The sequence below is a fragment of the Elephas maximus genome, chromosome X, assembly GCF_024166365.1.
Source record: "Elephas maximus indicus isolate mEleMax1 chromosome X, mEleMax1 primary haplotype, whole genome shotgun sequence".
NCBI classification, from domain to species: Eukaryota; Metazoa; Chordata; class Mammalia; order Proboscidea; family Elephantidae; genus Elephas; species Elephas maximus.
In genome coordinates, this window is record NC_064846.1 from 98,514,145 (window position 1) to 98,574,354 (window position 60,210).

Genomic DNA, 60,210 nt, shown 5'->3' on the forward strand with positions numbered 1-60,210 from the left:
TGCATTTTCTGTGTCACTCAGCGTTTGCTGTCTCTGATGGTCAGGGCAAAGCCCATGTATAAGCTAACTAGGGCAGAGCCTTGGACAGAGAAATGTTTCCAAACTGTTTTGTGATAAAGACGAAGAAGAGGATCTGGAAGCAGAAGCTGGAAAGTAGGATTTGAGTTTCCACTTACTCTTCACCTCAGCAGGGGCAGAAAGTTCCCTCTTTCCTGTTCTTTGGCAACATTCCTCTCAGAGACCAGAGGGGCAAGCCTGGACGATGCAAATGAGCCCTAGATGGTACTCAGCCAAGGGGCCTTCAGAGGGAAATCAGGGGGGCTGGCAAGGAAGGAATAGAAAAGGAAGGTGCCCATGTTTTTCTTAGTACCTTCTTTGTTTTCCCAAGCAGCAAACTCCTCTCTTCTGCAGACACAATACTAAAGTGAAAAAGTTCCCTCAGAATGTATGCCTGAGTCAGAGCATTTTGCAGACTGTGTGGTCCCTGAGTCTCTAGCCTTTGGTATGATACTGATACGCAGGGGAATTTATCGGGCACCCACCGTGTACAAAGTCCTACGTGGTATCAAAACTAGGTAGAAATGGAAACGTTGAATCACCGGCATTCGCTGTGGGATGAGAGTCATATCAGAGAAGTGGTGATGACTGTGTGAGTGTAAAGGAGCGGCCCAAAGGGAACAAATTTAGCCAGTTCCTTGCCAACTTCCCGCTATAGGTCTTCTACCGACTTCACCTGACCCTATAAAGCAAATCATGCTGGGAGGATGTGCATGGGCATGGCATGGCTAGGGTCCCTAATCCAGGTGAGAGACCATTCATTAATCTTTTCAAGCAGAGTGGGTAGGAGTTGAGACAGCTTAATGCAGTCTCAGCCCCTACTTCTCTGCCCCTCACCCCGCCTTCCCCCCCATTACCCTCTGACGGTGTTTCCTCCTTAGGGCTGCAGGCCCCAACAAAGTTGTCATATGTGCCTGATGCAGCTGCCCAAGAGACCTACATAAATGTTTGTAAACTTCCAACCCTAACTATGCCTCCCTCGGCTCCTCTCTCGGTGAGGCTGGCTGTTGGCGTAGGGCAGCTTGACCTTTGTAAGAAACTCAGAGCTACCTAAGGTCTGGGGTTGAACTGGCAACAGAGAGCCAGAAGCCCCGCGGTTGTTTCTCCCTTACCCACCCCCATCATATGAAAGGGAACGCTCCAAGAATGGTGACGAGTTAAGCTCCTTAAAAGGAAATGAACCTCCTCTTTCCTGGGCGGAAATTGTTTTTTTTTTTTTGCTTCTATATGCTTAAGGTACTTTAACACTAAAAAGTATACCCGACAGGATTCACAAAAACCACTCCCCGAAAGAGGGAGGGGGCGACTATGAGTGGACGGAGAAACGAAGGGTGGGTATAAAGAAGGCAAGGAAGCAAGGAAGCAAAGAATTTGCAGGGTGAGTCATCAAAAAGAAACTGGGAGCTAGGAAAGAGAACGGAATTTGTAATCTGAGCTGAGAAAAAGACGATCATTCATTAGACAAAGCTTGTGTCAATCACGTCTGCTCTGCAAATGACCTGAGAGCCTCTGGGGCCTCTCAGACCGGAAAAAGGGTCTTGGTGGGCGGTCTAAAGGCTTTGAAATCGGAAAAGACGCAGCGCGAGTAAGTTCGCAGAGGGGTCGGATGCAGCGCAGGCGGTAGTCGTAGAAAGATGGCGTTTGCCATCAAGGTCACATGGCCACTTTAGGGGACTAAAGCTAAATGCTAGCTGAGAACAATAGGAACGGCAACCGTTCTATCTGGGTTTTCAGAAACAGTCTCGACTCCAAATATTTTTTTTCCCGTTAGACTCATAAGCACACTTGTATTTGTCAGAACACATGCCCTAATTCTTCGTTCAGAGAACGTCGTCAAAACAGTATGTGAAGGAGCGGAATTTCATTGGGGTTTTTCTCCCTCAGGGGGTGTGAAACCAGGGGTGGGGACCGCAGGGGCCAGTGTGGCTGCAGAGCTATAAGGCAACACGTGCCAGGCCAGGAGTCGCCGCTTTAGGGTCTCTGCAGAGGAAGGCAACAAGGGAAGCTGATATTGGGAGGGACTATGAATTTCACCAGATCTGGGTCAGGCCAAAGTCTAGGCAGCTTGGATTAAACTCTGACCTCTCACCTGTTTTGAAAGGTTGCCCTGGCAAAAAGGACTTTGTGTTGGGTGCCCTGTACATTGTATTCGTAGTCCCCAACAACTTGGAGTTCTGCTACCGACTGTCTTTGTTTTACTACATAAAATGTTGCAGTGTGTAGTTTGCTGCAGCATTCTCAGATGTTCACTCGCAGATGTTTATATGTAACGTTTCCAACCCCCAAAGACAAAGATCGGATTGATAAAGATTCTGATAATAAAAGGCAATGATAATGAAAACTTTAAAAAAAAAAAAAAGGTATTTGACCTACGTTGGAATCGACTTAAAACGGAATGTGGAACTACTGTACCAGAGAAGTTCTTCTATGGTTTGACTTTAGTTGATCCAGGTAAGAAGTGTGAGCTTCATAAACCTGTTTGTTTTCATGTTCTTTTATTGGTTTCCTTAACCCTAGTTTCCTAGCAAATGTTACTTTTGAAAAATTGCAACCTGAGCTTAGCTACACTAAAGCAGAAAAAGGGATTTGTTCACTTCTTGATCAGTACAGTTGGGGGCCTCCACTCTTGCACCCTTGTGTTGTAAGGACCAGGGAAGAACTGGGGGTATATAAAAGGAATGATCCAAGAATTTAAGCATTCTAATCTAGCTGATTATTCTTATCTTTCACACTTCAGCTATTTGCATGGCCCCACCTGCAATCCACACTCCAAACTAAGAGCTGGACCAGGATTCCCCAGCACCCAGCAAAACCTGAAAAGACTATGTTTCAAGGGTGCTTGAGAATGGAGCCAGCGGGAGAGGGATTAACCTTTTCACTAGCTTGGTCTTGACCTTACTCAGCTCTGACCATCCCAATTCAGGCCATTCCCTCAATCCAAGGCTTCAAACCAATTTGTTCTGGTTCCCAGGAAGTTATACATAAGAATCACCTAGGGGATTTTGTTAAAATGTAGATTCTGATTCAGTCTATTTGGAGTAGAAATGCAAATTCTCAGCAGAGGTTCCAACCAGAATGAACAGATTTGAAGCCCTGCTTCAATCTAAAAAAAAACATTATGAGAATTCATCAGATGATTCCAGTTCTAGCTTTGTTGATCACTTTGAATCTGTTCAGGAAAGAGATTTAAGGGAAAAGGGGGCCACCATCTCTCCTATTCTCTGAGGCCCCATTTCTCCTTCCCCTAATTTGCTAGAACGGCTGTAGGAATCCGAAGCGTAGCCTTAAGTGAACAGGTTTCTTGTGGAAGAGTTTGGACTCAGTCATTCTGGAACAGTATAGTCCACTCAGGAGGCTCATGGGGGAACCAGACCATTTTACTGTTACTGCTTCAGTCACTCTAGAGGCTTACAACGATTTCTCTTGGTCAGGTCTGAAAGAGAGATCTTGTATCATCTGTTACAGATATTCGAGCCATCATAAGAGAGTGTCTGTGAGTTGGGGTGAGTAGAGGGAGGGAGACATGGCAAACACAGTCCCATAGTATTCTGGGGGAAAATACACAATCCCAGGCATACCCTGGGGAAAATAGAAACTTTGGTGAGGTGGGAAAGAACGGCCATGAGGCCTTGAGCAAAGCTTTCTCTTCATCCCTCCTCTTTTCCATCACTCAGACTACAGAGTACCCTAAGTAGCTGGCTCTACCCTATGGGAAGGAAGCTAGGCCCGTTCCTAAACGGTGGGTGCTCTAACTTTAGGAAGGAGAGGAAGGAGGTCGCTACACAAACCAAAACAAAAATAGTGGGTGCTCTAACTTTAGGAAGGAGAGGAAGGAGGTTGCTACACAAGAGTGTTACATTATATCTCTGCCACCAGATGGCACCAAATCATAACCAGCACTCCAAAGAGTCCACCAGGAAATGGACCTTGAGAGCCCTTGAGTTATTTTCCCTTCCCTCCCTGCTCACCACGTGGAATTGAAGAATAAGAAGCCTTTCAGATATGGTGGATAACTAAAGAACCCTCCTTCAATGAAAATGCTTGAATCCTTAAGCTGGAGCCACTTTCAGCTGAAGACTCCTAGGATTTAAATGTGGCCTTAGTCCCTGCCCTTCCCCAGACCTATTTCTCAGTTCCAGGTAAAGGAAAAGGTGATTTTCCTGGAATATTTCCAGATGACTCCACCCTCCAGAAGAGTTGTTTTTCCCCAAGGAGGTCAGTTGAAGAACAATAGACACGAGGCCTAGGGGGCTTTGCTCAAATTCTGGTCCCCTTTCTGAATGACTGAATGCACTACCTTGGGCATGCTGGGAATGACCATGTCTAAATATTAAAGTTGTGATGTGGCGGACCAGCCTTATTGCCTCTTACAGTCAAACAGGACTACTTCCTCAAACGTGCTCCATGAATTCCCATTCCTAGGCTCCTCCACCTGGATGCCGTCCTCTCTCAGCCATTTCTATGTGTCCCACGAGTCAAGGTTCAGATCAAACTTCATGTCTGAAGGGATCTCCCCCTCTTCTAAATTCATAACAACTTGTACTCCTTCTGTGCCATTTGCCCTATTTTTTTTTTCTACTTCACGTTATGGTTATTTGTGAACATATCTCCCCTACCAAAGCTCGCTGAGGACAAGGACCGTATCTCATTTACCTTTTTATGCCCTATAGTGATGAACACAGTAGGCGTTCAATAAATCATAATAATATCTTACATTTGTATAGCACTTAAGTTTACAAAGCACATTCACATACATTTTCTCATCTAATCCTCACAACAACCCTGTGAGGTAAGTGTTATCATTCCTATTTTACAGATGAGCAAACAGACTCGGCGAAGTTAAACAACTTGCCCAAGGTCATACAGCTAGGAAGAGGCAGAGGTGGATCTGAATGGATATTTTCTGACCCTTTCAAGTTTTTATACCTGAGCTGTTGACTGAAATTTTCTTCTTGGAGACTGAAGCCATGGGGCTCATCCTGGGGGCTGGGGAGAAGGGAGGAGAAGATTTAAAGGTCAAACTCCTCTCATTTCATCCGCATTCCCTTATTTCAAAAGAGGATTTCAGAAAACAATCTTCTTTTGTTTAAGAATGTCCTGGTGTGAGATACACTTGTGGATAAGAAGGGAAAATGTGGGGTGAAGATAGGAGAGTAAGGTGTATTCATAGGTGGCTGAACGGCTATACCCAAAGAGTGGTCACTAATGAACCTTTGTCATCCTGGAGGGAGCGATATACCAAAGGGCTCTGTCCTTGTCCCTGGCTGGTTTAATAATTTAATTAATGACTTGGATCAGGATATTGATGGCATGCTGATCAAGTTTATAAATGAGTTGAGGCTGGTTTCAGAAAGACCCCAAAAGGCTTTCATGAACCAGGAGGATGAAATGCAAAGTTCCATATTTGAGTTCATCGAAACCAGATGGTTAAGTGCGAGGTAGGAGAGACATTGCTTAATAACAACCTGTGTGAAAAGGTTTTAGGTGACTGAAAGCTCATTATTTTTGACACTAGTGGCCCAAAATGCTAATGAATTTGTGTCTAGAATGAGGAAGACTTTAGTTCTGCTCTCCCCTCTGCTCGTCAGGCCACAGTGGAGGGTTGACTTTAGTCTCAGACACCGCATATGAACAGGGACATTAGCAACCTGGAACATGTACCAAAGAGCGGCCAGGAGTACGAGAGGACTTAAAAATCATCGCATATGAACTACTGGAGACATTTAACGTGGAGAAGGAATCAACAGCGTGATGGTGGTGGCTCAGGATCCAGTTTTCAAATATTGGAATGTCTCATATGGAAGAGGGACTCAACTTGTTTTGCTTTTTAAGAGGGCAGGATCAAGAGCAAAGAGTGGGTGCTACAGGGAAACAGATTTTGACTCAACCTAAGGAAGAATTTTCTAACGGTTTGAGATGACCACATATGTATTGGTCTTCTCCGAGAGGAAGAGATTTTCCTGTCACTGGAGGTGTTTAAGCAGAGGCCAGATAACTGCTTGGCAGGGAGGCTGCAGAAGGGAATCAAGCATCAGAGCCTAAGGGAGGGGAACTACACAACCGTTAAGGCTGCCTCTGACACTATAATTTTGGGATTCAGGTAGGGAGGAGTGAGGTCAAAATAGTTGTAGCCCTCAGAGTAGGTACCTCTTAACTAGTTATTATCTCTGTTTCTAGCGTCTCCTCCTCCGGTCCGCCCTGCACCCAGGCTTCAGAAATCTTTTCCTGAATACTTTACCGTGGGACCTTCCAGCTCAGGTACGATAAAACCTCATACTTTAGTCCCCTATGCATTATCTACACGGCGTGGTTAGCCAGTCACTGCTTGAATATCTGCGATAATAGAGAGCTGTCTGCCTTTTGGGGCAGTCCATTCCAATTTCAGAGAATTGCTGCTAATCATTAGAAAGGTCTTCCTGAAACACAGCAAAATGCTTATATTAGAATGTTGGGCTTAGGAATTTTTCTCTTTGTTTTTGAAACTGTTGGTAATAAATTTTGAAGGACTTCAAGAGGCTGGAATCATGAGCCAAAATTTTATTATAATTTTTTTCAATATAAAAAGAAAAAAGCATCTTTCTTATGTTGAACCAAAATCTGCTTTCCTGTAACTTCCACCCATCAGATCTTAGAGCCTCTGGAGTCACACGGAATAAATCTACAGTCTCCTCTTCCCTATAAGCCCTATGATGATTTGGTGACAGTGGACACGTTTCTCCTGGGATTAATTCAGTCCCCTCATGGTTCCCATTATTCACCTCTGGATATGCTTTAGTTAATGTCTCCCTTAAAGCATGGTGCCCATAACTAAATGGAGGGCAACAGGCGTGGCCTGACCAATGCAGGGTAGCACAAGATGGTCACCTCTTTTATTCTGTGTATTATACTATATTAATGCCTCCCAAAGTCACAGTAGTTTTTTTGTAGCAACCAAACCTACTTTTGGCTCATAATTCACGATGTGCTTTCATTTACACTAAAAGCCTTCTAAGCCATATCTCTCACATACTACATTTATACTGCTACATTTGGAATTCAAATAAGGGATTTTCTCTTTGTCCCTGTTAATTTCCATTTTGCTATAGTGAGTCCATCATACCAGCCTCTTGACATCTCTGTGAATTCTAACTCTCTCATCTCACCTTTTGGCTTTATCTCCCAGTTTTGTGTAATTTGCAAATTTGATCTATTGACATTAAAACAGAACACTTTTGTGTGTAATCATTCAACCACTTAAGAATCCAACCCCTAATTTTCCCACATTGTTCCACGAGTACCATGAGAGAATGTTTTGTTGAGCTCCAGATACACTATGGATATAGTATTCCACTCATCTATCCATCTAGTCACCCTATCAAAGGAAATGAGCTGAGTAGGGCATGATTTGTTTTTCCTAAGTCTATGCAGGGGCTGAATGATCTTTGCTTCCTTTTGTAAGCGCTCACCAACCATCCTCCTCATCATTAGAATCTTGCCCTGAATCAATATCAAATGTATTCATCTATAATTTGTGGGACTCATCTTTTCCCATTTGCAAAAATGTGGGGCCACGTTTGCCCATCTCTACGCTGCCAGCATGCATCTCCTTCAGTCTCCATGGGGTTTTCAAAAGCCACCACCAGTTGTCCTGTAATTTGAGCTGCAAGTCCTCTCAAGTGCCCTGGGCTGTATTGACCCAGACCATGAGAGGGAGTACTCAGAGCAGCTAAGGGCTCTCTTCAACTAGACTGCCTTCAGGAGCTTCTCTCTGGTGTTCAGTCTGTCCTCTCTACTCTGAAAATCCTTCTCCTTGCAAAAGAGAAGAAGCACCTAGAATCTGAGGAGGTTTTATTTCCTCTCTAAAGCCATTAGCAAACAAGTTCCATCACTCATTCAATACACCCAAACTCCTCTGCTGTTATGAAGACCTCCACAACCTGCCTTTCCAACCTGATTTGCCACCATTTAACTTGAACGTTCTATATCAGTCAGGTCAGTCCCCTCACTACTCCTCTAATGTGCCTGAGATTTTCTCATGTCCATGCTCTGGCTGAGGCTTTTCTCCCAATCTGGAATGCCCATTGCTCCACCCACCCACCCACCCACACAAATCCCACCATAGCCTTTCTCATAATTTCTCCAGCTCCTTTAACCTTTACCATACAATTGAAATCACGTAGTATATATGTATTCCATTCATTTTATCATGGTTCAGTTTTGTCTTCCTGTTTGCTTCCCAAAGGGGGGTGTCTTCTATCCCTCATAGTATATAAACTAGCACGGGGCCAGGCCTACAGTCCTGGTGATCATTCTTACTTCCCATGGAGATTTCCACAGCTACCAACCTCTGGCCTTTCACACACGAACCACAAATTCAGATGCCAAGATAGCTGTGTCCAGCTTCCAAAAGGACTAAATAGAAACCAGATAAATCTAGGGATACAGACTGAACCCAGTCCAGGCACTAATGATTTTTGCAATGTGAAATAAAATCCAAGTGTATCCTCAGCCTCTCTTCAAATAAGCAGCCATGCTTTTTAACTGGGATCAGGGCTGGCAGTCAGCAACAGGGCTGAGAATACTCTAGCTACCTGGGAACATCATTGACTGTCAATTAGATTGAAATCCTGCTTGTCTTAGAGGTTACCTCTCCCACCCAGACCTTTCAAAGATGTGAAGACCAACTGTAGTCTCTCACCAATAGGTCCCAAATAGAATTGGAGCTGGTTTTGGTGTAGCTTGAGCTCTTAGAGGATAGACAGTGTCTAAATCCCCCCAAAATAGAGTGCCTCTAATTTGGAGGTACACACACGCATGCACACGCGCGCACACACACACACACACACACACACAGGAGGCCAAGTTTGGTAATATCTGCCATGGAGCAATCAAAGGATCATAAAAACAAAGACTTTGAATAGACCTCAAAAGGTCATTGTAATTCAGCCCTCCGTTTTCAGAAAGACAAAGAACACCAGTGCTTTCCTTAGTAGTCATTCATCCAATTTGGCAACTGCTGAGGACTTACTAGGTGCCCATGATCATCTCTTATCCATAGCAGTTTTTCCTTGTGTCTAACAATCTCATTTTTTCCTCTACCATTCTCAGAAGAAATGGAGACCAAATCATCACCTCTGTTCTTACTTAGCAGCTAAATTTCTAAAGATGGTTACAGGACATGATTGTTGAATATTACCTCATTGGCTTCCTGCTTTCTAAGCTAAAAAAAAAAAAATCACCAAGTCCTTTGGCACATTGCTTTTTCTCTTCTCCAGACCCTCTCCAGGTGTTGCACATAGTCTGAAAGTGCGTTGACCAAGGGTAGACCCATTAATACTTTAAAGGGCCTAACCAATGCTAGGTAGAGTGGAAAAAGTTGAGTAGGACAGTGGGGAGGGTTGTATGTTACTGGATTGCATTCTAGGTCTGTTTCTAACACTGTGATGTTGGGCTTTTCTGGGCTTATTTCCCAACTATAAAACGAGGGGTTGGATTAGATGACTCTGAGGTTACTTTTAATCCTAAAACTGAGACTCTGATTACTTCCTGGCTACTCCATGCCATATTTTTGTTACTATATGTCAGTATTCATGTTTATTTTGGAAAGAAAAAAAGGAAAGAGAAGAGGGAGAGAGGTAAGGAAGGAAGAAGGGAAGGAAGCAAAGAAAAGAAGGAAGGAAGGAAGCAAATAAGAAAACCAGTTCTATACTATGGACTCATTCAACTTGTGACCTAACCTGATACCCTCCCCCCAAGTCTTTTTTTTTTTTAACTGTATTTGTGTCAAGTCAATCATCGCCCGTCTCTCTTGTATCCATGTACCATGTTAGTATATTAGTTCTGGGTTTTGGACTCTGTACGTACTACCTTGTGTTCGTCCCCACTAAACATCATCCTGGTTGTGATGGTTCATCTCCCTCATTTTGTCAGGGTCACTTTGAAGAATTCTATTCCTGGTTTCTGAGGTGTCAGCAGACCTGCCTAAATGTCATACTTGATGAGCAGACTCCTAGTCCAATTCTTCGAGTCACTGAGAATAATATGAAATACCATAATGCTAACCTTGTGGGGCCCCACTGAACCTGTCCCCCAGCTTTGTCAGGGAGTCTCTGATCACAATCCTGGAGAGAAATCGCTCCCAGGGCCCCAGTGACTTTTCCAATTCTAATTCACAGAACAGGAAACAAGTGTCCCTGGGAAAGGAGAGTAGCCCTGCTCTGTCTGTCTCCCAAGGACCGGGAGTCCACATGTCTGATGCCGCACTTGATTCAGATACAATAAAGAATTTCAGCATGTTAGAGGTCAAACCTCCTCGCAGCCCCCAGTCTGGGATGGCGGCAGGGTAGTGGCGATGGTGGTGGTGCAGACGAGGCAGCAGCAGTGGAAGTAGAGAAGGAAGTATTATTTTTGTTGTTTCATAAGGAGGCCCAAGGTGCTGAGAGAAGGCTTCAGCTGCAGGAACCCAGAGCATGGGGGTGGGGGAAGCAGAGACAGCAGCTTGATTAAGATTGGTGAGGCCTTTGTGCAGGGGGCCAGCAGAGTGATGCTCAGACTTGTATCAACTGAAGAGAGGCAGAGGGAGAATGCCTAATTTCTAGGCCACAAGGCACCCTGCTTGGAGGTCTGTTGGGGCAAGGCCTGTGCAAGGGAGGCAGGTTGGGAGTACTAACTGGATTTTTTATTTTTATATCAAGACACTGTGTTTAAAATTTTTACAAAGGACAAACTCCATGGGTTTCCGTTAGTGTTTTAAGAACTTTTCTTTAAAAAAAAAAAGCCAACAACAACAAAAAACACCATCTTTTTGAAAGAGAAATGACAGACACAAAAGAGACTCTGTAAAGAAAATGGGGTGAATTTCTGATAGCGTTACCCCAAGGGCAGAGGCAGAGCCCAGGGGCCCAATAGTGACAGAAACTCATTCACCAAATCTAGGGTCCCCTGGTCTAGCCAGGCCAGTGCTGCTGGCTTTGAGGTGAGCACGTTACCCTGCAGGCTCCACAGCCCTCCAAAGGGGCATAGAGATGGCTGGAGGGCTCTCTCCTATGGCCCTTCAACTCCATCCATCATTAGCCCCTTCCTCTTTCCACCCCATGGTCTTCCTCACATCTGTTTCATCCTTGGGGGTTCTGACCCTCGGTCTGATTGTGTGCACACTGGTGGCTCCAGAGCCAGAGAGACCTGAGCCTGGCACCCTCCATTCCAGAGCCTCTTTTCACTCACGGGTTGGAGAAGCATTTGATCCAAAAATTTTAAAAAATCAACAAAAACAAGACCCAGAAAAAGACCAAGTCTAGGGGAGGAAGAGCTACTCTGCTCTTTAAAGCTCCCAAGTCTGGAGTGGGTTGGTGGTGCAGTTCCAAGAGAGGCCGAAGGCGAGCACCAAGGGGGCGTCCAGCCGTTGCTTTCAGGCCCCCCAGGGGTGTCTGTGGTCAGGCTCAGGGAGCTGGCTTCAGCTGTTGTTCCGTGAGTCCTCAATTTACCAAGGACTTTTTTGCATCCCCATTTGAAGGGTTTGCTCAGGTTTATTTCAGTATTTGTGTTTTTGTATATGCAGGTGCATGTCCACATCTGTCTGTTTGTGCAGGTGGGTCTGCCGTAGGCTGTGAGTGCGTGTTTATACATATATGTCTGTATGTGTATCTGTGTGTGTGTGTCTGTGTGTGCATGTATTGGTGGATCTGGGAGGGAGTGAGCGGAGAGACAGGCTGTGCTCCAGGCTGGAGCTATACCCGGGTAGTGGAGTGTGAATGGGGCAGCCCAGTACTGTTGAACCCTGTGGCAAAGGTGTTATAGGGGTGCAATGTCTGCAGCCCTACCAGGGAGTTAGGAATCATAGTGATGGTGTTGGGGGTCATGAGTGGGATGTCATCAGGGGAGCGCCGCAGGGTCAGGGTGTAGTCAGGCAGTGCCGTGAGGCGCAGTGTGTCATGGGGGGGACCTGCCTCACACTCATGATGGGTGGGGCCCAGCTGCAATGCTGCCAGCTCCTCCTCAGGAGCAGCTCCCAATTCAGGGGCCCCAGCACCCCTTTGAGGGCTAGGCTGCCGCAGAGGCTCCTGACGCCGTTTGTCCTTACGGTAGTACAGGGCAGCGAAGGCCAGAACATTAAGGAACAGGAGGGAGGCCCCCACAGCGATGGTGACACTTAATTCAGTGGAGTAGTCACGAGGGTTCTCCACAAGGAGTGGCCCTGCATCCTGGTCCCCATTCCAGGACCCTTGGGCATTCTCGTTGCTGTAGGCAGGTGAGATGGCTGGCCGCTTGGTGCTCCATGTCTTGCCATTGGGCCTGCGGGTAATGTGGGAGCTGTGGGTGGTATCCGGGGGCGGCACTTTGGTGGTTGTGGACGTATAGTGGAACATGTCATGAAGGTTGTATAGATGGGGCACCAAGTGTTTCCAAAAGGCCACCTTAGTGGCCCGGTAATGGTCACGGACCCTTGGTTTCAGCCCGATGTGAAGGTAGAGCTGGTCTCGGGGGTTGTATTTGGACCAGGCTACTTCCTCAAAGCGGTTGGCCTTGGTGTGAATGAACTTGGTATCCTGGGGGACCGGCTTGTTGGGATCCCTGAAATACCACATGGAAATCTGGGGTCACCACTCTACCTGAATGAGACAAGGGCCCAGCATTCTTCTTCTCATACCCACCCCTAAACCTCCTCCCCAGTCCAAAACTTCCCACCATTTCTGTCTTTTGCAGGGTTCCTCCCTCTGTCCATATGTCCTCTTTCCCCACAGCATGAACTCCTGTATTCCCCATGCCATCGAGGAAACCATCTCACCCTTCCCTGCGTTCATCCTCTAAGAGTAGGCTATAGATGCTTTTTCTTCTCACATGCTACTGAGCACCCATCAATCTTTTCGGATGCCCGGTTTTCTCGAGGGCCCTTTAAAGGCTCTTTTTGAATGTACTTTATTCCCACTTCTCTGACCCTCTAACCTTGAATCCCATAGTTCTGCCAGTAACTCTCACTCCTGCTCAGTCCTAATGCTAACCAAGTTCTGAGCCTCAACGTAAGTTCTGAGGTAAGGAAAATGGCATGAAAGACTTGAGTGGGGGACAGTAAGAAGTGGAGTGAGGGGTTATGAAGCAAGATTTTGGGATGCTCTTAGGAAGGGAGATAAGGGAAGAGGTTTGGATAGAGAAGCAGAGGGCATGCTGGGGTCCCAAAGAAGAAGAATCCCCATATCTCCTTACCCAGTCTTGGCAAAGTTGGTCCAGTAGGTCATGACGACAGCACTGAGCATAACGTCATTCTTGGAGAAGTTGCAGGGAAAGAGGTCAGTAGGGCCTACCATAGGGACCCCAAAAACATAGGGTACTTCATCCCCGTGAGCTGCATCTGACCAGGCAGGCTTCATGAGGCTCTGGCAGTGATGGTAGAAGGCATAGAAGTAGGTAGGTGAGCCATAACGGGCATGCAGATCAGCGGTCACCACTGAGGGCTCCACCCACTGGTGGTCAGTGAAGAGTGCCACTAGTGTCTTACGGCGGGTCTCAGGGTTGTCACGGTCTGCCCAGTCTGTGTACATGAACTTGATGGTCTCCCGTAGGGTGTCCTTACCCTCGGGATAGCCATACAGATTGTCCACAAAGTTGGAGACTGAATAGTCAAAGTCAGTGCCAGAGACACCATCCTCAGGGTCCACCACCCCTTCCACAAACTTGAGACCCTCACCCTGGTTGACACCTAGCATGATGTCATAGTTGAGGAACTCGCCCTGTTCCATGAGGATCTCAGGGTCATCAGGAATGACATCACCATCAATCACAGGGCCAAAGGCCACATGGTAGCGGGCTGGCTGGATGTCCTGCTCTACCAGCTCCTTGGCACTCTTTTGCCGAAGACAGTCCACCATGTCCACTGTGTCTAGCACGTTACAGCCCACCTTGTCTGCCAGCAGGCTGGTGTACTTCACTGGTTGGTAGTTCACAGCCCAGCTGGATAGAGCAGAACCACTTTGAATGATGGCCCTCTGGAAAAGCCCTACAGAAGACAGGTAGCACCAGGTCAGATCTGTTGTGTCCCCCACACCCTAGGCCTCCCTTGCCTGTCCCGGAGGAACAAATAAAATGCTTTTTCACTCCTTTGTTACTGAGGCTGCCCTGTGGTTTAAATGGCCTAGAAAGGAGGAATGAATGACTCTTTTGGCTGGGGATGATGGGTTAGGACCAGAGGAAGGGCTGCTATGCCCCTTCCCTGATTGGCCCCCTGCCTGGTTCTTCCACTGCTTCCACGCCCTAGTGCTATGGTTGGTAGCTTGGGGGTTAAGGAACTGCCAGGATGAATTAACCTCTTGGATCCCAGACATCAGCTCCCTTATGCCCCCTCTCTTTATCTCTTGTTGTCTCTTCCCCTCTTGCTTCCTGCCCAGCTGGGTCCAGCTCTGTGCCAGCTCACTACCAGGGAGCTGCCGCTTACACCACAAAGGAGCCTTTTTCATGAGAGATGAGAAATGCAGTCAGGAGAGAGCTTCACATTCTGGGATTTTGGTGAAGGATCCCCAGGGCAAAGGCCTTGGGGTCTGAAGGTCTCCAGGAAATGAATGTTCTCTCCCAGTCTGTTGTCTCCATGAGGAGAGATTCCTTTTACCAAGGCTACTGATGCCTCAGATCAAGATTTTCCTCTAGCTGAGAGGGAACCAGTCTCCCAAACTCAAAAAGAAGATGATTCTTCCCCTTTTAGGAAAAAGAGTATGTAATTCTTTTGAGTGGCCCTAACATTAATTTTTTTTAACATTCCCAAGAGAGAGAATTTGGCCCTCACACACAAAATTCCATTCCTCTAAGTTTGTTTGGGAGGAAAGAGAGGGCAAGAAATATAGATTAATATTTAAGAGAGAGCCTCGTTTTTCTAAATATTATTCTCTATGAGTCAATTACAGACAGAGAGAGCAAATCTTTAAAGAAGCCAGGCCTCCAGAGACACAGGCTCCTTCTGAGATAGATTATAGCATTATTCCAGAAAAGGACTTCTCCCAGGGAAATAGTCCCCAATCAGAGGAAGCACCGTTCCTCTTTTGAGACAGAGGCACCTTTCCAGCCAGTCATTTCACCCCCCTGTGCGAGTAAAGGGGATTCCTGCTCCCACTACTGTCACCTAGAAACACCTTCTCCCTCTTTGGAGACGCAGATCCCACCTTAGTCTTCTCTCACCAGGGCAGTCCCTGGAGGGACAGAGAGAATTTCTAGGTCAGAGAATGTGATTTTTCTCTCTGAGAGATAGACCTTCTTCAAAGAGAGACTGAAAGTCTTCCTGTGAGAATATCACTAACTCTTAGGGATCAATTTCAGTGAAAAAACCTGTCCCCGCTCACGGATTCCCTTACTTCAGAGAAGGGCACCTATTTAAGGAAGATTTTTTCTTTGTGAGAAGCTCAGCTATTCTTCTCAGTGACAGAATGTTCTCTATAGTCCAGAGTTGGAGGGAACATTTCCTTTCAAGCAAAAAAGGGCTGATTTGGCCCCCTTGGAAGAGTTAATTGGCAGAGGGACCCACTGCAAGGAGAGAGTCTGAAAATGAAAGTGTCCCTTAGGTGGGATGCATAGCCCTGGAGGAGGTCTGGAGTCTGATAATTGATCACAGTCCCTCAGAAGAAACCCACTTCACAGGTTAGTGATCCTCACTTCAGACCCACCTCCTCCCTCAAGCACATTTCCTCTCTTGTACAGACTTGTTCTTCAGAGAGAAAGGCAAAGAATGAGTGTTTCTTACATATAGGAACTAATTTCCATCCTAGGCCCATACTCTAAAGTAATGTGCCCTTACCAAATTGAAAGATTTCCCCTGCCCAAAAAGAACTATTGTCCCTTCAGAGAGGGGCATTCTACTCTCACTCTCCCAAATAAGACTCCCATGTCAAAGGGAGAATCGTGCTTTCTCAGGATATAAATGGGGCTCTCTCCTTCCCTATTTCACATTGGGAGAATTCCTCCTTTCTCCAGAGAAACATTTCCCTTCCACTTTTCCCTCAAAGGGCTATTGAGCTGGTAGAAGAGGCAGGTTGATTCCCCTGGGAACTCCCGGGCCATGGAGCCGGGCATTCTCGAGCCTGGAAGTCCTGAGGTTCAGAGTGGGCAGCCAGCACTTTTCTAGTTCATGTTTTGCTCCACAAGCTACTCACCCTCAGAGTGATGTGACAGTGTGAGGAGGCTAACACAGGATGCACCAATGCCAGAGCCGAAGACAGTAATACGGCGGGGATCTCCACCAAAGAAGGCAATATTCTCGCTCACCCAGCGGAGGGCCTGGATTTGGTCAAGGAGCCCATAGTTGCCTTTGGCAGCCTGATCTCCAGTACTCAGGAAACCTGGATTCAACAAAGTGCATGGAGACAGTAAAGGTGGAGGGATCAACGACTCAGGTTATGATGGGAGGTAGAAGTTGGGCGAAGGCAAGGACAGAGGATGTGCCTTCGGTGTAGCTCTCTCCACCCAGCTAACGAACTGTTGTTCCTTTCTACAAGGTCCAGCATCATCAACACAGGAGTGATTGGCTCCCTGCCCCATATCCATTATCCCATTTGGCATGAGGAATCTCCAGGTCATGTGAAGTGAATGGCTCCTGTTGGGAGACTTAAAGTGCAGGAACTGCAAACTGCCAGAACTCAGCATCCTCTGCTCTGATGTACGATCTGGGGACATTACCCTAGTACCTGGCAAGAAAGAATGGAAAGAGCAGGGACCTCGGAGTCAGATAGTTCTGAGTTTGAATCCTGGATCTATCATTTATTAGCCATGTAGCTTAAAAAAAAATAGGCAAGTTATTTTAAAATCACTGGGTCCTAGTCTTCTCTTTTGTAAAATAGGGATAAAAATACCTCATATGGTTGTAACAAGGATAAAATGAACATGAGGACATGCTTAGCACATTATAGGAACTGAAGATCCCAAGAGGCAGCAATCTCTAAGCTCTCCTTGCATTTCCTGTACAAATGAATCCATCTCCACTTCTTTCCAGGGCCTCAGATTAGCCTCTTCCCTTCATTCTTAGGGCAGGTCCTTATTCCCCTTCCTCCCAAGCCTAATGAATCAGAAATTCTGGCAGTGGGGCCCAGCAATCTGTAACAAGCCCTCCAGGTGATTCTGATGCCTGCTAAAGTTGGAAAACTACTGGGTTAGCCCTTCTCTTTGGTCTGATGGCGAAGGGGGAAGTCAGTGCAGTACGTTACCACAGAAACAAGTCTTCCCGCCCACTCACTGGGATTTGCTGCTGAGGAGACATGTCACCATGGAGACTAGCTTCCCACCCACCTGCTGGGATTTGCTGCTGTGGAGACTTGTTACCATGGAGACTACCTTCCCACCCACCTGCTGGCTATCCTACAGAGATGTCCTATATCCCCCCCGCACTTCCATTTTAGACAGATCCTGCTATCTTATTTCATCTCTCTTTCCTTCTCCTTAGGCTCCTTGGAAGGCTCAGTCTTCTCCGGCCCTAGGCTTCCCGAAGGGTTCTTTCCAGGTGGGTAATTGTAGTGCTCCTACACATTGGAAACCCATACCTGGATTGGTGTTTTTTGACTCCACAGTTAAAAGCTCATTCAAAGCACCTGGAATCAACTTTCTGCGAGGCCACGTTTGAGGAGGCTCCCACAGCTCAGAGAAAGCTCTTTAGCAGTCCTGGCAGTCTACAGGCAGAAACTGATTTCAAGTAGACCCAAACAGGCACAAGACCTCATCACTGTCTTTCTCAAGTCCTTCTGTATCTAGCTTCTGCAGAAGAGCTAATTTCACCCTCTTCAAGTGTGTTATTAATTTGCCTTTGGTGCAATCAAGTATGTAAAGTACTTAGTTATTCCTCCCAGGACTAGTCACAAGCCCTCTTTAGCCCCAGGTTCCAGAGGAGGAAATGAGAAGGAATTAGAGAAGGCTTAAAAGAGGATGAACGGAGGAGCCCTTGTTCCTCTAGACAAGGAAACCAGCTTCCCCTTTGCCTGGCCCATTCACAAACTTAAGCTGCTCCTGTGAGTCTTCAAAACTATGCTGACCAAAATCTAACCTAACTGTCCAAGCCTTGAGACCCTTGAGCAAAAGGCACTATGTGCTTCTCTTAACCCATCTGCCCTCCCTCCCTACTTTCACCTTGTGCCATATTCTCTTTTCCTTTTCTCTCACTTGAGCAATAGCAGACTTGGCTTCGGCCTTTGCCAAGGCATCATTTGGTGAAATGTGTCAAATATGTCTCCAACTTATACTGATTTACGGGATGAGGAACATAGGCCTAAAAGAGCTGGGTGGAGGATTCGACTATCACTGTCTGCTCCTGGGAATCCCACCAACCTCGGGATAAAGGGCATTGAAGCATGTGGATGATACAAGGGTCCTGCCTGAAGTACTACATCCAACAGGCTCAGGTAGATGATACAGTATAGGCAACCAACTACAAGCACACAAAACCTGGCAGTCAGGGAGAGCGGTCACTCTCTGCTAGTCCCCCAGTAACTCAGCCATCCACAGAAGCCATGTGAGAATGGGTGAAATACCAAACTCCATAAATTGTCAGTATAAACCTGAGCCAGTCTCCTTGGGCCCAGGTTTACACTGTGGTACATGGTAAACTGCTTGTCAGCAGAAGACAAGGGGGTCTGGCAGACGGTATCAAAACCAGATATTTGTGTCACTCGAGGCCTGACATATACCAGGTTTTCAGTTTGAAGGGCACCTGAGCAAGGATATAGGATTAAATTCTGGGACTCAGAATAAAACTTGGCAAGCCCCTACTGCTCAGCCCAGGGGTAGCTACATCCTATATCCTATATCCTTTTGTTGGCCCCAAGCCCAGTGGGGGCATTTCAAATCATAGCTACCTCTCCGTTTTGGAGGGATCTGTGGATTAGCCTGTGACATTCTCAACATGTGTGAGTCACCCTAGATGTTTACAGAAGCACCTTAGAGTGCTTGGGCTCAGTGCTGTGGAGAGGCTGATGGGAGGGAGGGTAAATTAATGCATGTAATCAGGGTCCAAAACTGGCCACCTGTTCTTGAATTCTTTGGTAAACAACAACAAAGCCTCCAGTTACACGGCAAAATCCCCAAGCGTCAGGGACAAACCCATGTTCTACATCTGGTGCCAAGAGACAAAAACATCTTGTATGTACCCAGAATCTAATCAGTGGCTTATTGATTGTATTTATGTTCCAGAACAGGGACTGAAGGGTACACAGGAATGGATGGGGAACTTCAGACCGAGTCTCAGTTGATGGCTCCTTCTGAGGTTTGGGTAATATTATTTTGATTATTAACTATATAAGCCAGAGAATAATACTCTTATCCCCCAGATGTGCCGCTCTGGTTATACAAATGAGAGGACGTTGTAAAGTGGTGGGTCTTAACCCAAGTTTTATGGATGAGCTTGGGGGGCCGGGGGGAGGGTCCATGAAATTGTTTCTATAAATTTTCATAGCTTTCATCAGAATCACAAAGGGGTCCATGGCTCCAAAAAAGGTCAAGAACTTCTGATAGAGGATTAGAGCAGTTGAAGGGTTGTAAAATCAGTGGATCAGGTTATCATAGGGAGTGCACCAGTAACAGCTTTCTGTGCAGCCCACAGCTCCCAACTGCCACTTCGAGTCCTGTGAGTCTGTCTCCTGTCTCTTCTCCGCCTCCTTTCCCACTGTTGCTCTTGCTCTCTTTTTTCTCCCCCCTCCTTTTCTTCTCTCCCTTACTTTCTCTCTCTCTCTTCCCCTCTCCTCCACTCTCTCTCCTCCTCCATCTCTAGCTGCTCCTACTATAGGGAACTGAAGCATATTGTTAGTATTTTCTGTTCTTTTCAATAAACTTTATTGAGCTTTGAATTTGTAATTTTAAAAAGCATCTGAGTTGAACGTTTTCTATCGCTCTAACCAAAAAAAGAAAGTAGCTAAAAATTACTTTTGGCCTCCGACTACTGCGTAAGTCTGTCTGTATATCTGCCTGTGATGATGTTTGTGTAGTAGTTACTCTTTAAGCAACTGTGCAGTCTGAGTGTATGGCTTGCAGACACCTTCATGGCACCTACTTTACTGTAGACTCTGATCTCCTTCCTCAACAGAACAGAACAGCTTATGAGAGCCTTTCCATGATATCTGAGGTCACTCAAGAGGACAGAAGAGCAGTGGCAGAACCACAAAATCCAAAGCCCACCAGGCTGTTAAGAGACTAGGTAGATGTCCAGTATGCCCCATACTTGGTATCCCAGGTACCACTGAAGGGGACACAGGCTCCACTTCTTTCAGGGAATATAATTTCTCCAATCTGAACCCAAAAAAGTTATCTTCCCATTTTACATCGTATGAAAGGTTTATACCGCGGTCAAGAGGAGATTGCCATTCTGCACATATAATCACACCCAGAAGTGAAATGCAACACCACGGCCTCTGGGATTGGAACTAGCAGAGCAATATACTGGACAACAAAGTAAAATAAGGTCCTGTCAGCCAGTGGGGCATGGAGTAAGGCATGCCTAACTGCTAGTTCAGCACCTAGGCCTGTAGACCTAACAAACAGCCTAGACTCCCACTAGAACTCTGAGGATACAAACCCTCTGGGCAAGAAGTTGGCTTCTTTATGCCACTACAGGGTGTGAGGCTCCATATGTCCCCTGAGGCTTGAGTGAGCATCTAAAAGGGAGCAAGGCTCTGTATGCTTGGTCACCCTCTCTGAGGTACTTATTTACCTCAAGACCTCAATACCAAGGAAGGTACAGGGTAGAGGGGGCAGCCTAAATCACCGATAGCTTGTGAACAGCAGAGTATGTTATGGGTAAGGGCATATGGGTATGTGTGAGGTTGGGCGTGCATGGGTAGGAATACGTGTGTGTGACGGAGTGGGAATGTATGGGGCTATATGTGTGGAGAAGGTAGAAGGAACGTGTGTTTGTATATGTGTGGGATATGTAAGTGTAGGATGTACAGGAGTGAAGTTGGGGGTGGGCAGAGTTGTGTATGTGTATGCATATGGATGACAGGTATTGATGTATGGCTGTGTATATAGTTGTGGGGTGGGGTGGGAAAATACGTATATATGTATGTATTGAGTGTAGATGTAGGGTGTACGTATGGGAAAAGTGTGTATGTGTGTGTGCGTATGTGTGGGTATATGTGCGGTGGGGTCTGTGTGGGGAGGGGACATGTAAGTATAGTTTATAGGATGTGTGTAGAGATGTGGAAGCAGGGGTGTAGGGGTACGGGATGTGTGTGTTTATATGTGGGAGGAGTACTTGTATATGCATGGGGTTGGAAGATGTGGACGTGCAGGTACGGGTATATATGTATAGGGAGGAGAATACTGGTTTGTGTATACCTGGGAAAGGTGAAGGAAATGTGTATATGTGTATAGTATGTGAGTGTGTGGCGTGAACGCAGAAGTGGGGATGTTTGGAAATACATGTATATGTGTTTAGGTGGGCGGAAGGAATATGTACATGTAAGGTGTGAATGTATAGGTTATATATGTGTGATGTTTGTGTGTGGACGTGGATGTGCAGGGTGTGAAGTCTGTGTAAGGAGTATACATGGGGGTAGAGGAAAGTGTGAGTATGGATATGTGTCGTGTATGAGTATAGATGTGGATATAGAGATGTGGAGGGAGGAGTATATGGGAATGTATGTGTGTATATGGAAGGTGAAAGAAGTCTGTGTGTGTGGCATATGGATGTTGGAGTGTATAGTTGTATATGAGTGTGTGCATGTGTGTGTGTAGTGTGTATGAGAATGTGTGTATGTGTGGGGGTCTATAGATGTGAATGTGGAGTATATATGTATATGAGTATATATGGGAGTGAGAAATAGTTGTATACATGCGGTGTGAATGTGTGGATATGTGAGGGTATGTGAGTCTGGATATGTGGTTGGTTAGAAGGACTATTAAGGAGCCCTGGCGGTGCAGTGGTTAAGCACTCAGCTGCTAACCAAAAGGTCAGCATTTTGAACCTGCCAGCCGCTCTGCAGGAGAAAGATGTGGCAGCCTGCTTCTGTAAAGATTACAGCCTTGGAAAGCCTCTGGGGCAGTTCTACTCTGTCCTACAGGGTCACTATGAGTTGGAATCAACTTGATGGCAGTGGGTGAGAAGGAGTATTTGTGTATGTGTGGGGTGTGTAGGAATTTGGGGTTGGATGTGTAAGGATGAGGTCAGGACACTAGAACACTTACGGACCCTACAAAACTCAGCCTACAAAAAAGCAAAAATCTGGGAGCAGAGACTGGGCTTGGGACCTAAGAGAAGGTGTCAAGTTTGAACTGACTTCCCAGTGGTGTCTAAACATTCCAAGAAAGGGCTCGAGGATACAGAGAAGCTCCCAGCACTTGGGTAGGGGCCACTAGATAACAACACTTTGGCTATGTGTTGCCAAAGAAGCACCAGCTAGAGAACCAAGGCCACCTGTTCTTAACTCCCTAGCATTCTTTCCTTCTCCTTTGAGAGCACCTGGCAAAGAACCATACCTAGCACCCCAACTCGATAGTTGAGGGTGATGACGATGACGTTGCCATAACTGGCGAGGACACTGCCATCAATCATGTTGCCTGTCCCTTCCATGTAAGAGCCACCATGGATGTAGACCATGACGGGCTTAGCGCCACTGTCCCGGATGTCTGTAAGGAGAAGGGGTGAGACATAGGCTGGGTAGGATGCCCTTGCACCCCCACCATCCCTGGGGGGCGGTGCGGGCAGCAAAGCTATTCCAGGTGCCAGGACATCACTGCCATCCCTGAGGGCAGGACTCATGAGGCTGCTCTGCCTGGAGCTCAAACATCAGGCAGGGACAGATGGACTTCAGTGATATTTTTAAAGACTTTGGTTTCAAGTGCCTCCTAGCTGAAGACAGCCAGGGATACCTGATACAGCTAGGCTTAGGTGGGCCACAACTGGGCCCTGGGGGTGGGTGGCAGCAGGAAGAAGAAGGGCTGGTCCCTTAGCTGGAACCAAGTGAGTCCCTGCCCTTGGGCACGCAGGAGTCCTGGGACCTGATATGGCTTTAGAGAGCAGGGGCTGGGGAGCCCTGAAACCCCCAAGACTAGATCAGTTACATGGAAATATGGCCAGTGGCAGCAGCTGGACCCCCAGTGCAGACAGAGACAAGAGGGGTGGGAATAAGGGGTGGCACAGGGAGGGAACAAGGAAGGATGTGGGGAAACGGGAGTGAATGGCAGAGATGGGGTGGGGGGGGCACCTTACTGACATGATTTCTCAGCCATGTGCCCATTTACTCCATTCTCCCTGGGCATCAGTCAGACTTAACTGGAAACACTGAGGATGGGGATGAGGAAAGGGGCAGAAGTAGGAATGAGAGAGTCAATCCCCCGTTAGGATTAAGATGAAGATGGAGCCTCCCCAGAGGCCATTCAACAAGGGACCATCAAGTGGATACTCCCAAGCCTGAGTAGCACAGTGTTGGGGCTGGGAAGTCAAGAGAAGGCTTCAGGCCTGATCACCTCTGCCTGTAGCCTTTCACTTTGTGAGCTGGACCAACACTCTCTACCACATCAGCACAGCCCTACCAGTCACCAGCGGGCCCACCTGAGCCATTTGGGCCCTCCGGGGCAGAGGGGCAGGGCAGAGCTTGGAGGCAGAAGGGAATGCTCTCTGCTGAGGAGGACACGGGGAATCTGTTTTCCCGAGGAGGAAGGCTGGCCCAGCGATCACCAAGGATCTTAAACCGTCTACTGACTGGCCTGTGGAGCCCTGGCATCAGCCTGACATTTAGCCACAGTTTTTCTGGCCTGACCTGCATCTGTCATAGCCCCTGGCCTTGAGACCATCTCTCTCTTTCTGGGAGAAGGCTGGGGAGGTTTCTAGGTGGTGCTATTCTCCAGCTCCTTTGGCTGTCACTGTCCCACTCAGTTTAACATCCTGCTGGGCCCCTGCTGGACCACTTTTCCAGGAGCCAGTCTCCCCGTGAAACACAAGTGTCTCCTTGGTGAAACACAGGCATCTCCTCACCATCCAGCTTCCTTTGTGCCTCTCCCTGCCCTCCCTGGGCTCATCCTTCTCCCTTCTCTCCCTGCTGCTCTGTAGAGGCAGGTGCCCGTGAACTGTAAAAGATGGGTGAGGAAGCTGTCTGCAGCAGTGCCCACTTCTACTGGAGAACTGAGGACAGGGGTGGGGAACCCGGGCAAGGAGGTTGCCTTCCCCATGGCTCGGCTTATGGTCCTCTGCTCCAGTCAGCTGTGTCTGTCACCCTGAAACTCCCAGTGGCCAACCAGGCCAAAGATGGATGAACAGACCAACGGCCTCGTACAGGAACAGAAACACACCAACGGACGGACAGACAGACAGACGGGGCTTCTCCCCGTCAAGAGGGGGAGGGGCTCTGTGCCATGCACCAGCCGCCACTCCCTGCAGCCCCCAAATACCTTCATCTTCATCCCCGTCATTATCCGCTAAGTCCTCGCCCTGTTTCTTAGCGCCGGATCCTGGGGACCAGACACGGGGAGACACAACAGCACAGAACAGAGAACAAAACAGAGAGAGAATTCAAAAACAGCATGACTGCAGTGTGGCCCAGCAAGCCAGCTCTGGGCCTGGGCCCAGGACAGGCAGGAGGGATGGCAAGAACTGAGGGAATGGGTGGGCTGAGGCCCAAACCTTCATCAGGATGATGGTGTTGCAGGCCCCTGCTGTGCTGGCCTCCCTGCACCTCCCTGCCCCACCTCCCTGTCCCAACAGCCTATCTCAACCAACTACCTTGGCACTCCCCAAACCTTCCCAGTTAGGAAGGAAGTAGCAGGAGGTAGGCCAGGCCACAGTGCCATAGACCCACTCAAGGAAAAGATTTATTCTGGGTGAGAGGTGGCCTTATCATCATGTATGCAGAGATATATACCAGGGACTCCAGCCCTGAGCTCACTACCTGGGCCCAGTGAGCAGGCTTCAGCTGGGCCTCAGCTGACCCTGATTCCCACAGGAGAAGATGGGAGATACAGTTTTCCCTCTAGTCCTCCTCATTGGGGCCCTCTGCTCTGGTTAATAGCAAATGAGGTTCCTGCCCACATGAACCAGGCCTGAGGGCAGCAAGCATTGCTCTGAGATGTAGAGAGAGCCAGAGAGGGAGGGAGGGAAAGAAGAAAGGGGAAAAGGAGAATGGGACAACAAGAGAAACAAAGAGATAGGAATAATGGTAGTAGCTCCTACCATATACCGAATATTTACCATGTGCCAGATGCTCTATTTATACCATATTCTTGGATTCTTAACAGCCCAGTGAGGTAAGTACTATCCTTATTCCTGTTTCACTGATGGGGAAACTGAGGTCCAGAGAAGTAAAGTGACTTGCTCAAGATCACACAGCTAGGAAGTGCCAGAGGTGGGATTCAAACCCAGGTCTGTTTGACTCAAAAGTTCATGGTCTTTCCACTGCACCACGCCACCTGGTGGCAGGGGGGGAAGGGGAAGGGAAGAAGGAGATGAGAAAAGAGGTGGTGCATGGAGTGCAGGGAAGAGGAAGAGAGGAAAAAGGAGACTAGAGAAGACATTTAGGACCTAGGAGCAAGCTAGCACCAATTCTCCTTCCTGTTCTAAGGAGACTACACGTACACCTGGAGCTGAGAATGGCTGTGGAGAAAGAGGACCTACTGCCTGGATGCTGGTCAGTGTGTGGAAAGAGGTAATTCTGCTGGTACCTCAGGGCTTACCCTCTGGTGTCTGATACCAGTTTGCCTCAGCCTGGAGCAGCAAATAGCCTTTTCTCAGTGGTTTGAAGTCTGGTGACTGAATTTCCTTACAGTTACTAATCAAAACAGAGATCCTTCTCATAGTACGCCAGCGCTTTTTGACTAGGGCCAGAGCCCAGCCCTAGGGGTAGAAAAAGTCCCTGGCTTCCTGAACTTCCAGTGGAACCTGTTGTCTGCTCAACATCTGCCAGAAGCCCTGTGGAACATGAGGCCTCATCACCCACACAGTGGACAGGCCCAAAACTGAAAAAAATCGCACAATCCCCAAACATGAATTCACTCCAACCTGATGGGGGCGGGGTGGGGGGTGAGGCAGGCCTTCCCCAGGAAATCCTTCACTTCCCATCAACCTGGACTTTAACAATGTGTCCATTTTGCCCCCCTTCTGGGTTGCTGCGTTGTCTCAGCCTCCTCCACGAAGGGTGCCTTTGCTCCTTCAGCTTTGTACCTGCTGAGCAACGCTTTGCTGCCACACCTCTCACCCAGGCCAACTCAACCACCATCCCCAGACACTGAGCTGCTGCAGGAGCCCAACCAAGCCAGCCCTGTCTGACCTATGCACACCACAACCCTAACCTCTAAGCTCAAAACACTCTGGGTGTGGGTCTTCCCCCAGAAGCAGGATTTGTACCTCTGTTCCAAAAGGCCAACAAGCCCTGGATAGGGAGGGAACTAAGTTGAACAAGCTAGATGACCAAATGCCCTCCCCCACGCTGTCTGGAACCCCTTTTTCAGTTCGGCCTGTGGGGCTTAGGGAAAGCAGCTGAGCTTTAATGCTAAGCGAGGAGCCCTGATGGCACAGCGGTTAAGTGCTCAGCTGCTAACTGAAAGGTTGATGATTTGAACCCACCCAGTGGCTCTGCCTGAGAAAGACCTTGCGATTTGCTCCTGTAAAGATAAAAAAAAAATAATAATAAAACCCTATGGGGCAGCTCTACTCTGTCACTTGGGGTCACTATGAGTTGAAATTGACTCGATGGCACCTAACAACAACAAAAACAACAACAACAGGAGCTTCTTCAGAGTGGCGATTAGGCCTTTAGTCATTTGTAAATCTTTCCTTTACCTCCCATCCCTCCGCATCCCCATGGCGCCTAGCACGTGGCCTTGCCCATAGTCAACAATCACGATTGGTAAATGTATTTGAATGGGGATTTCTAGTTGGCTAATCAAAATTCCCAGGGAGTCAAATTCCCAGGGCTGAACTGTACTGCCCTAGGCTCTTACTGGAACCCTGGGGAGATGATAATTCTTCTTAAGAAATGGTTAATGCTAATGTCACCCTCCCCCACCAAGCAACTCAAAGAAGCAGGTGTCTGAATTCATTTATAGGCTAATGTATGCTAAGGCCAGCATAGTTCCCAACCACCTTCAGATGTGGAAACAGAGGTTCTCAAAGGAAAAGATTTGCCTAAGGTCTCACTGTGAGTTAGCAGCAGAGCTGGTTCCCAGACCTGTACTCTTTATGCAGTACCACAATGCTTCTTCATTCATGCAAAAACTGTTTACTGATTGCCTACTGTGTGAGGTCCTAGGCTGGGTGTAGGGCAGTAGGTCTCAATCAAATCACTGAGGGTATCTCCTCAACGTGCGGATTCCTGGACTATGGCCTCAGAGAGTCTGGGAACATCGCGTCCCAGGGGTCCCATCCTGTCCCTGCCGATCTCATTCCGAGCAACCCTGCCCTAGGATATGAAAGGAAAACAAACTTCGTGCCTGCCAAAGGCCTGTAGGGAACAGGCTGTGATTTTCCACCTATCCCTCAGGCGGTTACTGTTTCCAAATCTGCCCAACCCATCTCCATTTCACCATTTTTTTTCAGAGCTGGGGAGGTGGGAATGATCAGATGGGACTTGCCTCAGTGTGTTACAGTGGAAAGAATACTGCCCTGAGGGTCAAGAGACTCAGGTTCTGGTCCCAGCTCTGCAACAACAGCCACATGGCCTTGAGCAACAGCAAGTCACTCCCTTGTAAAATTGTAAAATTGGGATACCCATTTCTGCTTTATACTCTTCCAGAGATGCGGGGAGGATTTTATGAGGTATGTATGAAAGCACGTTGCAGAAAACAAAGTATTCGAACATGAAGAAAGGTTATCCAGGGGAACAAATTCCTCTTAGCAAGAGGGTAAAATTAAAATTCACTATCTCTTGCCTCCTTTAGAGTCTGTAGTTCCTAGAGACCCCCATGTTCTACCACTAGAGTAGTCTGGGTCTCTCAGCTATGCTGTGGCCACAGAGATGGTGGGAGTGGTGGCAGGAATTTCTAAGCCTGGGTAAACATGTTTGGTCTAAGCTTCAGGGTAGGAGAGTTGAGCCTAGACTTTTAAACCCCAGGAAAGAGGATGGGAGGGATGATCTTATGGCTTAACCCATCTAGAATAGGCGGAGCCTCTGGCTCCATCTTGGCTGCCTGGAGTTTCTCCTGAGGTGTCACTGAGAGAGCCACTGGCTCTGTCTTTGGCAAACACGTTAGGGTGAAATTTGGGGCTGGAAGGACTGGAAGAAACTGGGTTGCTGCTTCTGCCCTGAACCTGTCTTAGGCAACCACATCCTCCCTGAAAAGCAGCCAGAGTCCTTGGATGAGGAGGAGCTTATGCCTGCTCACCACCCCCTCCCCCCAGCCTGGGCTACTTGAAGGAAGGCTGGGTCCTCAGGGGCAAGGGCAGGTGGGCAAGCAGCCCTCCCTCTCTCTCTCTCTCTCCCTCCCCGCCGGCTCGCTACCTACCTCCTTTCCTACATATTTTCTTGTTGGGCTTTCGGGCGCATTCCTTGGAAATCCGCTTTACTGTAAAATGAATAAAAAACTAAAAAATAACAGGAGGCCTCTGCCCAGGGACATGCATCCCCCCGCCCCCAGGCCCCAAGAGCTGCTCTGCAGGTGGGCACATGGCAGAGAGCCTGTCCCACCATCTCCTGGTTTCTGTCACTTACCTTAGTGTAACCCCTGCGGGAGGAGGCATCAGCTAGTGAAAGAGGAGGCAACTAAGCACTGCCCACCAGGCTGCCTCCCCACCTCCTCCCACACACACTCCCTTGGCTCCCTTGGCCACACACACCTACCACCTTTCAAAGCAGGTGGAATGGCAACAGGGGGGCCCAGTGGAGCCAGCATCCTCTTGTGGACAGCTGCCAGCAGTGACCCATACTTCCCCAGGGAACCCCCCATTCAGAACTCTGGACCTAGATTTGTCAAAGCTCTCAGGCCTGGCCAGGCCCTTCCTGACAATAGTGTCACTCACACATGGGAGCTTGGACAATGCTGGGAGAGGGAAGAACAGGGAGGGGAAAGAGGGAGGCCAAGCAGAGTGATGGTTAGAAGCATTTTCACAGACAGACAGATGCATGCTGCAGGGCACACAACCACATGCAAGCCACAAACACAAAGGGCAGGCGGGAGGCAGGAAGGTCACAGTGCCTGGCTGTAGCACTCACCATCCTCCGTGGGCACATAGACATTCAGGTAGAGGCAGTCTTCATTGGGCTCCTGGATGTAAGTAGCAACAATATCCAAGTTGGCAGTGAACCAGACGGGCAGCATGACTTCAGGCACAGCTGTGTGGATGTTTTGGGGGCACACGGGGGGAAAGTGTGTGGCGTTCCGGATGCCCGACCAGGACGGGGGTGGTTCAGGGGGCAGAAAACGTTTCTCTCCGATCGGGGGAGCTGCGTAGGGCACCCCAAGGTATTGGTCCACAGGCCCCAGGATCTCACTGGGCAATGGTACCCGGGCACCCCTTAGCTTCCCAAAGTGAGTATTAACTGTGGGTGCTGGGGCCTGGGTACTGGCCCTCAGCGCCAAGCTGAGGAACCACAGGGTGAGGCACAGGCTTTGGCCAACTGTGGGCTTGGGGCTCAGGGAAAGCAAGGGCGAGCCAAGCCGCAGCCACATGTTCCGGGCAGAGGGACTGGCAGGAAAGGCAGACTCCAGGGTCACAGCACCAGCCCAGTAGGCAGCCCCTTCATGGCCACACTGACTTGAACCTCAAAACGGAGCTCTCGAGGAACACCTATAGGTGTCTAGCAACGTAGAGAGCAGGTTGTCCAAGCACCACAGCTTCAGAAAGGGGACCCCCTCAGGGCCAGACAGGCCTGTGGAAAGAGGGAAGTATGAGTCATCCAAGAGGGTCTGGGAGAGCTACAGTGTAGATCTTTGGGGACCTGCTGGGCTTGGGCCATTCCCTTACAGTTAGGAGAAGTTTCACATGCCAGGGTTCCAGGGGCTCAGAGCTGATCCCCACTGCCAGTCAGAACCATTCTGTGTTCCTGGCCATGGCTGCAAAAATCGAAGGGTATTGACAGAGTGACCAGGTTTTGCCACTGCAAGTCCACACTCCCCAACTTCAACTCCACAGCCAGTGGAGTTCATTAGGGTCAGCTGGAGCCAGAGTTGCATGTGGTGGCAGGGAGTGGGGAGAACTGGAAATAGAGCTTAGGTCACTGGGCATGCTGTGTGAACACTGAGCTGTCTAGCCTCTGGGACCTGGTAGCCCCACACAGGGACCTCCACATCAGGAGTCGGTAGGATTGTTAAACTCATTCTGGGACACTGAGGCATAAGAATGGAAAGCAGCAGCTAGGCAAAGGGTCGCACAGAGAGGCCCCCTCACCCTCAGGCGGGGCAGGATGCCATTCGCCAGAGTCCCCAGACCCTTTCACGCCCTTCCTCTACATTTGCCTCAGGCCTCACTGCTCTCAAATCCTGAAGCCTTTAGTCCTTTCTATTGCCTATCTCTAATTTATAGAGCGCCAGGACAGAGGCAGAAACCATTCTGCCCAGCAACCTAGGCATTGTTGATGCTCAGCCAGTGTAAAATAAACAACAGAGTGTGGGGGACACATACTCAGAGACTCATGGAAATAAATTCACAAAGACTCAAAGAGCGAGTAAGAGACCAAGCCAGGATCGCAGATACTGTGATAGTCACTCACGGAGACATACATTCCAAACCCACAGAGATCCCCTCACATAATCCCACATTGGGAGAGAGACAGCCTCACAGAGCCAGCGACGCACAGAGATACATTCAGAGAGACACACAGACTTGCTGAAATATAATCACACACACCCGCATAGGTAAATATCCAGAGATATCCATGCAGCATAATGGTGACACATAGGTGGAGACAGAAACAGAAATAGCAACACACAGAGACACACAGGTTTTCTGACACACAGAGTTGCACAGTCAACACACATACACAGGCGCACACAGAGGCTCCCACATGGACACAGGCGCGCGCGCGCGCGCCCACGGACGCAAGCACGCAAGCACATTGAGTTTCCCCCCATTTCTCCCGCCTTCTAAGATTTCGGATTTGCTCCTTTAAGAACTGGTTGAAGGGATGGGGGAGGGAGATTCGGAATGCCGGACAATAGGCCACCACAAGAGGGGAATGAGAATATGTGTGTGTGTGTGTGCGCGCGCGCGCGTGTGTGTGTCTGTGTGCGTGTATGAAAGAGAAAGAAGAAGGAGGGGAAGGAGGGAGGAAGGGAGGGAGGGAGGGAGGGGAGGAGGGAAGGAGGCGGGCAATGTGACTAAAGGGGTGGGGGCTCAGAGGAAATGGGGAGCAAAGTATGGGGGGGGAAGATCCCAGACACTGCCCAGAATGCACCCGGATGGGGGGAAGGAAGGGAAGGAAGGGGTAGGAGTAGGGAGGTGGGGCAAGAAGGAGTGGGTGTGTGTGTGTATGGGGGGGATAGTCCGCAGCTGAGTTCACACAATCCCCCCATTCACCGTCTCCATGGCAACTCAGGGGCACAGACCGCTCATTCACACGGCTTCCCCGCCAGCAACCCCCCATTAACCCCCTCAGCACCGCCTCATCCCCACGCATTCAATTAACCCTTTCGGGATGCCTCCCTCTCCAGTAACCCTTCGGTGCCAAAATGCCAAATGCCATTCCTCTTTGAGTCAATTCTCTGCAGCCCCTCCCCCGTGAACACCTAGACAAACCGACCGACCCCCAAACGCCCTCTGTGCCCTAGGACCCACTGTCTGATCTCCATTCTGGTCCAACTTGCAACTGGGGGGAAGACAAGGGGAGGTGGCAGTGCCGGGAATGAGAATGGCATCTGGGTGTACTTTGGGGGCTGAAGCGGTATTGGGCAAGGAGCATTGTGCAGGAATGGAATGGTATTGAGAACTGAACTATTGGGGGCTACGCGGATTTGGAATGGTAATGGGGGACGGAGCTGCACTAGAATGGGGGAGAATAGGGGAAAGGCCTCCGTGGGGGGGGGGCTGCAGAAAGTGGGGGAGGGAGCCCGGCTTTGAGATGCTGTGATGGAAGGGGGATGGGGCTGCACTGTGGGGGGAGGGGGGACTGGCAATGTGCAGTACAGTAGGGTTCAGGAATAGGGCTGGGGGCCCTCAGTAGCGGTATTTTGATGAGCATGCGGGCTTGGTTGTGGAAATAGGGGCCAAGGGCGGGAGGATGATAGGGATACGGGGATTTAGGGAGGAGGTGGAGAAGAGGAAGAGAAGCAGGGGAGGATTGGGGGGTCAGGAGTGCTGATGGAGAATATGGGGTTGAGAGGGATGGGGGCACTGGCTGGAAAGTGGAGGAGCCCGGGACTGGGAGAAGATAGGATGGGGGCAAGGCATGGGCAGCTAGAGGATGAGAGACCGGGGCAGGCGGCCTCACCTGTTCCCCGGGCTGTTGCTGTTGCGAGCGACTGAACCCGGCCGCGGACCACCCATACCGCCTCCAGGCCAAGGGCTCTGCACCCGAATCCCCGAGATCTGCTCGGCAGCCTGGCTGCTGTGCCCGCGCACCATGGGGGCGCGCTGCGCGTGCCCGGACACGGGGGGGCGCGGTCCCTGCCATTAACTCCTTTTGTGCCAGAGATGGCTCAAGTCCTGGGGCATGGCCCAATTCCCCCCTTGTTCAAGCGCACTCCAGTTGCGCGCGCTCTCTCTCACACACACTCCTGAAATAGCAAGCTATCAGACAGGTGATCTTCCAAGGCAGCTAGTGAAAACTTTACCTGCAAAGTGTTAAGACCTTGGAACAAAGGGAGAAACTGAGGCACTGGCTGCAGAAGCCCCCAGTCATACTTCACAAAGACACGCCTCCACCACACTCAACATCCCTCATCTCTCCTCTGAGACAGCACTACCCACACAGCAACCAGTGAGGCCACTTTGCCCTCATCCTGTCATTCTCTCAAAGGTCAATGCTGTTGCTTTCTGCTGCTTCTGCTGGGGCACAACTGTCAGCATGCCAGTTGTCTGACCACTTTAGTCTCTCCCCTCTGGATCCTCAGTAGGCTTTGTGTCTTGTATTTCTGTATGTAGTTCACCTGTCTAGTTTGTCTAGCACCTCCCCCTTCCCCACGCCCCTCTAAATGTCCCTTATTCCAGCTAAGCCTCTACCCCTGTAGTTCCCTCAGAATATATGTATCAGGATGTAACAGGTCAGAAAAAAAACTTCAGTCATATCTGCCTTACCCTGTTAAGAAGTTCCATTCCTTGCACACACAACTGTTAAACTTGGTAAGTCCCGTGCGAGGGCTTCAGAGGAATTTTATTTTGTATTCTTTATAACTTGGGTATTGGTTGATGTTCTCGGTTTTACCAGCACACTTGACACTTGCCAATGATACGGTGCAACCATGGCCAGGACATTATCCTTAAGTTGTTAAATCATCCTGTACCACCCACCTAACCCTAGAGCTGACCAGAAGACTCCATTACAGTAAGCCAGTCGGCCCTCCCGGATAGTCTTGGATCTAGGGCCCAAAACCTGAAAGCAAGGGGGCTGAGAATGGCCTGGCCACAGCTCCCAATGTGACTTCGGAGCAACCGTTTTGAATCTTCTCTACTATAAAACGGGGGTGAGCAATAGTTATCCTGGGTAACTGCCAAGGTGGGTCATGTGAAAACAAGCGGTTCCAGCAATGGGGCAGGGACAGAAAAGAGTGCTTCCTTTTGTTGGTCTTTGTTCCTCCTAGAACCATACCATCCTTCTACCACCTATTCTACAGTGACACTTGCCAATGGAGAGAGATTTTTCATCCCAGAAATGTGACTCCCAGGGAAGTTCTCTGTCCTACGAAAAGGATGCTGCTTGGTGTATGATGGAGACCACACAAGGTGGCAAAAAGGGTAGGTAGTGTCTGTCATCTCCCCCCTTAGCTTGTTCAAGGCCCAGCATTTGGGGTACGTGGAGGGAAAATCAAGTTCCATTGATTTTCTTCTTGCCTTATGGCCCCTCCCCAATCCCAATGGTATATCTCCCATGGAGAAAAGCTGTCAAGAAGGCAACATTAGCTGAGAAGGGAAGCTGCCCTTCTCAAGAGCCAACGGCCCATACCTTAATATATTGGCAGGTTGGAGAAGGAAAAAGAGAGTAGCAATACAATTAGAATTAAAAGATTAAGGGGGTGGAAGGTAAACAGAGGAGATGATGTGAACAGAATGAAGGCTCTGACTTGTTGGTCCAGCCCCCAACACTCTCCCAACACCCCACCCTTCCCAGACATGCAGAACTCACACACTCCCTTTGCAAAGAAGCTCTATGTATTGGGTGCAACAGGTCTGGGGTTTCTATATAAATAATATACAAAAACCCAACAGCTTAATATCTCACATTAACAAAAATACTAAAACTTATTAAAAATGGAGCCTGAGGGAAGGGTCCCAACCACTACTGGTGTTAGCCCGGGAAGGGGACTGGGAATTAAGAGGAAAGGGTAGGGCCACATCCAGTGCACAAGCAGTTCCTCCAGGTAGCTCAGAAGCGTCCAAATATGTTGGTATTGGGCTGTGGCTGGGTATCTGTGAAAAACCAGAGATTATCAGGGGTGGGAGACCCAGCAGCGGTATGGGTATGCATGAGGAGAACTAGTCAGGTACCAAGGGAAGGGAATGTAATCCTTCCCCCTACAATATGGGCCTGAAGCAACTGCCTCGGCACTTCTGCCCACCCTATCTCCCATTTATCCCAGGGGGACTTTCCTTGGGAAAGAAGGCAGGCTTACTGGAGAGCTGTTGTTGGAGTTGCCGGACCAATGCTGCTGTCTGTTGCTGCTGCTGGGTCTGCTGAAGGCCCTGGCGCTGGAACTGAGGTGGAAACAGGACGTGGAGGACTGAACTCTCACCTTCCACCTACTTCTCTACCTTCATCTCCCAACCCCTTTTCAGAGTTTCATGCCTTGTCTCCCACCTCTATCCAATTCCACCCTGTCTCCAACCCAGTTCACTGGCTCCATGCCCAACCTGGGCAGCTGTCCCTGAGCCTGGGGTTGTAGTCCAGCAGCTACCTGGGGCTGGGACTGGGGCTGGGGCTGGGGAGGGGCCGTCTGTTGCTGCTGCTGGTGTTGTTGTTGCTGCTGTTGCTGCTGCTGCTGCTGCTGTTGCTGCTGCTGCTGCTGCTGCTGCTGCTGCTGCTGTTGCTGCTGCTGCTGCTGTTGTTGCTGCTGCTAAGAGAACATGAGAGATACTTCTGAAGGAGAGCGAGGGGGCTGAGACTCAGTGTTGGAGGACTGAGGAAAGGGGATGAAGAAGCAGGAAGGGAATGCTGGGTCCGCTGTTTTCCTTTCTAAGACAACTGCATAGACAGAAGTACCCAAAAGGAAATTCCCAAACCCTTCCCACTGTGAGCCCCAGAAAACAAAAGAGGGGAGGGGCAGGAATTAAGTTATTATGTACTCGCTATATGCCAGACGGAGCCCTGGTGGCTCAGGGGTGGAGAGCTCGGCTGCTAACCAAAAGGATGGCAGTTCGAATCCACCAGTTGCTCCTTGGAAGCCCCATGGAGCAGTTCTACTTTGTCCTATAGGGTTGCTATGAGTCGGAATCGACTCGATGGCGACGGGTTTGGTTGTTTTTTTTTTTTTTTGGTTTACATGCTAAACACCCTACTGGGTACTGAATGTACACTGCCTCCATTAGTCTTGATAACAACCTGGGAACAAACTATGCCTCTCCTCCTCCTTGGGCTCTTAGATCCTAGACGAAATCCCAATGCCTTACCCGCAGGATCTGCTGCTGCTGCTGCTGCCGGATGTGGTACTGCTGCTGCTGCTGCTGCTGCTGCTGTTGCTGCTGCTGCTGCTGTTGCTGCTGCTGCTGCTGCTGCTGCTGCTCAGGTAAGATGGAAGCTGACCGGACACCTGCTTGGACTCCCTGGGCACTCAGCGGGGCCATGGTACCTATCATGGGTGTTTGCTGCAATGTCTGGTGTGAAAATCTGCAGAGACAAGAGGTACAGAGGTCAAGGCGTCAGGGCTGGGGGTGCAGGGAGCATAAACCCTGGGTCCCTGACCCGCAAGAAGCTTTACAGGTCATTTTACCCATTCTTCTGATCACCAACTAGAAGAGCCCTTCGGGGTGCGGAAAGGCTTCTAGGTTGGAGAATAAGGGGCAGATACTCCATTTTAGTATCCATAACCTTAACAATCAGGAATCCTTCCTGGTTCTGTTTTAGCTATTTTTCTCTTTCGAAAATGAGAAAGTCTTAGCATATAAACACTGAGTTTTTGCCTTTTTTTTTTTTATTCCCCAGTAACATTTCCAGGTCTTAAATTTCAGTTCTCCAACTGCTTACTCCCTCTCTACCCCCATCAGGGCGTTACTGCAACAATCTACTAGCTGCTAGCTGGGCTCCCTCTCTCAAGTCTTCTCCCACCTTCCACTGTGCCTCCTATCCGCTATTTCTGTATCAATCGTTCCAGCATACCCAACTCATCCTATTGCTTTCCTGATCAAAAGAGCCTTTTATGGGACTGTGTTTCAATTCCACAGCTGAGCATACAAGGCCCTCCGTCAACCTGCCCACACCTATCCTATCCCCTACAACTTCCCCGGCACAAATTTTACACTCCAGCGAAGCTCTTTTCTGACTTGTCCTCCCAGCACCATGTGTATTCCTGTCCCCATGTCTTTGGTCATGCTACGTTCTCTACTGGCATGGTCTTCCTCCACCTCCTCTTTATAAATCCAAATCATAGCTATCCTTCACCTTCAAAGGCCGACTCAAGCCAGGTCTCCTCCTTGAAACTTTCCCCCATGACTCAGGCCCACACATACTATCCCATATTTCCTTCTGAATTCCCATTTTATTCCACAGCATACAACCGCACACCTGGTTATATACTTCCTCGCGCTGTTCTCTAAATGCTCTTCTGTGTAAGTCTCACCTCTCCAACTATAGTAAACATTCTCTGTGGTAAGGAACTTTGTATTTTACTTCTTGATATCTTTCCTCACCCTGCCCAGTCCTAGCAGAGTGCTGGCCACACAGTGAGCAGTTAATCAATACTTGTAAGTAAAGGACTATTCCTCTGGCCCATCTTCCTAGAATGACTACAATGTCTTAACTAAGGCTTGACTAACATTAATCATGGTGGGAGAATTCACCTGTTAGTCTATTCCGGTGCTAAGCTGTTCTAATGCTGGATTTATGCCTCCTTTTTTTATCATGTGGTGCATCTCGGAACTAAAGAGGTTTTCTTATCACTGTTGTATAAATGATTTCCCCTTTCTGGGCCTCAAAGAATTGTTGGGGGCAGTAGGTATGTGACTATTGGTCTCCATGTCCCTTTCAGCTCCAGCACTTTATAGTTATTGGATATGTGGCCAGATCAGTGTTCTCACTATCTCCAAAAGTCCTGACTAGTCCCATCACCTCCAGGCACAGATTTTCCCAAGTCAAATGCCCCCTTCTACGTCAGTGCCTCTTTCAAGCCCACCACTACTTTGGGTACCTTTGAGTAGTCAGTCCATGTCCATAGGTTGGGGCCTGCTGGTGCACATAGCCACTGGGCCGCTGTTGCAGGTGGCGAGTAGGATCTACAAGAGTAGGGTTGGTAGGGGGGTGGGTGCTTTGATAAGGCTGGCTGGAGTAGCTGGGGGGCACCATGGTACCTGCCGGGCCTGTGTGTTGTTGTAATCCCACATGAGACACATAAGGAGTATAGCCCTAGAGGCAAGGAGGAGAGAGAAGTCAGGGTCAAGAGTGCTTAGACCAGCTCGCCTCACTCTCCATGAGTGTCACAATCCTATGCCCTTACCTGGGAGGTCTGCAAGCCATAGGAAGAGCTGGGAGTCATCTGATGGACAGATGACTGTCCCAACATCCCCTGACTCTGCTAGAGGGAAAAAGAGAAGAAACTCAAACTCAGGAAACACTTTCCCCCATCTTTCATTTTTTGCATCTCCCACCCTGCATGTCCTTGTAAAGATCCCAAGTATTTCCTCAGTCCTGTGACACTACAAATCCCCTCTCCCTGACTGCCCTCCCTACTGCCCCTCTCACTATCTTTGCCTGGAGTTGTTGGCGAAGGCGCTGTCCTTGGGGCACTGCAGGTTGTTGCTGGCGGTACACAGAGGTCTTATAAGAGGAGGGATCTAGCCCCATGACGCTAGTCATGGTTGTAGGCAGCACTCCAGGGTAAGTTGGGCGGGTTGGCAGCTTCTGCATTGGTAACCGCACAGGGCGGTAAGGGTCCACACGGGGGCCACCTGGAAAGGAAAGCAGATAGATCTCTCTAAGCTTCTCATTTCTCCATCCCTTACTCAGTGTCCTATTCATCCACAGCTCCTCAGAGAAGCAGCATCATCCCTTAGGTGGGAAAATGTTCCGGTAACTCCATCATCCCTAGTAGCTGGTACTCACCTGCAGGCAGTGGCTGGTTTTGGGTATACAGGCCTATGGATCCCTGCCTGTAGCTAAGATGGGATATGGAGCCAGAGGCTGGGTGGTGCAGAAGGTCTGGAGGCACTGCCACACCATAGGGGCCGCTCCGACCTGGGGCCATTCCATAGTCCTGTGTGAATGGCAGAAGAGGAAGGTGAGTGGGTTGTGGCTGAGTGGCACAGGGTGAGGTGGGGTAGGATGGGGTGAAGAGGAGCTGTTATTTATATGATTAATTCTTGTTGTAATTCTATTGTCACCTTTTTCCCTCACGTCCCTACCACTTCCACAGAAGCTGAAAAGGATCATGAAGACATCTGTGGAAACACCCTAATGGTGGGAGGCACTAACCTCAGTCTTGGTGGCTGGCTGGCTACGTTTCTTGCCCTTAGTGGACTTCTTCTTGCGTTCCTCCGTACTGGGTGGAGCAGTCCCAGGCTTGTCAGTTTTTGGGGGGTCCGGAGCCTTCTTCTCAGGCTCTAACAGCGTGGGAGCAGGAGGCTCCTCATCTTCTGGTGGCAGTGGCAGTGGCTCCAGGTAATAGGCACGGGGCCGGGGTCTCAGGTGTGTGTGGTAGAGCAGCAATCGCTGCTGCTCTTCTCCTCTAGCGACTCGCCGGTCGACCCGGACTGTTCCAAACCAGCCCCAAGAGAGTGGTGCTGATGGCTTCAACCCCTCAAAAAGATCCCAGGGAGAGATCTTTTGTTTGGTGGAAACCTGTAGACCCTGCTCCAGAAAGTGAGAAACAGTGAGCTGTTGAAACTTGGAAAACAGAAGAGAGACCTTGAAAACTTGTAGGAGAGGGTAAAATATCTGTTGACAATGAAAGAAAGGAAGAAAAGTCATAGGTAGATTCAGGAGAGACGGTGAGAGGAAGAACGAGAGATACATACACTTTGAGGAGAGAGAAAGTTAAGAAAGGGGAAGAGAGTTGGGTTGTACGGGAAGACGTGGAGGGCAAAGATGGATCCAGGAGAGATGGAGCCAAAGGAAGAAGCAGAACTGGGAGAAGCAGTAGAAACAGAGACAGAGACAGAAAGAGAAATACAGATAGACAGACAGAGAGAGAGAGAGAGAGAAAGAAAGAGACAGATGGGCCAGGAAGAGAAATGAGAATGTATACACAAATGTGTTGGACTTCAGATTTTAAACTGCATTCTCTTTTTCCTCTGTCAACTGTACACAATGATTATGGTTATTCAACAAATACTACGACTGAAAAAGAGAGAAAAAAATTGTGCAGAGAGATGTTGGTGGAGGGGGGAGTGGTAGAGAAATGCAAAAATAAAAGAGATATGAGCTATCAGCCAGACAGATGGGTGGGGTACAGGCTGGGGTGGGATTGGACAGGAGGCAGGTGGGGCAGAGGAAAAGTAGGGTGGGATGCTGAGAAATGGGTGGCATGTGAAAAGGTGGGTGGGGGTGATGAGAGGTAGATAAGGGTGAAAGAGAGACCAAGGAAAGAGGATGAGACATCAAAGATGGGGACAGGAAACGTAAGGAAAGTCAAGTGATTAGCTCAAACTCCCAAAGACAATTTTCACCAGCAGAGCCCTATAGACTCCCTAGGCGATGAGCCTGTTGTAACTAAGAGGTAAGTGCAGGGAAGGCTCTTGCCCAAAGGGAAAAAAGGCAAAGGGGCCAGGGGTGGGGAGACGATGGAACATGCCTCCTTCTTGAAGATGGAATCGAAGCCAGCGATCTTGTTGCCCTTGGTGTCAATAAGGGAGCCCTGTGGCTCACATGTGATGACATCTCGTGTCTGCTTGGGCAGTGGCAGCAGCTGGCGAACCTTTTCCAGGCTGTCTGACTGGCGCTCCCCCAACTCCTTCTGCAGGCACAGGAAGATGGGACAAGGGTTCAAGGATATAAAATAAGAAGGACAGGAAATCTCAGGGGATGCCACAGAACCTGGCATAAAGAAGACACCCGGTGAATCCTTTGAATAACAAGGAAAAGGACACAGTAGGGAAGCACAGAGGTTTTAGACCAGAATGAAGTTTCAGAGACTGGCCAGCAGAGGCAAGGTCAGGGGAGAGGGAGCTGGGAGTCCAGTACCCTAAAGCCTTGCCCCCGCCTCCTCTGCTCACCCGCAACTTCTTCACCAGGTTCATGTATGCACGTTTGTTTTCCTCCATGCTGCCTTGAGAGATGCTGGACATGTCCGCAGCCAATGTCCCATTGATGAGCACGCTCAGCATGTCCAATACAGTAGTGAAGAGCTCACTGCGACAGGAAGTCAGGGAGAATAACAGAGACGAAAAAGAGGTTAAGACGGGAAAAGACACCACAGTGGGATGTAGGCAGGGAGGGGTGCTTAGTAAGTCATCTGAAAGGTATCAGGGTCATGGAGTCCACAGCCATCACACCCACACCAATCCCAGTGGACCATGCACCTGGTGTGGGTGCTGGGGGAATGCTCTTGGGTACAAAAACTGAAGGGAGGGGGTGAGGATGCTTTACTTGTTGGACTGCATGTCGACAGTGCCACTGATGATGATCTCTAGGAGGAGGACAGCCCACTCTGTGGTCTGCTGGGTGCTGCGCTGCACCGTGTCAAACATGCCCCCCACCTGCCAGAACCACAGCAAGTCAGTCAGATGGCTCAGGGGCAAAATCCAACAATGAAAGAAAACTTAGATTAGAACCTGAGTTGAGTGGAAGTTAGGGCACCTGAAGTCATGTTCTGGTTGTATCTATGATTTGCTATATGATCTCAGGCCAATGACTTAATTCTTGACATCTCTAGGCCTCAGTTTCCTCACTTACAAAATGATGGGAGTTGGACTAAATGATTGCTAGGATTCTATCCAAGATTCTAAAATGCTTGGGTTTCTATGTCCCAGCCAGAACCAGAATACTGAGGCAGAGTTCCTGCAAGGATCCAGGGTACACAACCTATTGGACCCTGACCACAGTGACTGAGTCCCCTTAACCACTTTCAGGCCCAGTATCCTTTAGGAGAGCTGGGCTGATACTTAAGACCCACAAAAACCTACACCCTCCGTCCTCACTCCTCCAGGCTGAGGCTTCTTGACTCTGCCTTTCTAGCCCTGCCTCTTCCTTTGTCTCCCCAGCAACCCCCCTTACCAGGTTGAGCCGCAGTTTGAGTGCCTCATGCATTAACTGCTTTGGTTTGCAATCATCTAAGTACTGGTCATCTCGCCAATTATTCACAATCTAGGACAGAAACAAGTATAAAACTATAAAAAATAAAAACTTAGAAAACAACAACAACAAAACAAACCCTATAGTTCAGGGATCTTCTCGTTTCCATCCCAAAGCACCCAGCGCATTCATCAGAAGGTACTGAAGGTCCAAGAGTACACAGCGGACTCTTAGGTGCGTCCTTCTCTACCCTCCTGCCCACCTCCATGGCCCAGAGACCTGTACCTGGTGCACCTGGCTGTAGAGGGAGGTAAGGAGTCCTTCACGTTGCTCATCCTGTCCTTTCAGACAAGTCAGCACCAGGGATAAGAACGGTTGCTGGCTCAGTAGGGACATGCTAGAACCAGGAGGAAAAGCAAAGCAAAGCAAAGCAAAGGGGGACACAGCTTGGGAATTAGGTATACAGAGACTTTTCAACTTCCAAACTCGTTCCTCCGAGCCACAGACCCTACTCCTGGCCTCTTGCTCAACCATGCCCACCTTTAATCTCTGATTTTCCATTTTTTAAATTACTTTTTAACTTATTTTTAACTATCTTCATCCCTCAGTTCCAACTTTTATCCTTCTCTGGCCTTGCCTCCTCTCCTTTCTACCCCTCAACTCTCTCTCTAGCCCCTTTACCTCTTTTGCTTTTGGCGATCACGTTCTTTGCGGGAAGAAGAACCCAGGTGCTGACCCTTCTCTAATTCCTCCCCAGCAGCCTTCAACACATGCCCCTGGACTGAGGTGGGCAATTTAGCAATGAGGGGAGCCACCAGCCATACACCAGAGCGCTCTAGAGAACTGGGGGACAAATGAAGTAGACAGGGTTATAGGTAAGCCAGACAAGGTTGGAACAATTCATTCTCCTTTCCCTGATGGACATGCCTGGAATTGCCATGTGGCTGAAATCACGCATGCCTCAGGAGAGAAACTCAAACGGGGATGGGTTCTAACGCGCTTCTACCCGACCTGAGCACAGGCTTGGTCTTGCTACTGCTGGGCATGTTGCTTGCAGTGCTTCCTGAAGATGACCCAGTCTCTGCTGACTGTTGGAAAACCTCGATTGTGGCCTTGGCAATGTTCTCTAACAGGGAGTTCATCTCCTGGGGAGAAAGAAAGGCACAGGGGTGCTCAATAGGTAGCTGGGGGTGAAGAAAAACATATGGTAGGAGAGACAGCAAGTGAGGGTGAAGGAAGGCATCTATGGAGGTTTATGGCAATGTAGGGACACAACTCTTTTGGGAGCTGTGTCCTCTAGCACCTTATCTTTCTCCAATTCCCCACTGTCTTCTGCTGTATATACCTCCTTACATGTCTGGCCACAGAAACAGCCTCTACCACCACCACCACCACCACCACCACCACCACCACCACCACCACCACCACCACCACCACCACCACCACCACCACCACCACCACCACCACCACCCTTCCCCACGGCTCACAGCCTCAACACTCTCAATCTCTTTCCCTTATCATTGGCTCCACTCATTTTGCCATCTTCCTGTCTTCTCTTATCTCTGTCAGTTCAAGGATCTCTGTCTGATTCTTCCAAGGGTAGGATCAAGGCTCTTCTACAGTGGCTCACCTCTTTAACACATGGAGCTGAAAGTGGGCATGGGACAGGGAGGGCCCAGGCACTACTCACATTGTTAGGGGTCTGCTTGATCATGAGCTGCAGCTCCAAGGAAGACTGGCGCATGGTCCACTGGTCCAGGTTCTGTGACAGAGGCCCCACTCCCAGCTAGTCATCAGTGTGTCACCCCCAGCCACCCATCATTCTGAGGGCAATTCAGGATCTCTCACAACCTTGAATCACAGGCTCCTAGAGGTCTAAATGGGACTTTTATGTCCCCATCTTTAGAGAAGACTATAGTTAAATAAACCAAAATGGTTGAAAATCTATCCTATTTTACGAAAGGTTTAGGAAAATCTCACATCTTTCTGCAGTTTCCTTTTCCAGAGCCTCACAACCCTTAGCATCAGGAAGTTCGACTTAATGTTTAACCTACATCCTCAATATTAAATTTAAAGCCTGCTTCTCTCATTTTAAGGAGCCCCGGTGAAGCATGAGTTGGAACTGACTCGACAGCAACAGGTTTGAGTCTTTTTTTTTTTTTTGGTTTTGGTGAAGCAGCGGTGAAGCGGTTGGCTGCTAACGGAAAGGGTGGCAGTTCAAACCCATTAGCTGCTCCGTGGGAGAAAGACGTGGCAGTCTGCTTCCATAAAGTCTTACAGCCTTGGAAACCCTATGGGGCAGCTCTACCCTGTCCTATAGGGTCACTGTGAGTCGGAATCGACTTGACGCCAGTGGCTTTGGTTTCTCTCGTTTTAGACTAGCTGCTCTCTCTCAATCTCTCAACGTCTCTTACAGACCTGAAGACTACTGTTAGCTAATCTTTTCTCGGCATTACCTCCTCTAGGCTGAAGAGATCCTATTCCTTTAGCTTTCCCTCAATGGCTTAATTTTTCTACCCTCCAGTCATCTGAGTCTCTGAAGCAGTGTGGCAAAGTAGAAAGGGGACAGGCATACTAGGGTTCACACGCTAACTCTAAACTTACTACCTGAGTGACCTTGGGTAAGTTAGCCTCTTCAAGGCTCAGTTTCCTCATCAGTCAAATAGATATACGTACCACGCAGGACTGTGAAGATTAAATAATAAAATGTATGCAAATTGCCTAACACAGTGCTTAGTACAAAATCAATGCTCAATAAATAGTAATTACGATTCAGTTACTGAGTCATGAGCAAAACGCCAATTACACAAGGCCAAAAACTCTCTCTCTCAGATATTATGCCTCCCACTGATAAGCTACTTTCTCTCCAGATAGCTGTGCCCTCACATAATGTTCTACTCTAGAGTCTAGACCACACTGAGTTTACTTCTGAACCCATGCTGGAGCTGTTGCTCTCACTACCTTTCTCCCACGTTCCTGTTCATCTTTCTCTATACTTAGCTTTCCCTCTCTTTTTCTCTCAAAGTTCCCATTATTTCTTCCCAGGCTTGGTCTCCATTGCTTCCTCCAAGGTCCCCCATCACCTTGGCATACCTGGAGAATACGCTTAATGCGCTGACGCTGAGGGTTTTCCCCATCTTCATTGTCCAGCAGTCGATGTGGGTAGCAGATGAGCTGCATGAGACGCTGGGCCTGGGCACTACTCAACACTGGGTCCTGTAGGTCATTGCTGTCCTCACACAGCGACTTAAGGCAACGTTCTCCTACCCATTCCTAAGAAAGCTGACAATCAGAGGACTGGGGGCAACCAGTGAGGGGATTAGGAATAAGGGAGATGGATCAGGGGTTGGGAAGGGACATGATGTATAGCATGAAGTGGGTATGACCACGCGCTGGAAACAGGAACACATTATATAGAGGCATTTAGGAGATGTAGGGGGAAGGTGAGACTGACCTGTTGGCAGATGCTGCGCAGCACGTACTTGGCATAGACATCCAGACTGGCTGTCTCCACAGAGATGTTGCGGCCACCCTGCCTCCGACCGCCACTGCCACCTCCTCCCTCCTCTTCTGGAAGTTCTTCTGTTCCTCCTGTCACAGTGAAGCCTGAACCCTTCAGTTCTGCATCCCCTGTGGTTCACAGGTGGGAGATAAGGAGGGCAAAATGAGATCGGAACACTGTGTGGAGACCCACCCTAGACCCACAGAGGCCGAAACTATCAAATCTTGCCCTATGGGACAGGAACATACTTTCCTCCTTCCCCTCCTCTCCAAAGGTCAGACAGCCCACCTTCGGGAGAGAGAAAGACTGTCCTTTGTAGTTTAGCTGGCACTCCACCCTGCACACACTTCTGGCACCTTTCCCTTCCTACCCCCATACCAAGTACAAACACAGCCTTGAGAACAGCAAACACAGCTCCATCCACGATGCGGTTCTGGGAGGCAGCCAGCAGGTGGCGGTCACAGGAGGAGCGGATGCCTACAGTAGGCTTGTCTGGGGGAGAGAGCTGAAGTCAGGAGAAGCAAGAGTAAATTATGGTGGTGGGGGGCTAGCTACATCTTCTACTGCTGGCTGGCCCAGATTAGGGTCACATACTTCCATCAGACTGGCAAGGGTTGAGTTGTGGCGTCTTGAAAAGGTGGAGGAGGATGCGGCAGGTCAGCCGGGCTCCTGGCTCAGAGTCCTGTTCACTACAGGCTAAAAAGGAAGACAAGCAGATGTGGAAAGGATGAAGCAGAGCTGGATATAGGTTTGTGGCTGGGGGAATAAGAGGGGAGACAGGGTAAGGTGAAAGGAGAAAAAGTAATATGAAGGAGAGGTAGAGCAGAGAATTGTCATGCAATACAAATAAGTGGCTTGCAGGTCAAAACCCAGAAATATCAGGGCTGCAGATCAAGGGTTAGAAAATACGCAGGCCCCTTCCAGCCTGAGGCATAGTAATGGACTGGCCTTCTGGTGAGGGGTCAGGAACTACAGTGAGGACTCCCACACTGAACAGTAAGAGGACAGTCATAAGCGTGTATTGAAATTTTGGGGTGAATTATTCTAGGGGTTACAGATTGGTTGTTCACCAGCATTAAGGAGTGAAGGGATGGCAGCACAGCGAATCAGATCTTCTAGGAGCAAACACTGCCGAGCAATGAGGATGGCAACAAAGGTAGCCAAGGAGTCGTGAAAAGACAGGTCACTAACCTGGAGAAAAAAGAAAGACATGATGACTCAATGTGGAGAGGGGGCACTCACTCAAAGCTGTAGGTCTCCACTCTACAAAACCCTTGTCCCTCTACTGCCTTGATTACTGTGACCAGACTCCTGCCCTGGCAAGTGCCCCATTCCCAGCAAGACTGCACCCCAAGTCTCACATCTACATTGCAGAGGAGGTCATTGAAACCACAAGTGCCATTGTTAGAGGAGCAGCACAAGGCCTTAAGCACTCCTAGCCATTCTGCACTCAGTGACTTGCAATAGCCGGTCAGCTCTGCACACAAGATTGCGATGTCATTCACCCTAGGGAAAAGTACAAGCACCCTCAGGAAAAACCATGATCCACAAAGCCTCAGACTGGTTCATTTTCACCTCCACCCCTGTTAACAGTCAAGGCTGTAGTACCTCCCCGTTATCTCATCCCTCCCAATATCAGGGAGTGTGGTGCCCATTCCTCACTCAGTACATCCCATACCTATCAGGATCGTGGTGCCCTACACAGACGTGCATAAGGGCATTACAGACAAAGCTGTAACGGTTCGCAGGGTTCTCACTAAGACTCTTGCCTAGACCCGTGTAGGTGAAGGTGTGGGCTGCAGGGTTCTCCAGAGTGTCAATCATGAACTCAGGTGCCCACCGCATATTTGATTCTGATGGCTCCACGTTGCAGTAGATGGTGTTTTTCACCTTTGAGCAAAAGTCACTGCAGGGGTGGGGGAAAGGAGATAGCAGTGCTAAAGATCTGGTGAGGCAGGGGGGTGATCAGGAAAGGGCGAAAACAGAGAAAGTGAAGGACCAGGAGCCTTGGGACAAGATAAAGGGAGATAGGACAAGGCAGACTGGGCAGAAAAGGAACCAAGCAAGAATAAGGAACAGAGGCCTCTGGAAACACGGAAGAAGAATGTGGACCCCACGGAGATGGGCTAGAGGCAAGGCTGATGAGGAAGAAGGCCCAACCTCAGTAAGGCAAGAACATGTGGAGGACACAGTCCATAAATTACCCTAGACAGTAAGCAGGGTCCTGGGCTGTGCTCTGTTCCTGAGCTGGGTGGTAATGGGAAAGAGATGGGACCAGGTCCCATTCTCTACCCCTTACCTTCCACCTCTCTTACCTGAAGAGCTCCCCAAATTTGCTCTTTAAGTGGCTACAGGAGGTATACAAATCATAGAGATAAGCAAGGATACAGCGTTCTGCAGAGGAGCCATCTGACCGGTTCATCCCATGCTTCACTACACCACACAGCCTGTCACAGAGACAGAAGGTTAGGAGGTGTGTGGGGGCCTGGAGCACAAAGGTCCCTTGAAACAAAGTCTCTTGGTAATACTATTCCTTTCCCACCTGAGTAGCATGCATTTCCCCACAAGGAGAGTCCCACATGTTCTTCCCAGGCCACTTCTATCAGCATTCACCAGAGCCCTGTATGTTTAGTTATGTTGAAGTCCTGCTTACCCCTCAAAGACCTGTGCCATCTGGTCCTGGTTGAGGATGAGGCAGGCATGATAGTGCCGCAAGACAGCCACAATGCACAGGCACAGGCTGGTAGTGTAGCTGCCCACGAGATCCGAGGATTTGAGAAGCAGCTCGGCCTCAACTACACTCAGTTCATTCAGCAGCTAGCAGAGTAGGGGGTAGTGAGAAATAAGAAGAGGCCCCTCATATTATAACCTTCCTTCCTGTGAGGAAACTAGCAAGGCCAGGCCTAAGCCCCTTCCTGCTGGAGCCTCCTCCATATAGAAGGGCCCTTGTTGCCCTATGCCCCTGTCCTTTAGTCTATTAATGATGCAGGCTACATCAGTGATATAACCAGCCTCCAGGATACAATTCTATTAACTTCACAGTGGGGGGATGATCTGTGACCAATGCTCTAATCTGTCTCTTGGGCCTCCCCAAAGAGCACTTAAGTCTCTATTCCTGTAGTCTTATCTCATGTTCCCCCCACCCTGTGCTAGTCTTTCTGCCCTTCAAATAGCCTCAGACACTGGCTTGAGCCTCTACCCGCCCTATGAGCCTGTACAGCATGAACTTCTTCCTCCACCCTTATCTAACTTTCCCACCTGAATGGCAAAGTCGATGAGGCCACTGATACTGAGTGAATATTCCATGAGATCGAAGATGAACTGAACATGCTGCACCAGAGGCAAGTGGTATGACATGCCAAGGGCAAAGCTCGTGATCTGCTCCAGAACATTCCGGGAGACCTGGTAAGGGCAGTGGGAGTGAGACGGGAGTGAAGGGAGGTGGGAAGAACCAGGGAAGCAGGAAAGGATAATGGTGGAGGGGGATAAGACCAGGAGAGTAGGGGAAAAAAAGATAAGGGAGGAAGGAAAACAGGATAGGAGGCCAGAATGTGGGAAAGGGAATAGATTTAGGCCCACACCTGAGCCGTGACCTGATGTTGGTCATAATGTGAAAGGTGCTGGAACTTAGCAAAGATATCTTCAGCAGTGGGGAAGGCTTCAGGCCGGTTGCGCCGCCGCTTCTGCCCATCCTCCCCACCTGAGGGGATAGTTGAAAGGGACCAGTCAGGCCAGGGAAGATAACCAGTTGACTGGGGGTGGGGAGGGAGGTATGGAGAGAAGGCTATGGGAGGAAGGGAGGGAGGGAGGAGGGAAGGGAGGGTCAAGGAAGGGGTGGGGGAGGGATGAAGGGGACAGTAGCAAAGGTTTAGAGGACCACAGACTGTGGACCTTAGAGGAGTATGTACAGGGAGGTGCTAGGTTGAGGGAGGGAAGGGTGAGGGAAGTAGGGCAGTACGGGGCTTACTGTGAGGTACCTAAGAATGTCAGGTCTCCAGGATTCAGAGGCACAATAGGAGCAAGCTGGTCTGCAGAGGGGGGGAATGAGGGGGGAAGTTTCAAAAGGACTAGAGCTCTCAGGAGACTCCAAGAGACAGGACATTGGGACATGACTGGGGAGTTCCCTATGCTGGGGAAGGGAAGACTGACTAGGGTAACTCTTTGTGGGGGGATCTGTTTAAGGAGCTTCAAACCCACCAGTTTCTGCTGTCCCCTTGCGGTTCAGAACCTTCAGGATATCCTTGGTAATTTTCTTGATGGCATGGCGGGCATCATCTCGCTGCTTTCCCACCCCAAACAGTACGACCAACCGCTGGTTGCACTCATGGCTGCATGACTCCTCCTGCATCCCAGCAGCACCATCAGACTCCACCATGGATCTCTTTCCCTCCTCTTAAGCATGCTCCATATCCCTCAGCACCCAGTGCTCAAACCCTTTCCCAACATACCCGCACCCTCAAGAACAGCTCCAACCCCTCAGCACATTCCTTGGACAGAAATCTGGAGTCAAAACAGACCGTCACAGGTGTTGGGTAATAGTACCTGGGGGATGGGAAAGTGTGTGGCATACTGCACATGTCGTGGCTGGTCATAAAGAACCCCCAGGGTCCCTTCTATCTTCTCCTTGGGTTGGGACTTCACCTCTTTTTCAACATCTGGTTTCTCAGGGGATGGGCTGCCTTTCCCCTCACAGGGCATAGTAGGGGAGAACAACTAAGAGAAAGGTGAAAGGGCGGAACATGTAGAAGAAGAAAACAGAATGAGGGGGTATACAGAAACTCCAAAAAGAGGCATAAAGAAACTCCAAAAAAGAGGCACAAGGGGAGGATCTAAGAAGCCGAATTATTCTACACTTAGGATCTAACTTACTGAGAAATCAGGCTTTTCCATGTCCTCAAAAAGCACACTGGAACTAGGGTCAATGTCCATAGATTCTGAGAGCCCTGGATCCTGAAAGCACAGAACATAAGGGAAGTTGCTTTTGCCTCAGGCAACTGGCTCCCCACTGTCTAGAAAAGCTGACAAATGACATGGACAGCAGAGACCATACTAGAAAAAGGACAGGATCTGGAATCGGGCCTTGACTGTTCACTTAACCAGCATGGGCCTCAGTTCCCTCAAGCTTTAAAATGGGGATGGGTACCTCACAAGATGGTTGTGAGGATCAAATGAAATAACTGATGCGGAAGAGCTTTGTAAACCATGAAGTGCTAAGCAAATACTGCTCTTATCACTAGGTAAAAGAGAATCACAGCGGCCTCTGAGTGCCCCGAAGACGGGAATGCCAGAAGACACAATCTAGGGCAAGGAAAAGCCCACTCACCTCAAGCTTGCTACTGCTGCTGCCCTCAGTTTCCTTGCGCTCTGAGTCATCGGCAGGGTCATCGAAGGGAGAGGGAGGCCGGGGACCAGGGGCTCCAAAGGCAAGGTCCCCTCGGGAGATGAGGGTGCAAGTATACATGTTGTGGGAGAAAACATCATGTCGAATCAGTTCACAGAATAGCAGTACCAAGTTAAAGAATTCAACCCGTTCACTCTCACTTCGGGGGTCCGCTGGAGGGAGGGAGAGAGGGAAGATCAGTTAGAAGAGCCCAAAAGAGGTGGGCAGAGAGAGAGAGGGACACACCTACGGCATGGTGGTCCTACAGTACCTGAGGCAGCCAATAAGAGGAACTACCACAAAAAAAAAAATCACAAAAACTGTTGAAGGACAAAGTGTATGGGATACCACCTGGTATCCCATACACCATCTCATAAGGAATATAATCTTTGCTGCCATTTATACACTGAAAAAGCTTCAACTGCATCTTCGTGCTTTTATTCTTCTCTTTATTTCCTTACTCTCTTAAACTGTAAGATGATCAGGGACTAGAGTTATGTCTAAAAGTCACTGCATAGAACCCAACACAGAAATAGATACCAGAAGGCCCCTAATTATGCTTTCTGATGATAGTGACGGGCGACTTAGTCTAGGCAGAGGTAACGAGAGGGTGGCAGGGGTCCATACTCAGCATGGGAGCCTGTGTATCCAGAAACTGCAAGAGGACATCCTGGAAAATAGGAGCGCTAGGAGCAGATAGAGAGCCAGAAGCGATGGAACCTTTCTCATCCGCAGCTTCTGATTCTCCACAACGCTGTAAGAAACAACAAATCGTAGGACTGATTTTTGCCTCACTGTTTCTTCACTTCTCAATACATCAACCTTGAACTATCCTGTTTTGCCTCCACCCCAAGCTTTTTACTTCCATTCCTCCTTTGACCTCCAGTTTCTCCACCATCTCCCAACCAAAGCCTTGATCTCTTTAACTCTGACCGGCAATCCACTCCTCTCTAATTTTACCTTATATCCTTATCTTTCCCTTTAGTTTCTCCACTACTTCTTTATTCTCACACCTTCAACTTTGGTCTCACTACCACTTCAATCTCTCTATCTCCGGCCCCAGTTAAATTCCTTCCCATTAGCCAATCTTATTCTCTTATCCCTGCCCCCCTAACCTCAGCCTCAATCTCTGCCTGTCTCTTCTCCAGGAGCTTGGCTACCACCATAGCACGATGCCGACCAGAACGCTTGCAGCTGACGGCCCATTCACATAGTAATGATACCACGGCATCATCATCTGAGGAGATCTGGACCAAAGGAAGACAGGGAAGAGTAAGGTAGGGCTGGGGACAAAGAACTGACTCCCAATTTCTATGACATTCCATCTGAAAACATCCTGGGGTAATCGATGTCATTGAATGGTAAATCTGGAAGTTATTGTATTGGTGAATGTTTTCGTGTGTATATTTTCACCACACACACACACACACACACACACCCACACACACACACACCATATCCTGGGCCCAGTAAGATCATCTCTTTAGATACCCCTGGTTTTAACACTTCACCATGCCTTCCCCTCATACCTTCTGCTACTTCTGTAATGTTTATTTTTTTGCTCTTTCTATTTGCCTTCTTGTTTACCTCATGCCCATCCTTACTAGGTCCCAATCCAAAAATTCGGTTACAAAGAGAGTCAAGAGAGTTGCTGAAGTCAGAGCGCTCAAAACTATGGCTGTCCAGCACTTCCAAAGTATGGAGCACCCGTCCAATGGTAAAGCCTAAGGAGGAAAAGTGGTAAATGGGACTTACTAGAGGCCCAGTGCATTTCTACTCTCACGTCTGTAGGTCCATACCACCCTCATCCTTTCCTTAAACAACTTTCCTACTGTCTGTCCCCAGGTACCTACCTGCAGTGGCTTCCTGGCACTTATCAAAAGACCAGCGAACCTCAACTGCCTGTCCTCGTTCCTTGATCTGCTGCTCAATCTCCCGCAACTTTGCACGGACCTGCAATATCAAAAAGGCTTTATGGAAGTACCAAGGTGCACAAAAGGCCAGGGCCGCAAGGCTAAAAGAACAGTACCAGACTCCAAATCACTTTTCTGAGAGAGTAATTTAGCATCATATTCTAATCTGGGAGTACAAGGCTATTGGTCAGACTTACCTGCTGTGTGAAGGCACTGTTGCCTTCAGGCATGGGCAGGTTGGAGGGGGCAATAGGCAGGTGGTCAAGTGGTGAGCCAGTTTTAATTCGGCTATCAGTCAGTGAGTAGTGCCAAACCAGGGCACTGGGACAACATAGGAGGATGGTCTGCCAAACAGAAACAGCTAAGTCAAATTCAGTTATCATGGCCACCCCTCTGGAATCCCATTTAAAGATTCAACCCTTTGCTTTTGAATCTAAAATTATTCTGACTGAGTTTCTGGGGAAGGTAATACTTCATCCCTGAACCCCTCCCTTTACCTACTTTCCTAAAAAGCTTTGGGCCTGCTATTTAGCTCTGGAAGGAAGAGGCTGCCCAAAACCCTAAAAAGGGAACAAATATCCCATTAATGAGAAGCAACCATCTTCAGGTAAGTACTCATGCCCATTTCCATTTCCAATTTAGATTCGCCCTCATCCTCCAGGATGGGTACCCAACGCTTCTGAGAATGCCTCTTAATACCTCCTTGGACCCATCCAGTACCAACCTGTAGGATACAGCTGAGGCCAAAAACCAGGGGCCGGTGCTGAGGGCACATAAGCAGATCACTAAAGGGTGTAGAGGGTGTGCTGGTAGTTGGGGGCTGAGGAGCAGGGGTGGTAGGTAGTGTACTTGTTGACTGAGCAGACATAACATGAGATGAGTGACTGCTCACACCATCCAGTTGCAGGGCCAGTCTCCGGGTACAAAAGTAGGCAAGGCGGCGGGAGAGGTATGCAGACTGAACAAACTCCCCAGAGTACTGTGAAAACATGACAATCAGAACCTCTTGTTCTCTCCAAGGGACACTGCTCTAAAGTTTATCCTTCAAGTCCCCCCTATAACCCCCTCCAAGTCCTAGTGCCTTACCCGAAGCAGCAGAGGCAGCAGCAGTTTAAGCAACTCATCCTCTCCCGGGCGGATTTTCTCAAAACACTCAAGTACCCAGGTCAGGAACTCATGCCTGTCCAGCATTCCATCCTATAGGTACCGGGGTGGGAAGAGTATTAGTTCAGTCTAGGGACTATTAGAGATGAGGCAGGAAAAGTAAATGACCATTCCCGAAGCCAACTCTTCAGACAGGGACTGGACTGGACGATGGGTTGGAGAGGGATGCTGGTGAGGAGTGAGCTTCTTGGATCTGGTGGACACTTGAGACTATGTTGGCATCTCCTGCCTGGAGGGGAGATGAGAGGGCGGAGGGGGTTAGAAGCTGGTGAAATGGACACGAAAAGAGAGAGTGGAGGGAGAGAGTGGGCTGTCTCATTAAAAAAAAAAGTGTGTAGCAAGGTGTAGATGGGTTTTTGTGTGAGAGACTGACTTGATTTGTAAACTTTCACTTAAAGCACAATAAAAATTATAAAAAAAAAAGCAAATGAAAGGATGAAAGAAACCACAACAGGAGCAAGGTGGTTGGCTGATTCTGTTCTATACTGGCAGAGAGCAAAGCAAGGTAAGGCTCAGTTCGATGCCCCACACACTACATGCCCTACTCCCTACCTGAAACATGAACATGGCTAGCTTCTCGTTGTAATCCCACTGCCGGATTGCCACCTCCACATCATGGGGCAAAGGCCCGATAGTGGAAGCACAGCTGCCACTTCCTGCAGGCCCTGGCCGGTAGTACTCAGCCATCTTCTGCAGCTGCTCCCATAGGTACTTGGTGATGATCTGTGTCCACTCTAGAGGAAAGATAGAAGAGGCTATTTTATACTGTCCCTCTGTGTAGAATTTCTTCTGTCCCCTACCCCCACCCCCAATCACATACTTATAAATCCTATTCAACTTCTTAGGCTAGAGTCAAATGCCACCTTCCTAAAGCCTTCCCAGTTGTCCACCAAAGAAAGTAAACTTTTTGCTGACTGAAGTCTCAAAGAATTTTCTGCCTCCTCTTTTAACATTTGCTACTTTCTATATTTTAATTATGTTATTTGTACATGTGCCTTAACATCCCTACTAGACAATAAGCACGCGAAGGGCAGGAATTATGTACTAGTCATCGTTATAGCCCAGTACGTGCATATTACTTATACTCAAGATACTCAATGTTTACTAATTGAGTGAATGCAAGATACAAGCGGAAGAATGGAATATAGTTTAGGAAAGAGAATAATTCCAAGGATTTATCATTCTTAGAAAGGGTCAGTGATACACCTGGTGTTAGGAGTTACTCACCCATGAAGGGGTCAATGACATGTCTCTTCTTAACCTTGGTCTCAGTGATTGCTGCATAGTAGGCACAGGTCATCTTAATAAGCCAGGCGGCTCGCATCACAGGCACTGTGTATTTGGCTAAGTACCCAAAGACTTCTTCCTTCTTACTGAAAATCGGGACCTGGATGGACATAACAAATAGTGAGGTTTCTATTACCCCATGAGCTGGTATCGATGTAGCTTAATATGGGAATAGCAGCATACTTGGTATCCACACTCCCCCCTTGGCCCGAAGAACAGGAAAGAGTATCTCACCTTTTTGGCTAGTTGTGTGAGTGGCTTGGTGCCAGCCAGGTCCGTGAACCAGGTGTTAATGGCACTCTGGGATCGTGCGGTCACCAGCCAGAAGTTGTCCTTCTGGTTCACTTGGGGCTTCCTGCGACCAGTGTCAGGGAGGGTGTTACAACGTAACTTCTCTGCAATAATGCTGCTGAAGTTGGAACTGATCTGAGGGAAGAAAACTATACCTCAGGGTGGGAAGAAGGGGCAGATAGGTGGTTGGTTGTGCCTTTGATATACAAATACCATTGTTGTGGCATTAGGTTACAATGGAAAACTCAGCCATTTAGATTGTCTCTTTAAGTCTTCCCAACCCAGGGCTTTTGCTCCTTCTCAGATTCTTCCAGCCTTTTCCCTTCAGTCTGGCAGGGTTGCCTCACCTTGGCAGGATTGAAGTTGACGTTCTTGGCACTGCCATGTTCATCCCCAGAGACAGCAGGCTGGTTATTGAAACCTTGCTTTACATTCAAAGCCGTCAGTTCATCCTAAGGCAGGAAAATGACATTTTAGCTTTTTTTCCCCCCCTGGGCGTAGGAAGGGTGAAAGAGGAGGGCAAGGGGAGGGAAGGTACAAGGAAAAAGGGTAGAAGGATGATTCTGAGTAAAATAGATTGTTATTTAAGGCTAGGCTCTTTTACTCATTTGGACCCCACCCTCACCTCCTCAGTCACTAAGATTCCCAACCACCCAGTACTCCCTCAACATCACTCTTCCCTAGAGAACAGCCTTACCTCACCAAGCTACCGTCAGACAACTTTCTGAAGCGTATGTGTATACGTGTGGGGGGATGCCTCTGGTGTGGCCCCTACATCATTCCCTATTTATAGCCAGAAGCCCCCATAGCTAGGTCCTACTCTCCCACACCGCCCCACTTTACTCTTCCCCCTTTCGGGACTTTGCTCCCACCTAATCGCCTCGCCCCCTCCCCCAAGCCGTCAATGCCTCCTCCTGTGCTGATCGCTTGTCCCTAGTCCCGCAAGAGCCCCGATTAATGAACGCACCTCCTTCTGTTTGGGATCTTGAGGGTACACATCGGGAGGCCCCAGCCGCGGCCGCTTCAGGGGCCGGTGTTCGTAGCTCAAGATCCCGAAGGCCGCCATTTTGCCCAGCCCGTAGCGCCAGAAGCGCCAGCAGGGATAGGCTCAGGCGGGGGAAAAGGGGGAGAGGGAGCCGAAAAGGGGGGCGGCAGTTGGGGGGACGCGGCCGAGAGACAACGAGGGGGAACGTTACAAACTCTCGATCACTGCCGGAAACTACCGAGTGAACCCGAGGGACACCGGGAACCGTCCGACAATACCGACTGCAGTGGGGGCGGGGCCGGCCCAGCGTGGGGTGGAGCTCCGTGCCCAGAAAGCTTTTCCTACCGAGCGGCGGAAAATCTATTTCACCCAGCAAAAAAAGTCTGTGAAACGCTCTTGAGCCAAGTACTGTGCTGGAGATACAAACTTCCAAAGGCGGAGGCAGCCGTGGTGCTGAACCAGGGTTCTGAGCTGTGACTGAAATTGGGTTCCCAGCGCCTACCTCAGTTCTTGGCCTAGAAAAGCTTCTCAATAATTATTCGCAGTGATTCGAAACTGCCTTCTACAAGCTACTTCTTCGTTTCTGCAACTGAAAAGTGAGCATACTGTTATGTTCTTCAAAGGACTGTTGAGAAGACTAAAAACTATGTATGCATAAGAAAGCACCTATCAAGCCCTGAAAGGCTGTCTCTATCCTCTAAAAAGAAAAAAACCCACTGCGGTTGAATAGATTCTCATTCATAGGGACCCCCTCAGGGTTTCCAAGGCTGTAAATATTTAAGGAAGCAAACTGTCACATCTTTCGCCCGCGGAGCCGCTGATGGTTTGGAACCGCCAGGCTTTCAGTTAGGAGCCCCGGTGACAGTGGTTAAGAGCTACAGCTGCTAACCAAAAGGTCGGCAGTTGGTAATCCACCAGCCGCTCCTTGGAAACCCCGCGGGGCAGTTCCACTCTGTCCTGTAGGGTTGCTGTGAGTCAGAACCGATTCAACAGCAACAGGTTTTTTTTTTTTTTTTGAATCTTTCGGTTTGCACTCATGGCTTTAACCGCTGCGCCACCAGGGCTCCTTCTCTAACCTGGAGAAGCCTTCATATGGTCTAGTGTTGAGGTTCTTAATCTTTTTTGATTCACAAGCCCTTCAAGATGCTGATGAAAGCTATGGGCCTTCTTCCCAGAAAAATGCACATATGGACATACAAAATGTCAGATATTTTCCAGGAATATTTTTAGATCCCCAAAGCTCATCTATGTATTCCCTAAGTGGCCATGAATCCCAGGTTAAGAACCATCGCTCTAGCGAGAAAAAAAAAAAAAGTGAGAGGCACCTATTAAATGTTAGATGAATTTCAAACATTATCTCATTTAATCCACAAACAACCCCATGAGTTAGGGATTATTATTGTCCCCATTTACAGGTAAGGAAGCTGATTTACTTGCCCAATATTATACAGCTAATACAGAGTTACTGTACCAAAAAGAACTTATCGATGTTCAACCATTTCAGGAGGTAGCATATGATCAAAGTCCAAACTGCACTGAAAACATTGGTGAAAAACAAGGCTCTAGAAATTGACTGAATACCAGTTGAGATGTTTCAACAAACGGATGCAACGCTGGAAGCGTTCACTTGTCTATTCATAGACATTTGGAGGATAGCTGCCTGGCCAACTGACTGGAAGAGATCCGTATTTGTGCCCATTCCAAAGAAAGATGATTCAACAGAATGGGGAAATCGTCAAACAATATCATTAATATCACACGCAAGTAAAGTTTTGCTGAAGATAATCCGGAAGCAGTTGCAGCAGTGCATCAACAGGGAGCTGCCAGAAATTCAAGCTGGATTCAGAAGAGGACGTGGAACAAGGAGTATCATTGCTGATGTCAGATGGATCTTGCCTGAAAGCAGAGAATACCAGAAAGATGTTTATTTGTGTTTTATTGACTATGCAAAGGCATTCAACTGTGTGGATCATAACAAATTATGGATAACATTGCGAAGAATGGGAATTCCAGAACACTTCATTGTGCTCATGAGGAACCTGCACATAGATCAAGAGGCAGTTGTTCGGACAGAACACGGGGATACTAAGTGGTTCAAAATCTGGAAAGGTATGCCACAGCTCTTAACCACTACACCACCAGGGTCAGCAGAGGGTCAGTGAAAAAGAGGAAGACCCTCAAGGGGATGGATTGACACAGTGGCTGCAACAATGGGCTCAAACATAGCAATGATTGTGAGGATGGCTCAGGACTGGGCAGTTTCGTCCTGTTGTACATAGGGTCGTTATTAGTCAGAACCGACTCGATGGCACCTAACAACCAGTGAGTAACAGAGGAAGAACTAGAATCCCTTCTTGACTCCAGAATCGATATTCTTTTAGTAGGGTATCACCTCTTAGAGATGAGATAGCTAGAGTGCTATAATAAAAGTACGAAAGGCAGTTCTACTCTGTCCTATAGGGTCGCTGTGAGTTGGAATCGACTCGATGGCAGTGGGTTTAGAGGGTAGGAAGAATAATTCTGATTGGGGAGAGGAAAACATGTTGGAGGAGGTAACATTTAAGTTTACCCTGAAGGATTTGAATCCACAGAGAATTATCAGTTGCCATTGAGTCCATTCTAACTCATGGTGACCCCATGGGTGCCAGAGTAGAACTGTGCTCCATAAGGTTTTCAACGGCTGATTTTTTGGAAGTAGATTGCCAGGTCTTTCTTCTGAGGTGCGCCTGGGTGGATCCAAACCTCCAATCTTTCCATTAGAAGCTAAGTGCGTTAAAGGTCTGCACCTCCCAGGGACTCCCACAGAAAAGTAAAACAAAAAAACAACTTGTTGCCGTCAAGTCGATTTCCAACTCATGGCAACCCCATGTGTTAGAAAGTTAGAACTGCTCCATAGGATTTTCTTAGCTATAATCTTTACAGAAGCAGTTTGCCGGGCCTTTCTTCCATGGAGCTGCTGGGTGGGTTCGAACTACTAACCTTTAGGTAGCCAATTACACAGAAAATTAGGGAGAGGCTAATCCCAGTCAGATGGGAGCAGTGGTGGTTCAGTGGTAGAATTCTCACCTTCCATGTGGGAGACTTGGGTTCAATTCACAGCCAATGCACTTCGTACGCATCCATCACCCATTTGTGAGTGGTGGCTTGCCTGTTGCTATGATGCTGAACAGGTTTCAGCAGAGCTTCCAGACTAAGAAAGAAGAAAGGTCTGGCAGTCTACTTCCAAAAATCAGCCAATGAAAACCCTATGGACCACAATAGTCAGATCTGCAACCAATCATAGGGATGGCACAGGGCCAGGCAGCATTTTGTTCTGTTGTGCATGGGGTCACCATGACTCAGGGGCCAACTCAAAGGCAGTGACAACAACAACAGCAACAGCAACAATTCCAGTCAGAGAGTAAATGCCTATGACATGTCCAATATGGCTGGATGTGATGATTGGAATTTGGACTTTACCCTGAAGGCCATGGGTAGCTTTTGAAGACTTTTAAGTTGGAGAATGCCCTCTGTAGTGGGTTGAATGGCGGCCCTCAAAAGATATGTCCACCAGGAACCTGCGAATGTGATCTTATTTGGAAAAAAAAGGATCTTTGTAGATGTAATTGAAGTAAGGATCTCAAGACGAGATCATCCTGGATTGGAGTAGGCCCTAAATCCAATGGCAAGTGACCTTATAAGAGAAGAGAAGGGGAAAGGAGGCACAGAGGAGAAGGTGACGTGACAATGGAGGCCGAGAATTGCTGGCAGCCACCAAAACCTACAGAAAGGCTGGAATGAATTCTCCATCAAAGCCTTCAGAAGGAACCAACCCTGCCTGCACCTCGATTTTGGACTTCTGGTCTCCAGAGCTGTTGGAGAATAAATTTCTGTTGCTGTAAGCCACCCACTTTGTGGTCATTTGTTAAGGCAGCCCTAGGAAACTAATACACCCTTGAACATTAGGGCTAAAAGAGACTTTAGAGGGTGTCAATACAAGCTTCTTATTTTTAAGTAAGTCCCAAGGGGATAAATTATTTGCTCAAATAATAGCTATGAAAAGAAAACTATAATCCAGATGTCCTGAGACTCCAAGTCAAATGCTCTTTTCTTCTGCCTGATGTCCTGCCCCTTTTCTGTCTGGTAAAATTCCACTCATTCTTTATGATTCCTCTAAAATAGCACCCCTCCAGCTGAGCCTTCCCTTAATTCCCCCGCCCCCCCATCCTGGTAAATTTAGTTACTTCCTCTTCTGTGTTCACACACTTTGC

General features: G+C 48.7%; 2 protein-coding genes and 1 long non-coding RNA gene across 11 annotated transcripts; 1 reads left to right on the plus strand and 2 right to left on the minus strand.

Moving 5' to 3' along the window:
• The first annotated feature begins 1,348 nt into the window (after positions 1-1,348).
• Positions 1,349-33,794, plus strand: LOC126068934 (uncharacterized). 2 transcript variants are annotated; one of them, XR_007515776.1, is made up of 4 exons: positions 1,349-2,508; positions 6,235-6,315; positions 17,447-17,503; positions 20,072-20,089. It is a non-coding gene; the product is annotated as an uncharacterized LOC126068934 (long non-coding RNA). The 2 variants fall into 2 exon arrangements; XR_007515777.1 differs by lacking the exons at positions 17,447-17,503; positions 20,072-20,089 and adding an exon at positions 33,679-33,794.
• NLGN3 (neuroligin 3) lies at positions 10,455-32,474 on the minus strand. Of its 4 annotated transcripts, none has more exons than XM_049871668.1 (8): positions 32,337-32,474; positions 29,124-29,780; positions 28,417-28,476; positions 24,373-24,432; positions 22,462-22,611; positions 16,164-16,349; positions 13,237-14,026; positions 10,455-12,606 (listed from the first exon to the last, which is right to left on the minus strand). In XM_049871668.1, the coding sequence occupies exons 2-8, from the start codon at positions 29,578-29,580 to the stop codon at positions 11,763-11,765; spliced, it is 2,547 nt and encodes an 848-aa protein (XP_049727625.1). In that variant the 5' UTR covers positions 29,581-29,780; positions 32,337-32,474; the 3' UTR covers positions 10,455-11,762. The 4 variants fall into 4 exon arrangements, with proteins under 4 accessions (XP_049727625.1, XP_049727626.1, XP_049727627.1 ...); XM_049871669.1 differs by lacking the exon at positions 32,337-32,474 and adding an exon at positions 29,876-29,958; XM_049871670.1 differs by lacking the exon at positions 28,417-28,476.
• Positions 33,795-34,181: 387 nt separating the features above from the next.
• Positions 34,182-56,272, minus strand: MED12 (mediator complex subunit 12). Of its 5 annotated transcripts, XM_049871658.1 has the most exons (46): positions 55,943-56,272; positions 55,323-55,427; positions 54,919-55,110; positions 54,625-54,784; positions 53,950-54,131; positions 53,320-53,430; positions 52,958-53,212; positions 52,431-52,577; positions 52,174-52,273; positions 51,908-52,044; positions 51,436-51,567; positions 50,948-51,074; positions 50,264-50,493; positions 49,810-49,890; positions 49,483-49,653; positions 49,138-49,282; positions 48,918-48,968; positions 48,522-48,640; positions 48,199-48,342; positions 47,594-47,757; positions 47,256-47,387; positions 46,619-46,846; positions 46,302-46,446; positions 46,011-46,131; positions 45,535-45,636; positions 45,319-45,432; positions 44,893-45,068; positions 44,532-44,711; positions 43,129-43,200; positions 42,450-42,583; positions 42,120-42,281; positions 41,724-41,835; positions 41,421-41,510; positions 40,794-40,903; positions 40,421-40,556; positions 40,000-40,161; positions 38,682-39,056; positions 38,313-38,463; positions 37,953-38,158; positions 37,708-37,785; positions 37,562-37,616; positions 37,402-37,486; positions 35,669-35,885; positions 34,957-35,115; positions 34,675-34,756; positions 34,182-34,471 (listed from the first exon to the last, which is right to left on the minus strand). In XM_049871658.1, exons 1-46 carry the CDS (start codon positions 56,039-56,041, stop codon positions 34,428-34,430), a joined length of 6,480 nt encoding a protein of 2,159 aa, XP_049727615.1. In that variant the 5' UTR covers positions 56,042-56,272; the 3' UTR covers positions 34,182-34,427. The 5 variants fall into 5 exon arrangements, with proteins under 5 accessions (XP_049727615.1, XP_049727611.1, XP_049727614.1 ...); XM_049871654.1 differs by having other exon boundaries at positions 37,402-37,616; positions 37,708-37,782; XM_049871657.1 differs by having other exon boundaries at positions 37,402-37,616; positions 37,962-38,158; positions 55,943-56,271.
• Between the last annotated feature and the right edge of the window lie 3,938 nt (positions 56,273-60,210).

Bases quoted from the DNA above. Each gene is read 5' to 3' on its own strand.
- NLGN3 (XM_049871668.1), bottom strand. From the start codon at position 29,580: ATGTGGCTGCGGCTTGGCTCGCCCTTGCTTTCCCTGAGCCCCAAGCCC. The intron at 28,477-29,123 runs GTGAGTGCTACA...TTCATTTTACAG, and splicing joins CTATGTGCCCACGGAGGATG to TAAAGCGGATTTCCAAGGAA. The intron at 16,350-22,461 runs GTATGGTTCTTT...TGTTGAATCCAG, and splicing joins CTATCGAGTTGGGGTGCTAG to GTTTCCTGAGTACTGGAGAT.
- MED12 (XM_049871653.1), bottom strand. From the start codon at position 56,041: ATGGCGGCCTTCGGGATCTTGAGCTACGAACACCGGCCCCTGAAGCGG. The intron at 54,132-54,624 runs GTGAGTAACTCC...TCTTTCCTCTAG, and splicing joins TGTCATTGACCCCTTCATGG to AGTGGACACAGATCATCACC. The intron at 38,159-38,312 runs GTGAGTACCAGC...TTTCCTTTCCAG, and splicing joins AAACCAGCCACTGCCTGCAG to GTGGCCCCCGTGTGGACCCT.